The sequence below is a fragment of the Microcaecilia unicolor genome, chromosome 8 (assembly GCF_901765095.1).
Source record: "Microcaecilia unicolor chromosome 8, aMicUni1.1, whole genome shotgun sequence".
Taxonomy (NCBI): domain Eukaryota; kingdom Metazoa; phylum Chordata; class Amphibia; order Gymnophiona; family Siphonopidae; genus Microcaecilia; species Microcaecilia unicolor.
In genome coordinates this window covers 113248849-113320937 of record NC_044038.1, presented here as the reverse complement: position 1 = coordinate 113320937, position 72089 = coordinate 113248849, and positions in this window count along the sequence as shown.

Genomic DNA, 72089 nt, shown 5'->3' with positions numbered 1-72089 from the left:
TCCTCCCTCTGTCTCTCTCTCATTCACTCACTTTTATTATTCGTCTGTCTCGCTCTCTTTTCCTCCTTCCCCCTTCCTTCTGCATACAGGCAGGATTTTTTTTAAAATTTCTTTTCAGAAAGATCTCTATTTGGCGAATTCTTTCTTTCACCAAATCTTTTTTTCTGAAGAATTAACTTGGTCGCCCTCTGTTCTGGAAATCACTGATATCTTTGCTTCTTCACTGCTGTGCACAAAAACAGTGGTGTGCTGGTAAATGTTTAACAACAGGCTTTCTCCCCGGTCCACCTCTGCGCCCCCCCCCCCCCCCCCCCCCCCCCACAGATTGCAGAGGTGGCTATAGCCGGGGAGTGAGCCTGGGGGTGGGGGCAATGCATTATTCCAGGGGAAAAAAATTAAAATGAGCCCAGGTTCCAATCTAATTCATGTTTAAAGTGGGATAAAATGCCATAAGTAAATAAATATAAACTTTTAATGTTGAGCACCTGATACTCAAAGTGGACATATTCCAAACACTATAATGAAAACAAAATGATTTTTTCTACATTTGTTGTCTGGTGACTGTTTTTCTGATCATGCTGGCCCAGTATCCGATTCTGCTGCTATCTGTCCTCTTAATTCCGTTTCCAGGGCTTCCTTTCCGTTTATTTCTTTACTTTCCGCCTTTCTTCTTCATTTCTTGCCCTACATATGTAAGTAAAAGCTGGGTCCTCTGCAGACTTGACTGTCCAGTGGACCCAGCTTCTGCCTATTTTCTTCATCCATGTGCAGTTTTTCTCCTCTCTTCCTTTTCCCTCATCTCATCTCCTTCCTCACTCTTCCCTCTCCTCCACCCATGTCCAGCAACCCTCCTCTCCCCCCTCATCCACCCATGTCCAGCAACCTTCCTCTCCCCTCCATCCACCCGTCCAGCAACCCTCCTCTCCCCCTGCCCTCCCCTCGCCCATGTCCAGCAACTCTCCTCTCCCCTGCCCTCCCCTCCATCCACCCATGTCCAGCAACCCTCCTCTCCCCTGCCATCCCCTCCATCCACCCATATCCAGCAACCCTCCTTTCCCCCCTGCCATCCCCTCCATCCACCTATGTCCAGCAATCCTCATCTCCCCCTGCCCTCCCCTCCATCCACCCATGTCCAGCAACCCTCTTCTCCCGCTTGCCCTCCCCTCCATCCACCCATGTTAACCATCTCCTTCCAGCCTCCCCCCTAGCAACCCATGTCAACCATCTCCTTTCTAGCCCCTCCCCTACTCAACGCCAGACATTTCCTGCCTTCTTCCAGCCCCCCCCCCCCCCCCCGCCGATTCCCGCTCCCCAGGTTGTCCATCATCTCCTGTCTGCCCTCAGCTCCCCGATAGCCCTGGTTTCCTTCCTGCCACCACCCTGCCTTTAAAAATTGTATTCTTCCTCGAGTTGCAGCGCTGGCATTGAAAGCAGCAGGCTCGGCTCGGCTCCAGCCTTCCCTCGCATGGTTCCGCCCTCGCGGAAACAGGAAATACATCAGAAGAGGGTGGAACCATGTGAGGGAAGGCTGGAGCCGAGCCTGCTGCTTTCAATGCCGGTGCCGCGACGTCAAATGCAAAGTGCTGATAAGGAAGGCAAAGAGAGACTCTGAAAAGATTGCATTTGAGGCAAAAATGTATAGTAAAATCTTTTTTAGGTATATTAAAAGCAAGAAGCTGGCAAAAGAATTTGTTGGACCGCTAGATGACCGAGGGGTAAAAGGGGCTCTCAGGAAAGACAAAGGCCATAGCGGAGAGATTAAATGAATTCTTTGCTTCGGTCTTCACTGAGGAAGATATGAGAGAGATATCAGTGCCAGAAATGGTATTCAATGCTGACGAGTCAGAGAAACTGAATCAAATCTCTGTAAACCTGGAATAAGTAATGGGGCAATTTGACAAATTAAAAAGTAGCAAATCACCAGCACCGGATGGTATACATCCCAGAGTATTGATAGAATTGAAAAATTAACTTGCAGAACTATTGTTATTAATATAAGTACATAAGTACATAAGTAATGCCATACTGGGAAAAGACCAAGGGTCCATCGAGCCCAGCATCTTGTCCACGACAGCGGCCAATCCAGGCCAAGGGCACCTGGCAAGCTTCCCAAACGTACAAACATTCTATACATGTTATTCCTGGGATTTTGGATTTTTCCAAGTCCGTTTAGTAGCGGTTTATGGACTTGTCCTTTAGGAAACCGTCCAACCCCTTTTTAAACTCTGCTAAGCTAACCGCCTTCACCACATTTTCCGGCAATGAATTCCAGAGTTTAATTACACGTTGGGTGAAGAAAGATTTTCTCCGATTTGTTTTAAATTTACTACACTGTAGTTTAATCGCATGCCCCCTAGTCCTAGTATTTTTGGAAAGCGTGAACAGACGCTTCACATCCACCTGTTCCACTCCACTCATTATTTTATATACCTCTATCATGTCTCCCCTCACCCGTCTCTTCTCCAAGCTGAATAGCCCTAGCCTCCTTAGTCTTTCTTCATAGGGAAGTCGTCCTATCCCCGCTATCATTTTAGTCGCCCTTCGCTGCACCTTTTCCAATTCCACTATATCTTTCTTGAGATGCGGCGACCAGAATTGAACACAATACTCAAGGTGCGGTCGCACCATGGAGCGATACAACAGCATTATAACATCCTCACACCTGTTTTCCATACCTTTCCTAATAATACCCAACATTCTATTCGCTTTCCGAGCCGCAGCAGCACACTGAGCAGAAGGTTTCAGTGTGTTATCGACGACGACACCCAGATCCCTTTCTTGGTCCGTAACTCCTAACGTGGAACCTTGCATGACGTAGCTATAATTCGGGTTCTTTTTTCCCACATGCATCACCTTGCACTTGCTCACATTAAACGTCATCTGCCATTTAGCCGCCCAGTCTCCCAGTCTCGTAAGGTCCTCCTGCAATTTTTCACAATCCTGTCGCGAGTTAACGACTTTGAATAACTTTGTGTCATCAGCAAATTTAATTACCTCACTAGTTACTCCCATCTCTAAATCATTTATAAATATATTAAAAAGCAGCGGTCCTAGCACAGACCCCTGAGGAACCCCACTAACTACTCTTCTCCATTGTGAATACTGCCCATTTAACCCCACTCTCTGTTTCCTATCCTTCAACCAGTTTTTAATCCACAATAGGACATTTCCTCCTATCCCATGACCCTCCAATTTCCTCTGTAGCCTTTCATGAGGTACCTTGTCAAACGCCTTTTGAAAATCCAGATACACAATATCAACCGGCTCCCCTTTGTCCACATGTTTGTTTACTCCTTCAAAGAATTGAAGTAAATTGGTCAGGCAAGATTTCCCCACACAAAAGCCGTGCTGACTCGGTCTCAGTAATCCATGTCCTCGGATGTGCTCTGTAATTTTGTTTTTACTAATATCCTCTACCATTTTCCCCGGCACCGACGTCAGACTCACCCCGGTCTATAATTTCCCGGATCTCCCCTGGAGCCTTTTTAAAAAATGGGCGTTACATTGGCCACCCTCCAATCTTACGGTACCACGCTCGATTTTAAGGATAAGTTGCATATCACTAGCAGTAGCTCCGCAAGCTCATTTTTCAGTTCTATCAGTACTCTAGGATGAATACCATCCGGTCCAGGAGATTTGCTACTCTTCAGTTTGCTGAACTGCCCCATTACGTCCTCCAGGTTTACCGTGAAGTCAGCAAGTTTCTCCGACTCGTCCGCTTGAAATACCATTTCCGACACCGGTATCCCACCCAAATCTTCCTCGGTGAAGAATGAAACAAAGAATTCATTCAGTCTCTCCGCTACGTCTTTGTCTTCCTTGATCGCCCCTTTTACCCCTCGGTCATCCAGCGGCCCAACCGATTCTTTTGCCGGCTTCCTGCTTTTAATATACCGAAAAAAAATTTTATTATGTTTTTTTGCCTCTAATGCTATCTTTTTTTCGTAATCCCTCTTGGCCTTCTTTATCTGCGCCTTGCATTTGCTTTGACACTCCTTATGCTGCTTCTTGTTGTTTTCAGACGGTTCCTTCTTCCATTTTCTGAAGGCGTTTCTTTTAGCCCTAATAGCTTCCTTCACCTCACTTTTCAACCAGGCCGGCTGTCTTTTGGAGTTCCGTCTTTCTTTTCTAATTCGCGGAATATGTATGGCCTGGGCCTCCAGGATGGTTTTTTTTGAACAGCGTCCACGCCTGTTGTACAGTTTTTACTCTCTCAGTTGCCCCCCTAAGATTTTTTTTTTACCGTTCTTCTCATTTTATCATAGTCTCCTTTTTTAAAGTTAAATGCTAACGTATTTGACTTTCTGTGTACAGTTACTTCAAGGTCGATATCAAAACTGATCATATTATGGTCAATGTTATCAAGCGGCCCCAGTACCATAACGTCCCTCACCAGATCATGCGCTCCACTAAGGACCAAGTCTAGAATTCTTCCTTTTCTCGTCGGCTCCTGCACCAGTTGCTCCATAAAGCTGTCCTTGATTGCATCAAGGAATTGTATCTCGGTAGCGTGTCCCGATGTTACATTTACCCAGTCTATATTTGGATAATTGAAGTCACCCATTATTATCACATTGCCCATTTTGTTCGCGTCTCTGATTTCTTTTATCATTTCTGTGTCATTTCATCCTGGTGAGGCGGACGGTAGTACACTCCTATCACCGTTTTTTTCCCTTTTATACATGGAATTTCAACCCACAATGATTCAAAGGTGTGATTTGTGTCCTGCTGAATTTGTAATCTATCTGAGTCAACGCTCTTGTTAATATACAATGCTACCCCTCCACCAGTCCGGTCCACCCTATCACTACGATATACTTTGTACCCCGGTATGACAGTGTCCCACTGGTTATCCTCCTTCCACCAGGTCTCAGTAATGCCTATTATATCCAATTTTTCGTTTAGTGCAATATATTCCAACTCTCCCATCTTATTTTTTAGACTCCTAGCATTTGCATATAGACATTTCAGAGTATGTTTGTTGTTCTTATTTGCATGATGCTTAGTACCTGACACTATTGATTTGACATCTTTTGTCTGATCTTTAGTTGTATTTAAGGGCACCTGGTCTACCACGGTCTGTTGTGCAACCTCACTATCCAGAAACCCTATCTTCCCTGTTTGTGAGGTATCTTTGCAAGATACCTTTTCCCGAACCATGCGCTTTTGAGCGACTGTCGGCCTTCCCCCCGTTTCTAGTTTAAAAGCTGCTCTATCTCCTTTTTAAATGCCGATGCCAGCAGCCTGGTCCCACCCTGGTTAAGGTGGAGCCCATCCTTTCGGAATAGGCTCCCCCTTCCCCAGAATGTTGCCCAGTTCCTAACAAATCTAAAACCCTCCTCCCTGCACCATCGTCTCATCCACGCATTGAGACTCTGGAGCTCTGCCTGTCTCTTGGGCCCTGCACGTGGAACAGGTAGCATTTCAGAAAATGCTACCCTAGAGGATCTGGATTTGAGCTTTCTACCTAAGAGCCTAAATTTGGCTTCCAGAACCTGTCTCCCACATTTTCCTATGTCATTGGTACCCACATGTACCAAGACAGCGGACTCCTCCCCAGCACTATCTAAAATCCTATCTAGGTGCCGCGTGAGGTCCGCCACCTTCGCACCAGGCAGGCAAGTCACCAGGCGATCCTCACGTCCACCAGCCACCTATATGCCTAATGATCGAATCACCAACTACAACAGCTGTCCTAACCTTTCCCTCCCGGGCAGCACTTGGAGACATATCCTAGGTGCGAGAGGATAGTACATCCCCTGGTGGGCAGGTCCTGGCTACAGGAGTACTTCCTACTTCACCAGGGTGATGCTCTCCTTCTAGGAGACCTCCCTCCTCCAAGGTAGCACATATGTAATTTATCTTTAAAATCAAGTATGGTACCAGAAGATTGGAGGGTGGCCAATGTAATGCCAATTTTTAAAAAGGGCTCCAGAGGTGATCCGGGAAATTACAGACCAGTGAACCTGACGTCAGTGCCGGGCAAAATGGTAGAACAAAATTACAGAGCATATTCAAAAGCATGGATTAATGAGACAAAGCATGGATTTAGTGAAGGGAAATCTTGCCTCACCAATCTATTACATTTCTTTGAAAGGATGAACAAACGTGGATAAAGGTGATTAAAAACTGGTTAAAGGATAGAAAATAGAGAGCAGGGTTAAATGGTCAGCATTCTCAATGGAGAAGGGTAGTAAATGGGGTTCCCCAGGGGTCTGTGCTGGGACCGCTGCTTTTTAACATATTTATAAATGACTTAGAGATGGGAGAAACTAGTGAGGTAAATAAATTTGCTGACGACACAAAGTTATTCAAAATTGTTAAATCGCAAGAGGATTGTGGAAAATTACGACCTTACGAGACTGAGTGACTGGGCATCCAAATGGCAGATGATATTTAATGTGAGCAAGTGCAAAGTGATGCATTTGGGAAAGAGGAACCCGAACTATAGCTAAGTGATGCAAGGTTCCGCGTTAAGAGTCAGTGACCAGGAGAAGGATTTAGGAGTCACTGTTGCAGTACTTTTAAACCCTCTGCTCAGTGTGCTGCGACGGCAAAGAAAGCAAATAGAATGTTAGGTATTATTAGGAAAGGAATGGAAAATAAAAAACGAGAATGCATTGCTCCATGGTGCGACTGCACCTTGAATACTGTGTGCAATTCTTGACATCTCAAAAAAGATATAGTGGAATTAGAAAAGGTACAGAGAAGGGCAACAAAAATGATAAAGGGGATGGGATGACTTCCCTGAGGAAAGGCTGAAACGGCTAGGGCTCTTCAGCTTGGAGAAAAGATGGCTGAGGGGAGAGTATATAAAGTAATGAGTGGAGTAGAACAGGTAGATGCGAATCGCTTGTTTACACTTTCCAAAAATATAGGACTAGGGGGCACGCAATGACGTTACAACGTACTAAATTTAAAATGAATCAGAGAGGAGTCACGTGATGCTGTAGAGGGAGTGAGACGTGCTCTCAGGTTCTCTTAGGCCCCAACACCTCTTAACCTACCATCGAAACCTCAAACTGAATAAATACAGGACGGGAATCAAGAGAGCATTCAACGAAATAGCGCATAGCAGATGGACAAATTTGTAGAAACATCGGGGAAAGCAATGGCGAGCAGAGGGCAGAAAAAGGAGAAGGCCCGAGGCGCGGAAAGCGCGGCGGAATTAAAGCAAGCGCCGGAAACCCCTGTGCTCGCTGGAACAGCTATCACAACTCACCGCGGCGGTGGAGAAGGCAATGGAGCCGAGATGGGAGCGGCTGGAAGGGCGGCTAGCAAACATGGAAACCCTGCTGGGTGAAACAGTGCAAAGAGCAACGGAGCTGGAGCGAAGGGTCTCGGCACTGGAGGAAGCAGAGGCACCGGCAGCTCAGAAACTGGAGCGAGCGCTGGGGAAGATTGAAAACATGGCGTCGGCCTTAGATGACCTCGAGAATCGGTCACGGAGAGCAAACCTCCGGATCATCGGTGTCCCTGAATCAGTGGGGGATGGCGTATTGTGCACCAAAATAGAAAAATGGCTAAAAGAAGAGTTCGTGCTCTCGGACCACGCGGGACCGCTATGCCTAGAGCGGATCCACCGCGTGGGCAGAAAGCAAGAAGGGAGGCAGGCTCCGAGAGCAATTATCCTGAAAGTACATAATTATCTGCACAAAGTGGAAATCTTACAGGGATACCGGATGAAGAGGGATTCTACTCAATATGAAGGACACACAGTTAGAATATTTCAGGATTACTCGGCACAGCTGCAGGGAAAGAGGAGAAACTTTACCCCGCTGTGCAAAAGACTACATGAGGCCCAGATACAATTCATGCTGATTTACCCAGCCATCCTCAAGATTAAGCACGAGGGACGATGGAGGTCTTTCGAGGAAGTGGCAGGGGCCTCAGCGTTTATAAATGAGATAGCGAATAATATGAACAATGTCCATGCAAATAGCAACGATAAGTGAAGTTCCTGTGTATAGGTATGACAAAGAAACGGTGAAATTGTTATTTTTCAGTGTAATGATGGTTGGAAACACCCCATAATAGTAGGGGGTGGAAACCTGGGTACTTTGGAAAAGCTACAGAGGTGGGGGGGCTACTAGCATTGAAGTGACTCTAGGTCTGTAGGAATATGGACCCAGAACTACAGTTGCACGGGAGGGGGCAAGGAGGGAAGGGGGGAGGGGGGGCAGATGGGAGGGATTATGGGGCAGAATTTTGGAACTACGTGGCATATCACACGCAGTGAATTTGTGGCAGGATAGTCAGGGTCAGTACGCAGGAAGTAAGCTAAGGGAGTCTGATAGTTGGGAACAGCAAAGCTCTGGGGGGGAGGCTGGGCGCCCCTGGAGCAGCATAAGGAGAGAACTGACAGAGAACCAAAGTCTTGCTCCTGACTAAGAAGCAGGGAGGAGAGGTTAGGGTGGTCTCCTGGAATGTCTGCGGGGTCACGTCCCCAGTAAAGAGAACTAAGATCCTAGATGCTCTGAAACGTCATGGGGCCCAAATAGCTTGTATCCAGGAGACCAGACTCTCACAAGAGGAAAGTGAAAAGCTGAGAAGGCAATGGGTAGGAGAAGTGCACTGCTCCCCAGCAAATGGTAGAAAGGGAGGGGTGGCTATCTTAATTCACAAGGCCCTAGCTTGCCAAGTTACACCGTTATTTAAAGATACAGAAGGGAAATATGTGGGGGTCAAACTCAAACTACAAGGCAGGGATCGGCTCTTGATAGCAGTTTATGCACCTACAGGATCAAATAAGGCTTTTTACTCCCAGCTATTGGCTAAGTGCCAACAGTATCCAGAATTGCCCATAATAGTGGCAGGGGACATGAATCAGGTTTTTGACTGGGAAATGGATCGCTCTGGGCCTAAACATAAAGGGACCCCATCTGGTCCATCATTGCTGGAGTCCTTCTGCAGGTTAGCAGGGCTGGTAGATGCGTGGCGGCTGCTGAATCTGGAGGAGAAGGACTATACACACATCTCTAGGGCCCATAGGACCCACTCTAGATTAGACTATATCCTCCTCTCGCAGGAACTCTTTAGCCAAGTGCAGGGGGCAAAAATAGGGCCAGAGGGCCTCTCAGACCATGCAATGGTATGGGTGGATTTTGAAGCGCAGCCATACTATAGAGCACAGGGGAATTGGAGGTTCCCAGCTTACCTTTACCACTCGGCAGACTTTAAGAAGTACTTGCTTACAAAGTGGGAAGACTACTGCACTTTCAACGCTCAGCATGCAGATGACCCAGTGCTCTTCTGGGCAGCTGCAAAAGCAGTCTTGCGGGGGCACATAATTGCATATGTAAGTCAGCGCAACCGCCGCATTGCAAAAGGTATTATAGAGAGTACCAACTCAGAGAGGCAAAGCGGCGACATATAAAGTCACCTACTACAGGGAATTATGAAGCGCTGATGGTGGCACGAGTAGCGCTGAATGAGTTATTACATGAGCGAATGACCCGCTCGCTAATATATAGGAAATACAAGATGCACAAGTATGGAGATATAGTAGGGGGGCGCTTAGCGAGGATGGTGAAGGGAGCCCGTGGGTCTCACTTTATTGCAGCAATTAAAGACAGTGCGGGGCAGGTGAAGACAAGGGCAGAAGAAATAGCTGAGACACTCTGGAGTCATTTTGCAGCACTGTATCAAGGGGGGGAAGGGAACTTAGAGGCAATAAGAACCTATCTGAGAAACTCGGAGATGCCACAGATTACTGAGGAGGAGGCAGCAGGGTTAAACGAGCCGATAACTGCTAAGGAAATCCAGAAAGCTATTAAGGCATTAAAACTCTACTCGGCACCCGGACCTGATGGTTATTCGGGTGAATTTTACAAATTATTGGGGAACCAGCTTGCAGGGCCGCTGTGGGAATATTATATGGAGGTGATAGAACACGAGACTTTACCCCCACAGGCGAACACAGCATTAGTCAGCCTAATACCGAAGGGAGGGAGAGACCTGTTGAGTCCTGGATCGTATAGGCCGATATCACTGATTAATGTAGACCTAAAAATCTTGTCACGAATATTGGCAGATAGATTGGCTCCCCTGCTGCCCCGGCTTGTCAATGATAGCCAGGTGGGCTTTGTCAGAGGCCGACAGTCAGTGCTCAATGTACGCAAGCTGTTAGCGACTGTGATCCACGCAGCAGTGGAGGGAGAGTGTGGTCTTATAGTCAGTCTAGACGCAGAGCGTGCTTTTGACAGGGTGCTCTGGCCCTTCATGTTCGAAACTTTGCAGTGGATGGGGATAACGGGCTGGTTTCTGCAGGCCATACGAACGCTATATTCATCACCAAAGGCAATGCTTATAATTAATGGGGTCAGAACCCGGGAACTAGACATAGACTGTGGAACACGGCAGGGCTGCCCCCTGTCCCCTTTGCTATTTGTGCTCTCATTGGAACCGTTGTTGTGCAAGGTGCGGGCAGAGGAGAGGATACGGGGAATAAGAATCCAAGGGGTAGCAACAAAAATTCTTGCATACGCAGACGATCTATTATTGCTGCTGGAGGTGGGCCACTCATCCCTGTACTGTTTATTAGAGGTGCTGCAAAGATACGGGAACCTCTCAGGCTTTAAGCTTAACCTCACTAAATCGCAGGGGCTGCCATTGGGAGAGGGAATAAGGGATAGCTGGAACGGGGAATTCCCACTGGGGTGGGCAGAAGGTAATATTAAATACCTAGGAGTTCGGGTGTCAGGAGACCTGTCAACTTTGTACAAACTGAATGTATTTCCACTGATGATGGAGACTCGAAGGCTTCTGCAACTCTGGGGCGCCTACCCCATTTCGTTAATGGGCCGCATAGCGCTGTTTAATATGCTGATAGCGCCCAAGTGGCTTTATTTATTCCAAATGTTGCCACTATATTTGCGGAGGAGGGAGGAGCGGAGGCTGTCTCAACTGATTCAGGAATTCCTGTGGAGAGGCCGGCGCCCCAGACTGCCAATAACGGTATTGCAGAAGCCTAGGGCCCATGGGGGAATGGGGTTGCTGAATGTAAGGTATTTGGGGGTGTCCTGTATACTAAGGCACATTAGAGACTGGCTGGCTGGTACGCAGAACTTCACGCCAACTGCCATAGATACCTTGCTGTCTCCCAATGAGCACCTGGGATGGCTGTTACACACCACGAGGAGGAGGCCGCAAGCTGGAAATCAGGAAAAACCCATTTGTCAGCTCAGCAAGAGAAGCATGGAGGTGGCTATGCCGGCGGCACGGATTCTCTTCTGCAGCAACGCCCTTTCTGCCATTAAAACATAACCCGGACTTTCCAGTGGGGACCTCTTCCAGGACATTTGCTGAATGGCATTCGCGAGGGATTCAATATCTATATCAGATACTGGATGAGGAAGGACAACTTAAGAAATTGTCTGAGCTGCAGCGAGAGTTTGGGCTACAGAGGGCAGACCCCCTTGCATATCACCAAGTGAGACATTATGTATACTCATTGGGCTGGATGAACTTATGTGAAGATGTGCAGGAGATTATAAGTTCGGCGCTGACTTTGGGGGCCCAGAGTGTGGTGCCGCTGAGATTCTTTCACAGAAACCTCCTAGACTCGATGGAGGATATAGATTACAGAGGTTATGCACAAAAGTGGACGATAGACCTCAGAGAGGAAGTGATGGAGGCTCTGTTCACAGGGTTTCTGACCAGCACACGGAAAAGTGTCACGTTCCCTCGTGACTGGGAGCTGCAATACAAGTTTGCATTGAGACTCTATGTGGCGCCTAATCGAGCATATAAGGCAAAGTTTGGAGCCTCTGGGGCATGCTTGAAATGTGGTCAAGATCCAGCTACTCTGAGCCATATGTTTTGGTTATGCCCGCAGGTGCAAAGCTTCTGGAGAGTGGTGGTGGGAGCCATTGAGAAGTATTGGAACTGTACAGTGCCATTACAACCCCTGCTTTTATTTGAAGACTTTAAAAATGTAGGTCTCCGAGTGCCGGGCTTGAAGGGGTTTTTGCAACGAGCGATGCTGCAGGGGAAAAGAGTACTACTGACAAACTGGAGAGAGAGTGCTAGCCCAACTTTGGCCCAATGGAGGGTACAAATGATAGAGATGCTGAAATTAGAGAGACGTGGAGTACAAGACTTTGAAACAGAAGTGGGTAGACAACTGACAAGCACCTGGAGTAATTTTTGGGACACTCTTCAACCAGCAGCCAGGAGCAGACTACTTAATTGTTAAACATATGTGACACTGGAAAGGCCCTGCTATGTTTAGAAAGCCACTAAATCGAGGAGTAGAGGAGGGAGGGGGGAAGGGGGGGGGGGTAAAAGGGGAGGGGATGGGAAGGGGAAGGGAGGGGAGGGAGGAGGTAGTAAAGGTTGTTTAAAAAAAAATATACCCAGACATCAAGTTGAGAGTAATAGTTATCAGCAGTTAACATGTTGTATTACATTGTGATGTGCTATGGTTACAGTGCATGAATGTATCTTTTCTGAGAATACCAATTAATAAAAGATTTAAACATAAAATGAATCAGAGAAAATATTTCTTCACTCAAGGTGTAATTAAACTCTGGAATTCGTTGCCAGAGAATGTAGTAAAAGCAGTTAGCTTAGCAGAGTTTAAAAAGGTTTGGATAGCTTCCTAAAAGAAAAGTCCATAAGCCATTATTAAAATGGACTTGGAAAATCCACTGCTTATTTCTAGGATAAGCAGCATAAGATATATTGAACTTTCTCAGGATCTTGCCAGGTACTTGTGACCTGGATTGGCCACTGTTGGAAACAGGATACTGGGCTTGATGGACCCTCGGTCTGTCCCAGTATGGCAACACTTATGTACTTATGAGCTGCACATCTTTTCTCCTCTCCACTAAATCTGTTCTGTATGGTGGATAGGATACGACTCTGAGAACCATCTTTAAAGTTGCTTCTATGGTGTTTCATGCAGGGGCATAGCCAGACTTCGGCGGGAGGGGGGTCTAGAGCCTGAGGTGAGGGAGCACATTTGAGCCCCCCCCAGCGCGGCCACCCCCCCCACCCCCGCCATTGCTGACTTTGCACGCCCCCGCCGCCGACCCCCCCCCCCCCCGCCATTACCGACTTTGCCCCCACCGCCGCTGCCGACCCCCTACCATTGCCGACTTTGACCCCCCCCCCTGCACATGCAGGACGTCAGAAACAGAAGGCCCCATGTAGCTAAGCCAATGGTTTTATGGGGGCACTTTCTCCAAATTGGTTAGCATTGACCTTCATTCCTAAGCCATAGCATGTGGAGTATGGCCTAATCTCTCAAACTCACTACTAATGCTTTCACCATAAAACTTGCATTGTGCCAATGAGAGCTTCCCTCTGCAGTTCATAAAACATGTACAGGCAATTTATCCAGGTGTGTTTGGAAATTCTTTTTGATCAAGCCTGTGGCACTAAAACGATGGGAAATATTTCTGTATCTTTCTACCACATATTCTTTGTCTCGGACTGCATTTTTTGGCACTTGAGGATCTTCCCTCAGCATGATTCACAGAGTAATTACTTGGACTGACACCTCTATGATTAACGCTGTTTTGATGATTTTTTTCTCTTTTATATAATAAGATTTATTTATTATTTATTTTACCACTGTGCCTGCTTTTCTTTCTTTTAGGGGGTCCTTTTGCTAAGGTGCACTGAAAAATGGCCTGCGGTAGTGTAGGCACAGGTTTTGGGCATGCACAGATACATTTTTCAGCGCGTCTGTAAAAAACACCTTTTTAAAGTTTTTGCCAAAAATGGACGTGCAGCAAAATAAAAATTGGCGCGTGTCCACTTTGGGTCTGAGCCTTATCACCAGCCATTGACTTAGCGGTAAGTGCCTCAAAAGCCACTTGACATGCGTAGTAGACATGCGTCAGAAAATAAAAATTATGTTTCATATGCGCGTAGCGGACACGCACCAAAAAGCGAAGTTTCTTACCTGAAGCAGGTATTCTCCGAGGACAGCAGGCTGGATATTCTCACGTGTGGGTGATGTCACGTCGGCCCCCGGAGGATTTTCAGCAAAAAATCGCCAGAAGTCTCTTCTGGAGTGTTCCACCGTGTGTGGCGTTCGCACTGCGCATGCACGCACACAATTTCCCGCCCATCGCGCGGTCACGCTCCTCAGTTGAATGCAATAGTTAAACATAAAAAAAACAACTCCAAAGGGGAGGTGGGAGGGTTTGTGAGAATATCCATCCTGCTGTCCTCGGAGAATACCTGCTTCAGGTAAGAAACCGCTTTCTCCGAGGACAAGCAGGCTGATAGTCTCACATGTGGGGTATCCCTAGCCCCCAGGCTCACTCAAAACAATAACCATTGGTCAATTGGACCTCGCAACAGCAAGGATATAACAGAGATTGACCTGAAACAAGAAAACAGCTAACTGAGAGTGCAGCCTGGAACAGAATAAAAATGGGCCTAGTAGGGTTGGAGTTGGATTCTAAACCCCAAACAGATTCTGCAGCACAGACTGCCCAAACCGACTGTCGCGTCGACTGTCCTGCTGAAGGCAGTAGTGAGATGTGAATGTGTGGACTGATGACCACGTCGCAGCCTTGCAGATCTCTTCAATAGTGGCTGACCTCAGATAAGCCACTGACGCAGCCATGGCTCTAACATTATGAACCGTGACATGGCCCTCTAAAGTCAGCCCAGCTTGAGCATAAGTGAAGGAAATGCAATCTGCTAGCCAATTAGATATGGTGCGTTTCCCGACAGCAACTCCCCTCTTGTTGGGATTAAAAGAAATAAACAACTGGGCAGACTGTCTGTGGGGGCTTGTCCGCTCCACGTAAAAGGCCAATGCTCTTTTGCAGTCCAAAATGTGCAGCTTGCTTTCGCCAGGACGGGTATGAGGACGGGGAAAGGATGTTGGCAAGACAATCGACTGGTTCAGATGGAACTCCGACACCACCTTTGGCAGGAACTTAGGGTGCGTGCAGAGGACTACTCTGTTATGATGAAATTTAAGATAAGGAGCATGAACCACTAGAGCCTGAAGCTCACTGACCCTATGAGCTGAAGTAACAGCCACCAAGAAAATGACCTTCCAGGTCAAGTACTTCAGATGGCAGGAATTCAGTGGCTCAAAAGGGGGTTTCATCAGCTGGGTGAGAATGACACTGAGATCCCATGACAATGGAGGAGGCTTGACAGGGGGCTTTGACAAAAGCAAACCTCTCATGAAGCGAACAACTAAAGGCTGTCCAGAGATAGGCTGACCTTCTACACGTTGATGATAAGCACTAATCGCACTAAGGTGAACTCTTACTGAGTTGATCTTGAGACCAGACTCTGATAAGTGTAGAAGGTATTCAAGCAGGGTCTGTGTAGGACAAGAAAAGGGATCTAGGGCCCTGCTGTCACACCAGACGGCAAACCTCTTCCATTTAATGGAGTAACACCTTTTAGTGGAATCTTTCCTGGAAGCAAGCAAGACACGGGAGACACCCTCGGAAAGACCCAAGGAGGCGAATTCTAAGCTCTCAACATCCAGGCCATGAGAGCCAGAGACTGGAGGTTGGGATGTAGAAGCACCACCTCATTCTGAGTAATGAGGGTTGGAAAACACTCCAATCTCCACGGTTCTTCGGAAGATAACTCCAGAAGAAGAGGGAACCAGATCTGACGGGGCCAAAACGGAGCTATCAGAATAATGGTCCCTCGGTCTTGCTTGAGTTTCAGCAAAGTCTTCCCCACCAGAGGTATGGGAGGATATGTGTATAGAAGGCCTGTCCCCCAATGAAGGAGAAAGGCATCCGATGCTATCCTGCCGTGGGCCTGTAGTCTGGAACAGAACTGAGGGACCTTGTGATTGAGTTGAGTGGCAAAAAGATCCACCGATGGGGTGCCCCACTCTTGGAAAATCTTTCTGGCTACAGCCATGTTCAGCGACCACTCATGAGGTTGCATTATCCTGCTTAACCTGTTGGCCAGACTGTTGTTTATGCCGGCTAGATAAATGGCTTGGAGAAGCATGCCGTGTTGGCGAGCCCAAAGCCACATCTGCATGGCTTCCTGACACAGAGGGCAAGATCCGGTACCCCCTTGCTTGTTGAGGTAGTACATCGCAACCTGATTGTCTGTTTGAATTAGAATAATTTGGTTGGCTAGCCGATCTCTGAAAGCCTTTAGAGCGTTCCAGATCGCTCGCAACTCCAGGAGATTGATCTGAAGACGCTTTTCCTGAAGGGACCAAGCTCCTTGAGTATGAAGCCCATCTACATGCGCTCCCCACCCTAGGAGGGATGCATCCGTCGTCAGCACTTTTTGTGGCTGAGGAATTTGGAATGGGCGCCCCAAAACCAGATTGGATCGAATTGTCCACCACTGAAGGGAATTCCGAAAGTCTGTGGACAGCTGGATCACATCCTCTAGATCCCCTGTAGCTTGATACCACTGGGAAGCTAGGGTCCACTGAGCTGATCTCATGTGTAGACGTGCCATTGGAGTTACATGAACTGTGGGTGCCCCAGAAGTCTCACCATCTGCCGAGCTGTGATCTGCTGAGACGCTTGAACCCTGGAGACCAGAGACAGAAGGTTGTCTGCTCACAGCTGGGGAAGATAGGCACAAGCTGTCTTCATGCACAACAGAGCCTCTATGAATTCCAAACCCTAGTAGCTCCAGCACTTGAATAGTCATCCGCATGGACTGTAAAGCTCCTGCCTGGGAGGTGCTCTTCACCAGCCAATCGTCAAGATAAGGGAACACATGCACTCCCAGTCTGCGTAGAGATGCTGCAACGACTGCCAGGCACTTGGTAAATACCCTGTGCGCAGACGCCAAGCCAAAGGGCAGCACACAGTACTGAAAGTGCTGCGTTCCCAGCCGAAACTGCAGATACTTCCTGTGAGCTGGACGTATCGAAATGTGAGTGTAAGCATCCTTTAAGTCCAGAGAGCATAGCCAATCGTTTTCCTGAATCATGGGAAGAAGGGTGCCCAGGGAAAGCATCCTGAACTTTTCTCGAACCAGATATTTGTTCAGGCCCCTGAGGTCTAGGATGGGATGCATCTCCCCTGTTTTCTTTTCCACAAGGAAGTACCTGGAATAGAATCCCAGCCCTTCTTGCCCTGGTGGAACGGGCTCGACCGCATTGGTGCTGAGAAAGGCGGAGAGTTCCTCTGCAAGTACTTGCCTGTGCTGAGAACTGAAGAACTGAGCTCTCGGTGGACAATTTGGAGGTTTGGATTCCAGATTGACTACTACTACTACTACTATTTAGCATTTAGTAGTAGTAGTAGTCAATCTGGAGGGTGTATCCTAACCGGACTATTTGAAGAACCCACCTGTCGGAGGTTACAAGAGGCCACCTTTGGTGAAAAAATTTTAACCTCCCTCCGACAGGCAGATCGTCCGGTACGGACGTTTATGGTGGCTATGCTCAACTGGAGCCAGTCAAAAACCTGTCCCTGGTTTTTGCTGGGGAGCTGCAGGGGCCTGTTTCGGCACTCACTGTTGATGAGAACGAGTGTGCAGTGGCAGAGCCTGAACCGGCTGTCGAGAAGCAGGAGTGAACTTATGGCCTCTAGAGGCGTAGGGGGCACTTCTATTCCCTTTAAAAAACTTCCTAGATGAGGAAGTGGATGCAGAAGGCGCCCGGCGGGAGAGAGAGTCCATAGCGTTATCACGCTGATAGAGATGATCGATCAGCTCTTCGACCTTCTCACCAAAAAGATGATCCCCCTGGCAAAGGATATCCGCAACCTTCTGCTGAGTTCATTCCTCCAGGTTAGAGGCACGCAGCCATGAGTGTCTGTGCATCACTATACCCATAGCAGAAAATCTGGATGTCACATCGCAAATATCGTAAATGCCCCTGGACAGGAATTTGCGACACGCCGTCTGCTGCCTGACCACTTAGTGAAAAGGCTCGGCCTGCTCCGGTGGGAGTACGTCAACCAAGCTCTCAAGCTGCCTCACTGAGGTCCGCAAATGAATGCTCGTAAAGAACTGGTATGATTGAATTTTAGATGCGAGTATGCCAGCCTGATACGCCTTTCTCCCAAAAGAATCCAAGGTCCTATGTTCTCGCCCCGGGGGCGCCGAGGCAAAGTTCCTAGAACTCTTGGCTCTTCTGAGAGTGGAATCCACCACCGCAGAATCATGGGGCAAATGAGGCCGGACGAAACCGTGGATCAGATACTGGGACTCAGCCTTGTTGGGAATTGTTGGGCATGAAAGAGGCTTCTCCCAGTTCCTCATCAGCACTTCCATGAGTGTATCATGAAAAGGAACTGTGGTAGAAGACTTAGGTGGAGATGGATAGTCCAGGACCTCGAGCATCTTGGCCCTGGGCTCATCCACAGTCTCCACAGGGAAGGGAATGGCCTCAGACATTTCCCGCACAAAAGATGAAAAAGACAAGCTCTCCGGAGGGGAGAGCTGCCTCTGAGGTGAGGGAGTTGAATCAGATGGAAGACCTAGAGAATCCTCGGCAGAGAAAACTCCATGCCTGCCATCCTCATCAGATGAGCCATCATCGGATGGGGCCAACAGCTCAGAAAGAGCAGCCCAGATCCGAGCCCGTCTCGACATGGAGGTGCGGTGACCTCGATGACGGTGTCGAGAAGTCGACTCCCCAGGAGACTCCGGTGAAGCTTCCTCCACCGATGGCAATGGAGAATCGACCCGGGAGGCTGTCAACTCCGATACCGGAAGCGGTACCGGTGAAGGAGACCTCACCACCGGCAAAAGGCTAGATGCCGCAGGAGCCTCCGGCACCGTCGGTACCGGTACCTCCGGTGCCGGGCGCAAATGGTGCAGCACCGCTTCCATAAAACCAGGAAAAATAGCCTTGATGCGCTCATCTAGAAAAGATATCGAGGAAGGCTGCGGTGCCGGTGTGGGCTTCGGAGACAGAATCTGCAGAGGTTGGGGAGCCGGTACCGGGCTGTCAGACGACCGTTGCGTCGACACCTCCATCACAGAGGGAGAGTGATCCTCTCGGCGTCGACGCTTCTCGGGTGCCGAATGCTTCGACGACCCGGAGCTCATGGTATTGTGTCAAGAAGGAGAATGATGATGGTGCTTCTTGGCCTTCACCCGATGCCCATCATCGAGACTCCTCGGTACCGATGAGGAGGACATGGAATCCACACACCTCCTCGGGGCCGGGTCCGATACAGGTCGATCCCGGGGGGCTACAAAGCAGGAGGTGCCGAAGCAGGTGGAGACCCGCTCGATGCATCACTGCTCCCAGCATGCATTGGTCTTTTGGCAGCCTGTACCCGGTCTCCCGATGCCAACGCTGCCCTCGACGTCGACGGTACCGATGTCAACGCCACCGACGCCGAGGCACCGGACCCCAAAAGCTTCTCCCTCTGAGCCTCTCTAGAAAGCTGGGTGCGCTTTTTCATTTTTAAGCACAACTTACAGCTCTCCGGAAGATGGTCGGGCCCAAGGCACTGAAGGCACCAGGAGTGCGGATCAGTGCCAGAGATGGTCCGGTTGCAGCGGGCGCATGGCTTGAAGCTGCTGGGCGTCTTTGATGACATTGCAGGGAAAACAGCCTCCGTGAAATCAAAGGACGCGATTGTGTCAGAAAAATAGACAAAAAAAAAGGAAAAATCCCAATCAAGCGACCTAAGAGCGGTCGCAACGAAAAAATAAAGGAAACTTATAAAAACGAAAAAACTGAAAAATAAAGGAAAATTGTACTTTTTATTTTTTTTTAAACAAACCCTCGAAAAGGGGAAAAACAAACTTCTCGAAGAAGAGAAGAGAACTTCCACTCCGGAGGCCAGGAAACGCGAAGCGCTGAAACAGAAACTCCGTGTCTCCTCAGACGCGGAAAAGAAGAAACTGAGGAGCGTGACCATGCGATGGGCGGGAAATTGTGTGCGCGCATGTGAAGTGCGAACGTCACGTACAGTGGAACGCTCCAGAAGAGACTTCTGGCGATTTTTTGGTGAAAATCCTTTGGGGGGCGACGTGACGTCACCCACACATGAGAATATCAGCCTGCTTGTCCTCGGAGAAATGAAATTACTGCATGAGCCACATGGTAGCTGGGTGGTAACTCCAAATTGTCTTGTGTTGGGTAAGTGTAGGCGCCTACACAGCTTAGTAAAAGAGTGGAGGAGTAGCCTAGTGGTTAGTGCAGTGGACTTTGATCCTGGGGAACTGAGTTTGATTCCCACTGCAGCTCCTTGTGACTCTGGGCAAGTCACTTAACCCTCCATTGCTCCTGGTACAAAAAAAAGTAAACCACTTTGAATGTAGTTGCAAAAACCTCAGAATGGCGGTATATCAAGTCCCATTTCCCTTTTGTCTGTCGGGATGGGGATGTACCAAGTGAGCATAATCCCAATAACTAAATAAACCTCTTCATTTTCCACAGTCCTCTTAGGGTCATATTCCCAATGCTTTTCTGGTACTGTTTACACTTTTTCCAATGAATGTGATGTGCCACTTTGTTTTGTCTTTCTGTATACATTTTTTTAGCCATCAGCACTTCACAGCCAGTCACAAGATGAGTAACTGTTTCTACGCTTTCTTACAGAGGCCTAGCATTGTCATGTTGCAACAAATTTTTCTTCTTTTCCTTCTGAACTGTTCTCAATTGTTCTTTCAAAGTTTTTAGGATTGCAGTGTAATGCTTTGAATGATCCTCTGATTGCCTTTTATGAGTTCATCAACCTTTGCAGGCTCCGGTGTGAACAAATACAGGGTGATGTTGTGGTAGGTTTGGACAACTTCCTAAAGGAAAAGTCCATAGACCGTTATTAAATGGACTTGGGGAAAATCCACTATTTCTGGGATAAGCAGTGTAAAATGTTTTGTACTTTTTGGGATTTTGCCAGGTATTTGTGACCTGGATTAGCCACTGTTGGAAACAGGATGCTGGGCTTGATGGACCTTTGGTCTTTCCCAGTATGGCAATACTTATGTACTTATTTCTCATGTGAGACTCATCCATTGCTGTTATGAGCCATCCAATTCATTTTTGATCACACAAATCAACCCTTTCCAGTCCACAATCTTTACATTTTTGGGGCCAGCAATGGAAATTACTCATATCAATACAGCCATTAATATAAACAACCTGCATGTGGTGTGTATTTTAAATCACATTGATGAGTGCTCATTCCACAAGCAATAACAAAACAGTCTCTTCTTTCTGGTTTTGTAGACCCTTGACGCAGGCAATTGTTTTACTGAAACACGACCATGTCAGGTCCATAACTTGCTGGAATAGTTGAATTCATAAAGTGTTTCCATCTCCTCACTTGTTTGTCTGCTGTGTCCTCTTTGTGGAGATTGATCCTCCTCCTTTTTTGGCAAAATTGATGGACACCAGTCCTCCTTTTTTGGCAAAATTGATGGACACCAGTCAAAATTTAAGTCTGCAAAGCTTTCATCACATTCGATGGCAAACCTAAAAATAATTACAGTAATCTATCCTAGCTAAGACTAACACCTGGAGGATAGTCCTACAATTAACCAAATCAAGAATCATGCAGCATGCCTCCTGCCGCCAACACTGGGACTTCTGCATTACAGAAGCAGCGCAAGGAGGTGGGAAGCGGCTCAGGCACTGCATTTCTTTGACTGATGGGGCTTTGGCATCCCCTCCAGCAAAGGTATGTTTAGCATATGGAGGGGGGGGGGGGGGGGGGAGAGGAGGAATGCATTGCCCCCCTAGTCCACCCAGGACCCCCCAAATTGGAGGGCTGGCTATGCTCCTACTTCATAGGCAGTCTGCTACCCACAAAAATTTCTGTATTGGCCAAATTTATTGCTAAGTGATGCACCTAGTCCTGAATCCTCTTTTCATCTTTTCCTTTGTACTGTCTCTCAGTCTTCCTCCAAGAAAACTATAACTCTCTATGCAGTGGCATCCATATTTATGAAGATATGATGAGAGCTAGTTACTCTGTCCGGTATGGAAATACATGTAGCTCATACTTCAGGCTTTGGCAGCTGCTGGCTTGTTTCAATGTATAAAAAGTTCACACAAGCCCAAATGTTAAATCTGAAAATCTCACAAAAATTATTTCTATAATACATGTGCAGATACACTGAATGATGAGAACATCCAAGCCCTCAGAAAAAAGTGGAGAAAAAAGGGATCAGTAAAACCACCCAGCCAACCAGAGTTTTAAGGCTTCGGCACGGCTCACCATCATGGGTCTGAAAAACACTCCATTCTATCAGGGTGCAAAGAATAGCCTGTCAAAACTCAGACAGAGTAAGAAAACACATCCAACATCCACAGGATACTAAAATTATAGTTAGTGTTTTAACAAACTGGTAACGTATTTGTAATCCACTTATCTTGTGTTGTCGTCTTCTCGATTGTAGAGCTATACCAACAGAGCATATTCAAAAGCATGGATTAATGAGAGAAAGTCAACATGGATTTAGTGAAGGGAAATCTTGCCTCACCAATCTATTACATTTCTTTGAAGGGGTGAAAAACATGTGGATAAAGGTGAGCAGGTTGATATTGTGTATCTGGATTTTCAGAAGGCGTTTGACAAAGTACCTCATGAAAGACTCCAGAAGAAATTGGAGAGTCATGGGATAGGAGGTAGTGTCCTATTGTGGATCAGTGGCGTAGCCAGACAGCCAATTTTGGGTGGGCCTGAGCCCAAAGTGGGTGGGCACAAAATTTTCTCTCTGCCACGCCCCCTTCCTTCCCCTATTCTCCACATCTCAACTCAAAATAGAAACAGAAACACTTTAGCTCATGAGGATCCCCAAGCACTATCAGCTGAAGATTTCCTCTGAAGACGGCCAGAACTCCATTTTACTAAGCTTGGCAGGCAGCAGCAGCAACTCCTTGAGCTACTGATGCCGGCACCCCAGGCATGCTTAGTTATTGGTGACTTGAGGATGTTGCCGCCGTCTGCTAAGCTTAGTAGAAGGAAGTTTTGGCTGCCGTTAGAGGAGGTCCTCAGCTTATGGGGCTTAGGGATCCCCTCCAGCCATAGCAAAGGTCAGGACTGGTGTTGACATGCTAGGGCCCAGGGCAGAAAATAAAGAAGGTTCCCCCCCCCCCCAATTCCCTCTTCTCCCTTTCTCCCCTCCAATCTCCCCACCTGCCATTGCAATCACACCAACAGACCCTCACCAAATACAGAACAAGTGATCACAAATTAGAAATAAAAATATGTAGACAAAAAAATTGAACTGGAAACCTTGGCATATACTGCAGGTTCTAGGTCAGTTCGCACCTAGGACAATTACCACCTAACCAATTCCCACTGCTCCAGGGTGAACCAGTGGCGTAGCCAGACAGCCAATTTTGGATGGGCCTGAGCCCAAAGTGGGTGGGCACAATATTTTCTCTGCCCTGCCCTACCGCAAAATATAAATACATTAGCTAATAAGGTTCCTCAATCTCTGTCAGCTGAAGACTTTCTGTCAAGGTGGCCAGAACTCCCTTTGACCAAACTTGGCAGGCAGCAGCAACATCCATAAGCCACTGATGCAAGCACCCTATGCGTGCTTAGCTGTCGGTGACTCAAGCATGCTGTCACTGACTGCAGAGCTTGGTAGAAGGAAGTTCTGGCCGTCTTTGGAGGAAGTCCTCAGCTAGGGAGGCTTGGGATCCCTACCAGCTATATAGCAAGGGTCAGAACTGGTGTTAGACATGCTAGGGCCCCCTCCCTGATCCCCTCTCCTCACTGCCTTCCCTCCGATTTCCCAACCTGCCAGATGCAGGATCAGACCAGCCTGCTCCCTCCGCTGCCATTGAAATTAAAGTTCTCCACTGCTGGGTGGGCCTGAACCCAAACTGGGTGGGCCTAGGCCCAACCAGGCCCACCCGTGGCTACGCCCCTGGGGTGGACAATTCCCACCCTTAACAATCATGAAACATCACAGTCTTAAATTTATCTCCTTCCCTTTCCTCTTCCAGATAGTTATTTTTTTTTTGGGGGGGGGGGGGGAAATGCCCTCCCCCCCAAGCACACTCAAATAATTACCTTTAACACGCCACACCACACCAAAAAAATTTAAATAAGCCAAATTCCAAATTAATACAGAGCATAAAATATTATATTTAAAAACTTACACAAAATATTACTAGCACATCCATGACACGCAACGACACTCCTCATAAAAAAAATACGATGCATAAGAACCCCCCCCCCCCCCAGCAAAACATCAACACAAAACAAAACTACATGCCAATAAGAACTAGCCAGGGGGGAACAGACCTAGGAGGGAATTGTCCAGGCAGGAATTGGTGGGTGGCAACTAGCCAGATACCATACTGCAACAGTGGAGAAATAAAAATATATATCTTTTTCTACTGAACACAATAAAGTGACATCCACTATGCACATTTCTCAAGCTATCATATTTCAGTTAAGATTCAAAATAAAATGCCTTTTCTACCTTTGTTGTCTGGTCATTTTATTTTTCCATCATGTTGATCCAGTTTCTCTTTTGAACTTTCCTACCTTTCTGCTATTTCTCCTTCAAGCAGCTGCTGTCCATTTGTCCTCTCGTTCCATTCCCTCACTTCTCTTGCCTCTGACCTATTGACCTTTCCATTTTAGCTCTTTCCTCTCTTTTTTTTTCTTTTGTGCTCTCTGTCCACCCAAATTTTATCCTGTGTAACCCTTTTTCCTTTGTTTTACTTTTCAGATACCTGTCAGATTTCCATTTCCTTTTCACCCACTAGTTCTCCTATTCCCCAGCCATCCATTCCCTTCCATCTTCAATCTATTCCCCATTACCATATTTCTTTCCCTTGTAATCACCATCCTCCACGCATTCATTTCCTTGCCACCCCTTGGCCTCTCCCACATGGTTCCACCTTTCCTAGTGTCTCTCTCCCTCCACCCTTCTAGCCCAGCATCTGCTCCCTCTCTTCTCCCCACCCTTCACCCCCTCCCAGCATCTTCCTGTCACTTCTCTCTTTCGTCTTGCCCCCTCTCCCGTCATACAGTGTGGCCAGGATCTCCCCCCATTCCTTCCCTCATGCCCAGCACCCCCTGTCTGTGACCTGCCCCCTCCCCCCCCAGCATGCCCTCTCTCTGTCCAGTCTCTCCCTGTGTGTATTACAATCCTCTCTCATTCCTTTCTTCAAGTCATTCCTTCTCTATAAGCTTTTTCTCCCCCCCCCCCCCCCCCACCCAATCTAGCATCTCCTCTTTATTTCTCCACCCTCCGATGTCTTTATTCCCCAACTCTGGTGCCCTTACATGATGATCTAGATCATATTTTCTGCCTCAAAAGACATCCACCCCTCCCCCTCTCTCCCTTCAGCTCTCATATCTTCTTCCTGTTCACTCACTGCAGCAGCTCCTTTCCCCTGCAACCCTGCTGGAACCGACCTTCGTTCATTAGTGCTGCCTGCTTCACCCGAAGATCTGTGGGAAGATGTCATTCTTTCATTAGACTGCAGCGCGGGACCAGCCACATGCCCGCTAACAGCTTTGCAGCGTCCCGACTCCCGAGTCCCGCCCCTTAGGCTACAAACTTTCTGTGTCGGAACAGGAGTGGACGTTTGTGTCTTAAGGGGCGGGACTTGGAGTCGGAACGCTGCGCAGAGCTGTTAGCAGGCATGTGGCTGGTCCCGCGCGGCAGTCTAATGAAAGAATGACATCTCCCCAGTGGATCTTCGGATGCTGCAGATTCGTTGTCTGCTCTCTGCTGACATGTGCAGCTGGGACTTCGTTGAAGCTGCAACAACAACGGAGGAGGCTGGTTTTCTGCTGGGTGGGCCTGGGGTGAAAATGGGTGGGCCCAGGCCCACCCAGGCCCACCCGTGGCTACGCCCCTGTTGTGGATTAAAAACTGGTTAAAGGATAGAAAACAGAGAGTAGGGTTAAATGGTCAGTATTCTCAATGGGTCAGTATTCTCAATGGAGATAGGTAGATAGTGAGGTTCCCCAGGGGTCCGTGCTGGAACCGCTGCTTTTTAACATATCTAGAGATGAGAGTAAAATGATAGCGGGGATGGGACGACTTCCCTATGAAGAAAGACTAAGGAGGCTAGGGCTTTTCAGCTTGGAGAAGAGACGGCTGAGGGGAGACATGATAGAGGTATATAAAATAATGAGTGGAGTGGAACAGGTGGCATACGATGAAACTACAGTGTAGTAAATTTAAAACACATCGGAGAAAATTTTTCTTCACCCAACGCATAATTAAACTCTGGAATTCGTTGCCGGAGAACGTGGTGAAGGCGGTTAGCTTGGCAGAGTTTAAAAACGGGTTAGACGGTTTCCTAAAGGACAAGTCCATAAACCGCTACTAAATGGACTTGGGAACAATCCACAATTCCGGGAATAACATGTATAGAATGTTTGTACATTTGGGAACTTGCCAGGTGCCCTTGGCCTGGATTGGCCGCTGTCGTGGACAGGATGCTGGGCTTGATGGACACTTGGTCTTTTCCCAGTGTGGCATTACTTATGCACTTATGAGTAACTAGTGAGGTAATTAAATTTGCTGATGACACAAAGTTATTCAAAGTTGTTAAATTGCAGAAGGATTGTGAAAAATTACAAGAGAACCTTATGAGACTGTGAGACTGGGCATCTAAATGGCAGATGACGTTTAATGTGAACAAGAGCAAAGTGATGCATGTGGGAAAGAGGAACCCGAGCTATAGCTACTGTAAGGTCTCCACCACCGGGAGACTCTTGGAAAAGTCTCCTGCACCGGGAGACTCTTGAGTCCCTTGGCCCTTTAGCTGAGCTGTGTGCTGTAATCCACTGCTAAAGAGCACACGGCAATCCACAAGGTCAGATCATTATACTTTATTGTAATCCCTTTGTGTCAACTGCTCCTCCAAAGGTAGTTCCCACCACAGCATTTCTCAAAAAGCATAGCAGTTCAACAGCATAGTATTCAAAACAAAACAAAAAAACCAAAAGGTTCCAAAATCTTAGCAATTCATATAAAGCAGTTATGCAGAAAGAGGTCACGTGATGGGAGCAGTAGCCACGCTTTAGCACTGCTCCGGGGTCCCCGCTCGATCTGCACCCGCTTCCATCCTTAAACAGCCCGGAAACTGACTGACCTGATCGTCTTCAGCTGGATAGTGAGTATATGGACCAATATCTGGTGTACATGTCGCTGGAAACAGCTCAGAAAAGTGTGAAAACTGACAAAGAAAAATCAGCTGTGGCTGGCGGTGATTCCAAGATGGCGCCCAGCACGCTGAGAAGCGAAGCGGAGTTTTCGACCCGCCAGCTGACCCATCTGGTGGCAGCTGTGGGAACGGCACTTGAGCCCCGATTCACATCGCTGGACGGTCAACTCGGCAAGCTAGATGGGCTGATGGCAACTCTCGTGAGTCGCACCGCGGAGGTGGAAAAGAGGGTGTCAGCCTTGGAGGACTGCTGGCAGCACTGGGAACCGGAAATAGCCGGCCTAAAAGAAAAACTGAACCAACAAACTGAAAAGTTAGATGAGCTTGAAAACCGGGCTCGACGAAGTAACCTCAGGTTGATGGGGTTACCGGAAACTATCCCAGATAAAAACTTGAGCACAATCCTCGAGGAGTGGCTTGTAAAAGAATTTGCCTTATCAGATAGCCGGGGGCCGCTCTGCATAGAGAGAACGCACAGGATCGGGAGGCTACAGCAGAACAACCAGCACCCCAGGGTTGTCATTATTAAAGTGCTTAATTATCTGCACAAAGAAGAGATCCTCCGAGGCTACCGCCTGAAAAGGAAGTCGTTAACATACGCAGGAGCCCAGGTGCAAATTTTTCAAGATTATTCAGCCAGCTTGCAAGAACGGAGGCGGAAGTTCCATCTGGTCTGCACCTTGCTGGTGGAAAGAAACCTGCGCTTCATGTTGCTGTACCCGGCTACCTTGAAGATCCAGCATGAGAGGAAATGGGTCTCTTTTGTATCAGATCAAGCAGCTATGCCGTTTATAAACCGAGAACTAAAAGGAACTGAGAACCCTACCTGATGGAAGGACATTGGACTTTTGATCGGTCAGGCATGGAGGATCGCATAATGGCAGAAAGCAGGGGCTATTCTGCATTGGTTTGTATGTTGGAGTTATGAAAGTTTTGTATGGTTAAAAATGCGATGTTGTAAGAAGGGTGGGGGTTGGGCGGGGACCACAGCACGTTGTGACTCGGTTTACATGGGGGTAGTTCAGTTGCGGGTTAGCAGAGGGGGAGGGGGGCGGGATAAGGGTGGGAAGGTGGGGAAGGAGGGTACTGTTTGGGGAGTATGGGGGGGTGGGACTGCCACAGGGAAGTTTGTACTTGGAAGACGGGAAAGCTGTGCGTTGTGGTGAGTGGCGGAGAGAGGAGGGCCCCTGGGTGGAGGCTGGGCGCCCGGGGACCTCATGGACACTACAGAATCTGACAGGTGCTGAGATGGAGTCCTGGGATCCGGGTTAAATGCAATTACCTAGATTAATTTCTTGGAATGTGTCTGGAATTGGATCACCAATAAAAAGAGCAAAAATTCTAACAGCCTTGCAACGCCACAGGGCCTCAATTGCATGCCTACAAGAGACAAAATTGACCGAGGAAGAAAGCCAAAAGCTTAAGCAACGGTGGGTGGGGGAATGTTTCTTCTCGCCAGCGCTGGGGAGGAAAGAGGGAGTTGCAATACTTATCCATAAAACTTTACAATGCAAAACACGGGTAGTGATTCAAGACAAACAAGGGAGGTATATATTATTGCATTTGAATATAATGGGGCAGGAGATTTTTTTGCTTAATATTTATGGGCCGAATGTATATGACCATGCATTTTTCCAGCATATAGTGCGTCTGGGTCTCCAATACACAACCGCCCCTTGGCTCCTAATGGGAGACTTTAACCAGGTGATGGATGGGCAACAAGATCGGTCGGCCCCCTCGGCGTGGATGGCGATGGGCAGGGGCAAAGGCATTCAATACCTGTGCAAGGCGCTGAATTTAGTAGATCCCTGGCGCTTGGTTAATCCTAATGTGCGTGACTATACCCACCTCTCCCATGCTCATGGCACGTGGTCTAGGTTAGACTACATTTTAGCCGATGGTACCCTTTTCCCAGATAGTGAAAGCGGAGATAGGGCCGCTGGAGATCTCGGACCATTCTATGATATGGGTGGATATGGATCTGGGAGCGGCTCAGGGGGAACCGGTGGAAATTCCCATCACATCTGGTGGGAGACGCACACTTCCAGGAGTACCTTAGGCAGAAATGGCTACTGTTTGCGGAGGCAAACGCACGTCATGAGGAGGAAGCCCTTTTATATTGGGAAACTTCAAAAGCGGTCATGAGGAGGGAGGTAATCTCCAAGATGGAAACTGTACAAAGCAGATCGTAGATAAACCAAAAAATATATTTATTGATATAGTAAAAATCAAAATAAAATATGCATACAGTAGATAGCCCGACACAGGCAAACTCAGAGTTTAGAGACTGTTCATACGATTCTAGGTTTACAAATCCTTTGCTTTTATATCTCTGAATGAGCCGTTTTTTAAAGATTTTGTTCATACACTTGCTTTTTCCAAAGCATATCCCTTGCTTGGTAATGAGGAATCATTTTTTTAGCCCCTGAAGCAGCCCAGTCGGGCGAAACACGGCCTGTGTCGGGCTATCTACTGTATGCATATTTTATTTTGATTTTTACTATATCAATAAATATATTTTTTGGTTTATCTACGATCTGCTTTGTACAGTTTCCATCTTGGAGTTTGCAGATCGTCTGCCCCTTTGTTTTCTGGGAGGTAATCTCCTACATGTGTGCACGGGCAAAAAGGCTAGCACAGGGCATTCTGCAACTAGAACATAAATTTAAGGCAACAAAATGTAAATACCTGGCAACTCCCTCTCCAGCGAGTAGGGAGGAGATGGTGTCGACGCTTGTGGCGTTAAATTCTCTAATCCATGAACGAACCAAGAAGCAGTTCTTTCACCGTTCATTCACTTTCCATGGATTTGGTAATAAATCAGGGAAACTGTTGGCAAGAGTGGCAAAGAATTGGGGGGGGGGGGGGGGCAAACAGATTCACCTCCTCTTTGGTAAGGCCGGATGGTACGTGAGAGGTCCAGTTCGCGGGAATTGTTCAGATCTTACATGACTTGTACGCATCTCTTTATGATCGGCCAGACGCGCGGAGTGGGCCCTCCTTAGTAGATTACCTAGAAGACTCGGGCATTCCACGATTAACAGCAGAGGTGGTAGATCAGCTGAATTCCTCTTTGAGAGCCAAGGAAATTCAGAAGGTGGTTAAAGCGTTAAAAAGAGATACGGCCCCGGGCCCTGATGGGTACACAACAGAATACTATCAGAGTATGCTGCCACAGATCTGTGGCGCCCTGGTTTTCTTCTTTGATGCCTTAGTCTTGGAGGGCAGGTTTCCGCAGAGTCCTAACGAGGCGTGGATCACACTCATACCAAAGCCGGGCAAGAACCCGGAGCGTCCGGAGTCATATAGACCAATCTCTCTTATTAATGTAGATTTAAAGATCTTAGCTAGAGTTCTAGCAGAGAGGTTGAGTCCCCATATGACAGCTTTGATTGGGGAGGGACAGGTGGCAGGCATTCCTCCATTAACGTTCGTAAAGTCTGCATGGCTGTGGCACATAGTTGTTTGTTAGAGGAACCCCTGCTATTGGTGAGCCTGGATGCCGAAAAGGCATTCGATAGAGTGTGATGGGATTACTTGTTTGGGGTTCCAGACTATGTGGGCTTAAAGGGTTGGTTTGCACATGCGATTTCTGCCCTGTATTTTCAACCACGGGCCTCCCTATTAATAAACAGAATCTGCTCAACCCCATTTTCAATCGCTAGGGGGACGCGACAGGGGTGTCCACTTTCGCCGTTGTTGTTTCTTCTTTATTTGGAACCCTTGTTGTGCACTATTCAAAAAGACCCTGAAATTGCGGGGGTTAGGATGCCCTTGCTTTCGGTAAAGACCTTGGTATTTGCAGACGATATCTTATTGACCCTGACGAACCCTAAACAGTCGCTGTCCCACCTTGATACTGTAGGAGAATTCAGTTATTTCTCTGGTTTTTCCCTCAACTTGCAGAAGTTGGTGGAGTTTCCTGTTCAGAGCTCGATTGGGGAGACTTGGGAGGGAGAGTTTCCCTTTACGTGGTCCAAGGGCCCCTTAAAATACCTGGGGGTGCTGATCCCCTCCGACCTATCTAGTTTGTATGAAGTGAACATTGAACCGCTTCGAACATGCACGAGGCGCACCTTGCAGAGTTGGCACTCGTTTCCACTATCCCTCCTAGGTAGAATTGCCCTTTATAACATGATATTAGTGTCTAAGTGGACTTATGTTTTACAAATGGTACCCATGTGTCTGACACAAAAAGATGATAACTGGGTGACACGGTTAGTGATGCGTTTCCTATGGCAAAGTAAGAAACCTCAGTTGCGAGCATCCCAGCTCTTTTTACCGCGATCTGGGGGGGGGGGGGAATGGGACTGTTGAGTGTCCGGCTCCTTTCGATCATAAGTAACATGCGTCATCTCACGGATTGGTTCCGGGGATCATCCCACTTCTCATGCACCAGGGCACAGATGGGTTTGTTTGCTCCTTCCAATTTTAGTGCCTGGTTACGTGCGGCACCGGGGAAGCTGCGCATGCCTCGGGCTTATGCATCATTGCTTCTGCCTGTGAGGAAGGCATGGCGGTGGGTCTGTCGGTTTTATGGTCCATCAGCAGAATCCTCCCCGTTGTTGCCAATTCGGGGTAATAGAGACTTCCCTCCTGGCTCTACATCGGCGGATTTTGCCATTTGGGGGACGAAAAATCTACAGTATCTATACCAGCTATATAATGAGGATGGCACACTCAAATCTCAAGCGGACCTACGGATGGAATACGGGGTGGGGGGAGTACATTTTTTTCTCTATGTTTCAGTTAAGCCATTATTTAAGATCCTTACCCCCCCCCCCCCCACACACACACACACACACACCCTGGCACCACAGGTGTGGGAACAATTAATCACTATACTGGGGTTGGATGCACAACTAAGAGTCCCACTCAAATATTATCATGCTTCTTTACTGGAACAACTGGGAGAGGTGGATTATGATAAATTCACTACCAGCTGGAACAGAGAATTAGCGGTAGGTCTTCAGAGGGAAACATTGAAGGTTTGTCTCTTGGGCATCCAACGACAGGTGGAGAATGTGGCGTTGCAAGAAACACATTATAAATTCTTGATGAGGATGTACATTTCCCCTCACAGAGCTTATAGGGCATCCATGGGGATGGAAGGCAGGTGTGCGAAATGTGCCCAGTCCTCAGCTGATCTGGGACACATGTTCTGGATGTGCCCGCGGATCCTTGGCTTTTGGCGCCAGGTTTGCCAGCATGTGTCCAGGCTCTGGGGGTCGTCTGGAGGCCAACTCCATCTCAGTTATTTAAAGTGTTCAGGGTGTCCCCGTTTCTGCCCCGGGGCCTCAAATGTTTCTTAAAAAAAGCAGTCCTGGTAGGCAAGAAATCGATTCATGCGATACTCTATGTAATTATGTTATCTCTACGACACTTTGTTCCGTACTTTGTTCTATACTTTGTATCATCCATGCGATACTTTGTACCATACTTTGTAAGCCGCACTGAACCTACTTTATGTAATTATGTCATCTCATTGATACATTGTTCCCAAACCTGTATTACCTCCGTGATACATTGTATCACACTTTGTAAGCTGCACTGAATCTGCTATCGAGCGGGAAAGAGCAGGGTATAAATGCCACAAATAAATAAATAGATATAAATAAATAAATAAATAAATTCTCCAACAGTGGATATCCGTGGACCCACCTTCGCTACAACACTTGCAATCCAACATGATTCATCTCTGCGCGCTGGAGCGCAGGGGAGTAGACGACCTGTCTTCGCCATGGGGAGCCCGGCTTTGTCAAGTCTGGTCTCCCTTTTCGGACTCATTGACTGTAGTAGCGCGTAGCAGAATCCTAAATTCTTGAGTGTGTTAGGGTGGGGGGGTGGGAGGGGGGAAGGAGCATGCCATGCGCTCAGATTGTGTTTACCCAATGGATGTATTGCCTAAAGTAAAATTTTGTCCAGGCCATGGAGATGGGACCTATAACTGCTGTGGATAAATTGTGGAGCGGGGGGTGGTTATTAGACAAGAATTGATTAAAGGAGAGGCCTAGGTCTTACCAGATGGAGTTTGTTGAACATAACTATTCATTGCAATGTACAAGGGGTGGTGTGGGGGAGGAGGGCATGGAGAGGGTTGGGGGGAAGGTGTGTGTGTGTGTGTGTGTGGGGGGGGGGGGGGGTTAAAACAAAAATGCACTGTGGTGAACTGTATTACAGTAGTGTGATGTTACATAAGCGGTGTTTGGACTGTTAATATGGTGACGGTAATGTATACGTCTATTTTCTGCACCAATAAAACATTTAAAACATAAACAGTTATGCAAAGCAATTCTTCAAACAAAGTAGCTCCAGCAAAGGGTTCAAACCCTCCCCAGCAGTTCATGTCAGCAGTTAGGCAAAACATTTCCCCAAACACAGCAGTTCAGAAAGGGTTCAAACTCCCAGCAGTTCATGTATAGCAGTTATGCAAAGTAATTCTCCAAACACGGTAGATCAAAAAGGGTTCAAACTCCCCAGCAGTTCATGTAAGCAGTTATGCAAAGCAATTCCCCAAACACAGCAGTTCAGAAAGGGTTCAACTCCCAGCAGTTCATGTATAGCAGTTATGGCCAAAACCACCCCTCCTCCTCTCTCCCTTTCAAAAGAAATCAACCTAGGGAGAGTGGCAAGGGTCCCTCCCCAACCAGGCCAGCATTATACCCTGACCACCACCCGCATGGCCCTTCCGTGGTAAACCTGTTCTCTCAGCTCCCCTTGTGGGATAGCCACCTTTTCCCTTCTTCTATCAGGCTTTCCTCCCAAGCAGCCCTCTCCTGTTTCACCTCCTTTCCTTCCAGTTTAGTCAGAGCAGCCATCTCCATCGGCTCCTCTTGCTTTAGTTTCTCCCCCTTTTCTTCCCCTTGCCAGTCCATAGGTTCCTCCCCACACCCATTGCTCAGCTGCTCTCCATTTGCTTGATTGGGCAGGTTCAGAACTCCTTCCCTCATCCTGGCTCTCTGGGACAGGTTTTTCCATCTCCCTTCTCTTGCCCTTCTCCTGACCTCCTCTGGGGGCTGTTGGAGATTGAAGTCCCTGTTTCTACCATGGGACCTACTCAGTAGTCTTTTCCTTTTCTCCAATCCCCCAGGGGATTTTGCTTGGCCGCCGTATAGATGGCCGCATGAACCGTTGGCTCCAAAAGACCTCACTTAGCTTGACGGTGATTGGCAGTGGATTAGACCGCTTTAGCTGGACAGTGCAGTGGAAGGTGCCGCGGAACTTAGACTGGCTCTTGATCACTCGGCTCGGTCCGAGTTACCACGGGGAACCTGTTGGGCTGCTGACCGGCCTCGAACTCGGCGGCCTCAACCCTGACAGCCGCCTGACTCAGCCACCTCCGGCATTGCGGGCCGCGAATGCCGCCTGACTTAATCATCTTCAGCGTTTCCGCCGGGCCGTAATTGCCACCTGCAGTGTCTGCCACGAGGTCATACCAAGTAATATCTAACGCGATTACATCAGCCCCATGGATACCTGAATGTGGAGTCCCTCAAGGATCTCCCCACTCGCCGACCCTCTTCAACCTAATGATGACACCCTTGGCCAAGTTACTATCCAATCAGAACCTCAATCCATACATATACGCAGATGACATCACTATCTACATCCCATTCAAACATGATCTAAAGGAAATCACCAATGACATCAACAATAGCTTCCAAATCATGCATTCATGAGCGGATGCATTCCAATTGAAACTTAATGCAGAAAAATCACAATGTCTCATACTTACTTCACAACATAACACAAGTAAATTCACCACTACAACCACACCAAACTTTTCCCTCCCCATGTCAGACACCCTGAAAATTCTCGGAGTTATCATTGATCGAAATCTTACACTTGAAATTCACGTAAAGACTACAACTAAGAAGATGTTCCACTCAATGTGGAAACTTAAAAGAGTAAAACTTTCTTCCCGAGGGTCATCTTTCGCAACCTGGTACAATTAATGGTGCTAAGTCACCTTGACTACTGCAACGCACTCTATGCTGGCTGGAAAGAACAAATCATCAAAAAACTTCAAACAGCCCAGAACACTGCAGCCAGACTCATATTTGGAAAAACAAAATACGAAAGTCCAAAACCCCTAAGAGAAAAGCTACACTGGTTGCTACTTAAGGAATGTATCACGTTCAAGATCTGCACATTAGTTCATAAAATCATTCACGGAGATGCCCCGGCCTACATGCTAGACCTTGTCGACTTACCACCCAGGAATGCTAAACAGTCAGCTCGCACATTCCTTAATCTACACTTCCCAAGCTGTAAAAAACTGAAATACAGGCTAACACACGCGTCTAGCTTTTCATACACGAGCACACAGATGTGGAATGCACTACCACGTAATTTAAAAACAATCTATGAACTAACTAACTTTCGTAAATCTCTGAAGACATATCTCTTCAACAAGGCATACCATAATGTTCAATAATTGTGACTGCAACACATCACCACTCTACCTTTATTTTGACTGGTTCCTTCTATGCCTGTCTGCTTATTTTTATCATGTCAACCTATTCTCTATGTAACACCAACTGTAACTTCGACTCTGAAATGGCGAATGCCATAACGGAACATTGAGCCTGCAAATAGATGGGAAAATGTGGGATACAAATGCAACAAATAAATAAATAAATTCAGCTTTGCCATCAGTCAGTGATCCTTTCCTGCACCACCAACCACCTGGCGTTGGGTGTTGCTTGTACCGGCTGCCATCCATCGTTGCTGCCTGGGCCACGATCTCCTCCTTACCACCGAACACCAACCAACATACACAGACTGCGCTAATCGCCGTCCGCTCGCCGGCACTACCGCAGAACCTGACTACCCACCTAGATCGGGACGGACCGGGATGCCAATTGAAAGCATTCCCGCGCAACCAACCAGAGTCGCGTGAAGCCCAAACCAAGCCCGGCTTCAACTACTGCCTAACAGTATACACCTCCAACATCACCGGGGAACCGTTCACCCCCCAAACACCTACTGAATTGTCGTCCATTGATCTCCAGAGGACTCAACCTGTGTGGACATCCAACTGCCCACGAGACCATCTTCAAGAGGCTACTCTGCCCCTGCCTACATCATCTGCCCCAGCCTGCATCCAACCTTAATCATCAGCTCCAACCTCTGCTATTCTGCCCCAGCCTGCATCCAACCTTAATCATCAGCTCCAACCTCTGCTCTTCTGCTCCAACCTCTACTCTTCCGTCCCTGGCCTGCGTCCTCTGCTCCAACCTCTGCTCTTCTGTTCCTGCCTGCGTCCTCTGCTCCAGCCAGCATCACCTGCTTCAGCTTGCATCGTCCGCATCACCTGCTCCAACCTCTGCTCTTCTGTTCCTGCCTGCGTCCTCTGCTCCAGGCTGCATCACCTACTCCAGCCTGCATCATCTGTTCCTGCCTGCATCGTCTGCTCCAGCTTGCACCCTCTGCCACAGCCTGCATCGTCTGCCACCTCTACTCCTCTATTCCTGCCTGCACCCTTTGCCCCAGCTTGCATCGTCTGTTCCAGCCTGCATCATCTGTTCCTGCCTGCATCGTCTGCTCCAGCCTGCATCCTCTGCCACAGCCTGCATCGTCTGCCACCTCTACTCCTCTATTCCTGACTGCATCCTTTGCCCCAGCCTACATCATCTGTTCCTGCCTGCATCCTTTGCCCCAGCCTGCATCATCCATTCCTGCCTGCATTCTCTGTCCCAGCCTGCTCCAGCCTAAACTCCAGTCCTGCAACCTCTACTCCTGCCTACATCATCTGCTCCAGCCTGCAGTTTAGACTCCAGTCCTGCAACCTCGACTCCTTTGCTCCAGCCTGCAGTTTAACTCCAGTCCTGCAACCTCGACTCCTTTGCTCCAGCCTGCAGTTTAACTCCAGTCCTGCAACCTCGACTCCTTTGTTCCAGCCTTTAGCCTCAGCTCCATCTGCCTCACCTTTGTTTGTGACTATTAGCTAACGTCTAGGACTGCCTGAATCTATACATATGGCTCCATTTCACATTCTCCTCCTAGTACTGTCCCTTCCCAATCTACTCCTCCACCCGAAACCACTATGCACTACAGTTATACATTGCCCTGTTGTTCATTATATTACCTCACCATCTCTCTTGTCCTCTTCCTCCCTCCTTGCTTTCTGCCTTCAACACTTCATCCCTTCCATCTTACCTTCCCCATTCTATCTGAACTCATCTCGCCTTCGTTGCCTTCATCGTCACTCTTCTCCTACTCTCCTCCTTACTCTCTTACTTCTCTCTGCTGGAGACATCAATCCCAATCCTGGTCCCCCCACCAACCCTCATCCTATTTGTGCAGGTCGCACCGTGACCTCTCCAATCTCATCTCTATTCCTCTCCTCCCCCCCTCTTCTCTGCCCTTCTCATGCGCCCTATGGAATGCCCGCTCCATCTGCAACAAACTTTCCTATATCCATGAACTTTTTATCACTCATATCCTCCATCTGCTCGCGATAACTGAAACTTGGCTCTGCCCTGATGACTCTGCTTCAGTTGCAGCCCTCTACCATGGTGGTTATCTCTTCTCCCATACTCCTCACCCTGTTGGCTGCGGTGGTGGTGTTGGTCTATTACTCTCACCCTCTTCCAAATTTCAATCTCTTCTGCTACCTCAGTCTCCCTGTTTTTCTTCCTTTGAAGTCCACTCTGTCTGCCTATTTACTCATTTGCCTCTTCGAATAGCAGTTATTTTTCGTCCCCCTGATTAATCTCTTTTATCCTATCTCAGTGACTCTGACGCGTGGCTTTCCTTCTTTCATGATCCTTCCTCCCCCTCTCTCATCTTACTAGATGTAGCGCTATAGAAATGGAATAACTCATTGACAGAAGAATAATTGCAGAGATAGTGAAGCGAGGGCAGGTGGGAGAGAAAGGACGGGCTGAACGTTAAGCAATGAAGACTAAAAGGTGATCCAGGACATTGACTTCAGTACCAGATAAAATGGTTGAAACAATTATAAAGAGCTAAATTTCTGAATATATAGATAGACATGGTTTAATGGGAGAAAGTCAACATGGAGCTAGCTAAGGGAACATTTGCCTCACTAATCTGCTAAATGTTTTAAAGGTGTGACTAAACAACAACATAGTGGATGATAAGAGGTAAAGATCGGTATGGCCCATCCAGTCTGACCAGTAGAGTTGCCAGAGGAGTGCCTGCTGTTGTGATGGGCCCCTTGGGCCAATGGCCCGTTCCACCTAATCTCACCGGCACAAATAACTTGTCTCAGTGCTCAGCATAGGCATTACAGATCATAGAGGAGAAAGCTGCAGACTAACTTTTACAGACCCAGTGGGAAGAGAAGGGGGGGCAACTAGCCCAGCATGAACACAGAACAAGGCAAGTCAATAAAAAGAGTCCCCATAAGACACAGGGAACTGGGACGTGTGTTCTGGAAGAGCCTATTACAGAAGACTACAGGATTACAGGGATTTGTAGTTGAAGGCCACAACCTTCTTAAAGGTACAGACAATGTAATCTGTTACATATATACATAAACAACAGCCTGCCTTCATGCGAATGACAGCAGAATATAGGGTCCTGAAGTCTGATGGTCCTGCTCATTTTGTGTTATTAAAACTTCAGATCAAAGTTGGCAGATGATCAGAAAGCTGCAGGTAAAATCAAAGCAAAGTGGGCCTCAAAGACCAGGCCTGGAGCAATCACCCTGATTTCCATTTCCCCTCTAGAAATAATTCTGCTGTACTCTGCACATGAATATCATTGTGGAAGTGAGGAGAGGAGCTGAAGATACATCTGTCCTTTCTTACAAAGTTTCATAATTGACAAATGTTTCTTTTTGGGAAGACTATGGTTCTCTGTCCTATTTCATTCCAAGAAAACTAGCAAGACGATCACCTTCATCTTCAGAAGGCTACCGGCTTATTAAATTTGTGAAGGACATGTATGAATGTGTAACTGAGAAGTGTGGTTTCTCAGTTCATATTCTCCCGAGAACAAAACAAACCAGATAGATGTCAACCCCATTCGCAGGCTTGTAGCTTTTGTAAAATGTTTTCAGGGATAAAACTCAGAGAATACTTTTGTGAGAAATGGAACAAGTGAAAACTTTAAGTAGGTGTACTGAAGAAATTATTGTAATCTTTATGAACATAGCAAAACAGTGGGGAAAGCAAATGGAATTCTTCCCAACCCCTCTGTGTGTAGGTATCTATGTTAGGGTCAATATTTAAAGAGATTTAACCAGGCAGGAGAGGCTCCTGGACGGTGCCACTGAATACCAGCACTATGGTCAGGGGCTGAGCTGATACTCATGCAGTTAAGTGCAATGTTATGTGGTTAGGATGAAAACAGGAAGGAACCTCTACATCAGGTAATAGCAGCAAACAAGAGTAGAGGCTGACCAAATGATGAATACAACACTGGAAATAGTGTGCAGTAATACTTTTATTGTAGCTGATACAAAAGGACCCGACACGGTCCGTGTTTCGGCGCAGGGAAGCGCCTACATCAGGGGTCAGGTAGTAATTCCTTAGCGTGCACTATGTACTTTAAAACTGAACGAAATCACAGCTCAGAGGAATGCAGTACAGCAAATGCAGCCATGAGGCATGCGCGCCAAAAAAGTAGAAACGATGCTATCCCTAGTAGGTCTGCTCATTAGGTTATGCGGTTAACCAGACAAATAGGACTGTATAAAAAAGCTGTTCTATCTTTGGTTTAACATGTGGTTATTTGTTGAATATTGCACTTCACTGGATAAATGCCAGCCAGCCACACATATCCGGATATTGAATGCTGCTTCCCGACATGGCCTGGCATTGAATATCCATTCAAAAAGTGATGGCTGAAAATTACCGTTGTTTTTATGAGTATCTTACCTGAGGAAAAGAAGAGAGGGGTTGTTTGAGTAGCGTGGGTTCCAAACAATCTGTTGGTTTTGAAAGCATGATGATATTTCAAATCAATAAACATAACTGTCAAGAGATTTACACTTGGATTTTACAGTTTAACTATAGGGTGCCACTGTCCCTTACACAAGAGCTCTAAACTGGCAGTAAACAAAACAACCATTAAAAAGATGTACAGTTCAGTTACAAGGGCTCAGAGTAGAATTTACAAAACAGAAAATTACAGCCCATGATGGGGGAGTGGCAGCAATGGGGGTGGGTGTATGATAGGGAAAGCATATGCAACATCCTCATGGAATGATTTCCAGTGTGTGTGTGTGTGTGTGTCCATCTATCTGTCTGTAAGGCTGGTACAAACATATTTGGTGTTCTAGGCAAATCTTTAATCTTGGTCACCCCACCACCTGCCTCCACACCTCCAGCTCTTGCAATCTACAGACTCAGCCTGGCTTCCCCAGAGGCCCTAACTCACACTTCCCCCAGTGGCTGGCAGGAGGAAAGGCATTTCTGGCTTCCTCTGTCCCACAGGGTCAGTCTCATAGCATGAATTATGAGTTTATAGGATCTCGTAGCTCATACAATGACTGACTTATGCAGCGCTATTACGTGTTCTTTTTTTTGGGAGGAATGGGGGCCCAGCCGCTGGGATAGGTCCTCCAGGAAAGCAGTAACCAGGAGGCAGGAGATTTAAATTACCTGCCCCATTGACTCTGCTACCCCTGGCATCTTGTATCTCTAAGAGACTGCCTAGTTCACCTAAGCACCAGCCATGTGTGTGTGTTTTGTGTCTCTGTACATGTGTTTTGTGTCTGTGCTGTGTATACTTATCTGTTGTGTCTGCCAGGGCAATATTCAGCTTGTACCAGGAAGTGCTTTTTAAAATGCTGGCCAACACAGGCTATTCAGTGCCGGCCCATATCCAGGTACTGGCAATGAATAGCTGATTCTTTGGTAGCTCCCAGAAGTTATCCAGTTACTGTTGATATTTAGCGCCGGTATGAGGAGAGCTATCCAGGCAAGTTAACAACCTTTTATACAATCCTATCTGAATAACCCCAGCGCCCAGATAACTTCCAGCTCCGTCCCCCAAACCACCCCAGCACTGACAAGAGAGCGGTCCAGCGGTCTGTGCCGATATTCAATGGCACTTTCTGGTTAAATAATCAGTGCCAAACTGGTATTTTGTATTTGTGTTTCTGTGTTGTGTGTCTGTGTTTTGTGTAAGTATTAAATCAGTGTGTTTTGCTCTGTGTACACCTGTGTTGTGTGTTTGTGTGTGTGTCTGTGCACATGTGTGTGGGAGTCAGCTTCTGTGTACTCTCAGTTTTGGATGAGTGTATGTGTGTTGTGTGTGTGCATGTCTATTTTATTTTGTATGTGTATGTTTCTATGTATGTGTATTATGAGTGTGTAAGTGTCTGTGTTTTATTTGTATGTGTATATTTGTGTTTGTCTGTGACCGAAAGAATAGAGGAGATGGGAGAGGCAGTTTGAAAGGAGCAAAGGGGGCAGGGGTGTAGCTACTCAGTAGTGAGCTTGACAGAGAGCCGCCCACTGGTAGGGTCACCTGCTGTTGCAACTCCTCTTCACATTGGTTCTTGACTACCTGCTTTCTGCTCCCACATTCAGCATATCTCCTCCCTGCCTTCTTCTGGCCCCTCCAGGTCTGCAATCTCTCCATCTAACTCTCTCCCCCAAGTCCTCCAAACTTGCGGTGGGTCACCGATACTGCTTCTAGCTGGCCCCAGGGCCTTCCCTCTGCCATGTCCTACCTCCTCTGATACAACTTCCTGAGACTAAGGTCAGGGCCGGTCTTAGCAAGTGCGGGGCCCTGTGCAGACCAATTTGGTGGGGCCCCATCCTAGCCCTGCCCCTGCCCTAGCCCCGCCCCCCACCCCACCCCAGCTCCACCCCATTGATAAGATTATTCAATTTTTAGAAAATTTTTTATTTATGAAATTTCAAATAAAGACAAATGAAGCTAAACTTGTACACAAAAATTGATTGAAACAATAAGCACAATGCTATCATGAACCACCCCCCCCCCCCCCCCGAAATTATTCAGTTCAAGTCCACTACAATTAGTAGTTCCAATTCTCATAACCCCGGGGGGTCAGAGGTGCGGACACACAATCTTTCCACTGCAAAACACTATACACAAACTTGTGCAAAACACACTCATAACCTTACCAAACCATAACAGCACTAATTCCAAGGACAGGACGAGCTACAACCTTATGCGTGGAAAGGCAGAGCTGTAATTACACCAGGCTCTAAAACACCAATACACTACCTTGTGAAAAAAAAAAAAAAGGGCTGCAAATACTACACGCTAGCAGGATACTGCACCTTGATCACACATGAAAAACACATGACACAACAGATATGAAGGCAAAATACTGAACTGGAAAGTTACCTCAAGAAGTCAGACTCAGCATGCAGCAATACTAGAAAAATTGAAACTTAATTGCAAAATATCACAGATGCACATTTCCAAAAGCTGACATATTCCAATTAATAAATTCTGAATAAAATAGTTTTTTCTACCTTTGTTGTCTGAGCATTTAGTTTTTCTATTCACTTTGGAGGCAGGATGAGTGAGAGCGGAAGGATGAATGAAGTTAAGGGAGCACTGCAGCAAGGTTGACTAAGGCTATAATACAGGCTACTGGGGAGATGAGAGGCTTGGACATAAATATTGGGAAAGGATAACAGGATCTGGAGTGGGAGAGCACTAAGGGAGGGAGATGGATGGGGATGTGTGGCAGCATAGTGAGAGAATGAATGATACTGGGAGGGTGGAGGGTGACTGAGGTGTAGTGTGGAGTACAGGTGAGACTTGGGGTGAACCCTGGGGAAGGATGAGGCATATGGGACCACTTACGGGAGGATGAGTAAGGCTCAGAAGGAAGAATTAATAAAATTAAGGTGCACTGAAGAAGGGAGGTAAAAGATGATTAAAAGGATATCTATGGGTAAAGGTGGGCAGGGACTGAAAGGGGAGGAAGGGGACTACTGTGGCTCACTGGAAGCAAGGGTGGGTCCCACAGGCAAAAAAAACCTTTGACAAAATGGTGGACATACAGGCAGCTGAAACATTTCTCAAACCACCACAGACAGAGACAGACAGTACTTTAATTTAAAAAGGTTCTTCCTAGAAAAAAAAAAAAGCTATCAATCATACCTGGCTTGCTGCCTGCCTGCCTTAATGGAATCCGATTGATTTTGTTGTAGGCGTCAGCAGTGACGATGGCTCACCTCACCACCTCGGACCAGGCTCCAGCTTTTCCCGCTCAGTGACTCCCACCCTCGCGGTCCGGAAACAAGAAATACATCAGAAGGCGGGACATTGAGCAGGAAGCTGGAGCCTGGAGGTGAGCCGTTGCGCTACAACTGTTTGTCGTCGCTGTCGGAGGCGGGGCCGTCGCTGCCTGGGCTGGCTCGCTGGCATCACTGCAAAGTTAGTCACTGGGGTCCGGGGTCTCAGGAGCTGACGGCGGGCTCAGCGAGCCCAAGCCGGGGATGGGCGGCGTGCTGGTGGTGGCGGGAGTGGAGCAGGAGTGGGATGATGATTATGCGGACGGTTGTCCGAGGCGAGCAGCTGTGGAGGTCGGAGCGGAGGCACGAGCGAGGCAGAGTTGAGGCGCGCCGCGCGGGGCCCCCTTAGGCGCGGGGCCCTATGCGGCCGCCTCGGTCGCCTCTGCCTAAGACCGGCCCTGACTAAGGTGAAGCAGAGGGAAGACCCTGGCTGAAAGCAGTCTTCATCTTTGCCATTGTCAGTGATCCATTGCAAGTTTGGAGGAGTCCAGCAGGAGGGGGAGAGGGAAAGATACCATACCTGTAGTTGAGGGGTGGGGGAGGGAGGAGAGAAGCAGGACACGAGGGGGAAGGCAGAAGAGGGAGACATACCAGACCTGTGGGATGGGGGGGGGGGGGGAGGGAGAGGGAGAGATCCAGGCCCATCGGGGGAGGAGATGGCAGACACATGAAGAAGGGGCAGGATTGTAAAATTGAGATTTGGACGCGTATGCAACATGGATGTCTAAAGTTCAGTTTTCAGACATGGAACAGCTAGTTCAGGAGCCGACAAGAGAAGGAAAAATACTAGACTTAGTCCTTAGTGGTGCTCATGATCTAGAGCAGGGGGTAACGATACGAGGGCCGCTTGATAACAGTGATCATAATATGATCGGTTTTGATATTGGCATTGAAGGAAGTGAAACTAGGAAATCAAGTACGCTAGCGTTTAACTATAGAAAAGGTGATTACGACAAAATGAGAAAAATGGTGAAAAAAAGACTGAAAGGAGCAGCTCGCAGAGTAAAAAACTTGCATCAGGCGTGGATGCTGTTTAAAAACACCATCCTGGAGGTTCAGGACAAATATATTCCACGTATTAGAAAAAAGGGAAAAAAGACTAAACGTCAGCCGGCGTGGCTAAACAGTAAGATAAAGGAAATCATTAGAGCCAAAAAACAATCCTTCAGAAAGTGGAGAAGAGAACCAACTGAAAGTAACAGGATAGATCATAAGGAATGCCAAGCCAAATGCAAAGCGGAGATAAGGAGGGCAAAAAAGGACTTTGAGAAGAAATTAGCGTTGGAAGCAAAAATACATAGTAAAAATTTTTTTAGATACATTAAAAGCAGGAAACTGGCCAAAGAGTCGGTTGGGCCGCTGGACGAAAATGGTGTTAAAGGGGCGATCAAGGAGGACAAAGCCGTAGCGGAGAAATTAAATGAATTCTTTGCTCCGGTCTTCACCGAGGAGGATTTGGGGGGGACACCGGTGCCGGAAAGAATATTTGAAGCGGGGGAGTCGGAGAAACTAAACAAATTCTCTGTAACCTTGGAGGATGTAATGGGTCAGTTCAGCAAGCTGAAGAGTAGTAAATCACCGGGACCTGATGGTATTCATCCCAGAGTATTAATAGAACTAAAAAATGAACTTGCGGAGCTACTGTTAGAAATATGCAATCTGTCCCTAAATCGAGTGTAGTACCGGAAGACTGGAGGGTAGCCAATGTTACTCCGATTTTTAAGAAGGGTTCCAGAGGAGATCCGGGAAATTATAGACCGGTGAGTCTGACGTCGGTGCCGGGCAAGATGGTGGAGGCTATTATTAAGAATAAAATTGCAGAGCATATACAAAAACATGGACTGATGAGACAAAGTCAGCACGGATTTAGTGAAGGGAAGTCTTGCCTCACCAATCTAATGCATTTTTTTGAGGGGGTAAGCAAACATGTGGACAATGGGGAGCCGGTTGATATTGTATATCTGGATTTTCAGAAGGCGTTTGACAAAGTGCCGCACGAAAGACTCCTGAAGAAATTGCAGAGTCATGGAATCGGAGGTAGGGTATTATTATGGATTAAGAACTGGTTGAAAGATAGGAAGCAGAGAGTAGGATTGCTTGGCCAGTATTCTCAGTGGAGGAGGGTAGTTAGTGGGGTCCCGCAGGGGTCTGTGCTGGGTCCGTTGCTTTTTAATGTATTTATAAATGACCTAGAGATGGGAATAACTAGTGAGGTAATTAAATTCGCCGATGACACAAAATTATTCAGGGTCGTCAAGTCGCAGGAGGAATGTGAACGATTACAGGAGGACCTTGCGAGACTGGGAGAATGGGCGTGCAAGTGGCAGATGAAGTTCAATGTTGACAAGTGCAAAGTGATGCATGTGGGTAAGAGGAACCCGAATTATAGCTACGTCTTGCAAGGTTCCGCGTTAGGAGTTACGGATCAAGAAAGGGATCTGGGTGTCGTCGTCGATGATACGCTGAACCTTCTGCTCAGTGTGCTGCTGCGGCTAGGAAAGCGAATAGAATGTTGGGTGTTATTAGGAAGGGTATGGAGTCCAGGTGTGCGGATGTTATAATGCCGTTGTATCGCTCCATGGTGCGACCGCACCTGGAGTATTGTGTTCAGTACTGGTCTCCGTATCTCAAAAAAGATATAGTAGAATTGGAAAAGGTACAGCGAAGGGCGACGAAAATGATAGTGGGGATGGGACGACTTTCCTACGAAGAGAGGCTGAGAAGGCTAGGGCTTTTCAGCTTGGAGAAGAGACGGCTGAGGGGAGATATGATAGAAGTGTATAAAATAATGAGTGGAATGGATCGGGTGGATGTGAAGCGACTGTTCACGCTATCCAAAAATACTAGGACTAGAGGGCATGAGTTGAAGCTACAGTGTGGTAAATTTAAAACGAATCGGAGAAAATTTTTCTTCACCCAACGTGTAATTAGACTCTGGAATTCGTGCGGAGAACGTGGTACGGGCGGTTAGCTTGACGGAGTTTAAAAAGGGGTTAGATAGATTCCTAAAGGACAAGTCCATAGACCGCTATTAAATGGACTTGGAAAAATTCCGCATTTTTAGGTATAACTTGTCTGGAATGTTTTTACGTTTGGGGAGCGTGCCAGGTGCCCTTGACCTGGATTGGCCACTGTCGGTGACAGGATGCTGGGCTAGATGGACCTTTGGTCTTTCCCAGTATGGCACTACTTATGTACTTATGACATCCAAAACAAGAATAGAGCTTCTAAAATAACCACCATGTTATCCCAAATGGACAGACAGACATCCTTGAACCTTATGTACAATATCTCTCCAACATCCATTGGATTGGAAAGAATAAAAGAATGAATACTAAATGTAGATTTTTCACCCAGAAAAAAGGAGGAAGTAATTTATTGTAGATGGATAGTGAACAAGAGTAAAGAAAGAACCTACAAATCTTTTAAATTTGTTATTTTACAGCGTCTCAAGTTCATCTATAAAAGCGACCAATGCATTAACCGTGAGAATCCCACCAACAGGCTAATGTAACAAATCTGTGGTAAAAATCTGCTTTAAAAAATTAACTTGGACATTTTAATGCTGGTGCCAGGCCATTAGATTACTGGAGAATATAGTAAGCTAATCACCATGTTAAAAATCCACAGAGCTGATTCGTAAGACAATTCTTGCTAGATCAGCCCCACGTGTCTCCTTCTGTAAACTTTCAGAAAGAAGCTGAGAGGAATATAGGAAAAAAAAAACCCTGCTGTTGCCCCTTAAGGCCCAATATTTAAAAAAAAAAAAAACGGAGTTCCCACATTTATGCTCCTAAATTAGGCTTTTATATCTGTGCCTTATTTTCAGCTGAAAATTGATCAGTATTCAAAAGTGTTTAACTGGGCAGGAGAGGCGCCTGGTCACTTAAATCCTACTGAGAAAGCCAGTCTACTACTACTACTTAACATTTCTAAAGCGCTACTAGGGTTACGCAGCGCTGTACAATTTAACATAGAAGGACAATCCCTGCTCAAAGAGCTTACAAACTAAAGGACACGTGAACAGTCAGACCAATAGGGGCAGACAAATTGGGGCAGTCTGGAATTCCTGAAAGGTAAGAGGTAGGTGCCAAACGCAGCATTGAAGAGGTGGGCTTTAAGCAAAGACTTGAAGATGGGCAGGGAGGGGGCTTGGCGTAAGGACTCGGGAAGGTTGTTCCAAGCATAGGGTGAGGCGAGGCAGAATGAGCGGAGCCTGGAGTTGGCGGTGGTGGAGAAGGGTAATGAGAGGAGGGATTTGTCCTGTGAACGGAGGTTTCAGGCGGGAACATAAGGTGAGATCAGGGTAGAGAGGTAGTGAGGGGCAGCAGACTGAGTGCATTTGTAGGTAAGAAGGAGAAGCTTGAACTGAATGCGGTATCTAATTGGAAGCCAGTGAAGTGACCTGAGGAGAGAGGTGAAATGAGTATATCGGTTCTGGCGGAATATAAGACGTGCAGCAGAGTTCTGAACTGATTGAAGAGGGGATAGGTGGCTAAGTGGGAGGCCGGTGAAGAGTAAGTTGCAGTAGTCAAGGCGAGAGGTAATGAGAGCGTGGACGAGCGTTCGGGTGGTGTGTTCAGAGAGGAAAGGGCGAATTTTGCTGATGTTAAAGAGGAAGAAGCGACAGGTCTTGGCTATCTGCTGGATATGCGCAGAGAAGGAGAGGGAGGAGTCAAAGATGACTCCGAGGTTGCGGGCAGATGAGACGGGGAGGATGAGGGTGTTATCAACTGAAATAGAAAGTGGAGGAAGAGGAGAAATGGGTTTTGGTGGGAAGACGATGAGCTCAGTCTTGGACATGTTCAGTTTCAGGTGGCGGTTGGACATCCAGGCAGCAATGTCGGATAAGCAGGCTGATATCTTTGCCTGGGTCTCCGCGGTAATGTCTGGTATGGAGAGATACAGCTGGGTGTCATCAGCATAGAGATAATACTGGAAACCATGAGATGAGATCAGGGAGCCCAGGGAAGAGACTGGGAGAATGGGCGTGCAAGTGGCAGATGAAGTTCAATGTTGACAAGTGCAAAGTGATGCATGTGGGTAAGAGGAACCCGAATTATAGCTACGTCTTGCAAGGTTCCGCGTTAGGAGTTACGGATCAAGAAAGGGATCTGGGTGTCGTCGTCGATGATACGCTGAAACCTTCTGCTCAGTGTGCTGCTGCGGCTAGGAAAGCGAATAGAATGTTGGGTGTTATTAAGAAGGGTATGGAGTCCAGGTGTGCGGATGTTATAATGCCGTTGTATCGCTCCATGGTGCGACCGCACCTGGAGTATTGTGTTCAGTACTGGTCTCCGTATCTCAAAAAAGATATAGTAGAATTGGAAAAGGTACAGCGAAGGGCGACGAAAATGATAGTGGGGATGGGACGACTTTCCTATGAAGAGAGGCTGAGAAGGCTAGGGCTTTTCAGCTTGGAGAAGAGACGGCTGAGGGGAGATATGATAGAAGTGTATAAAATAATGAGTGGAATGGATCGGGTGGATGTGAAGCGACTGTTCACGCTATCCAAAAATAACTAGGACTAGAGGGCATGAGTTGAAGCTACAGTGTGGTAAATTTAAAACGAATCGGAGAAAATTTTTCTTCACCCAACGTGTAATTAGACTCTGGAATTCATTGCCGGAGAACGTGGTACGGGCGGTTAGCTTGACGGAGTTTAAAAAGGGGTTAGATAGATTCCTAAAGGACAAGTCCATAGACCGCTATTAAATGGACTGGAAAAATTCCTCATTTTTAGGTATAACTTGTCTGGAATGTTTTTACGTTTGGGGAGCGTGCCAGGTGCCCTTGACCTGGATTGGCCACTGTCGGTGACAGGATGCTGGGGCTAGATGGACCTTTGGTCTTTCCCAGTAAGGCACTACTTATGTACTTATGTACTTATGAAGAGGTGTAGATTCAGAAGAGAAGGGGTCCAAGGACAGATCCCTGGGGAACACCAACAGATAGCGGGATGGGGGTGGAGGAGGATCCATGAGAGTGAACTGTGGTGCGGTGGGAGAGATAGGAGGAGAACCAGGAGAGGACAGAGCCCTGGAACCCAAATGAGGACAGTGTGGCAAGAAGTAAATCATGATTGACAGTGTCAAAAGCGGCGGATAGATCGAGGAGGATGAGGATGGAGTAGTGGCCTCTGGATTTGGCAAGGAACAGGTCATTACAAACTTTAGAGCGTGCTGTTTCTGTCGAGTGTAGAGGGCGAAAACCGGATTGAAGTGGATCGAGGATGGCATGAGAGGAGAGAAAATCAAGGCAGTGGCTGTGAACAGCGCGCTCAAGTATTTTGGAGAGGGAGGGTAGGAGGGAGGTGGGGCGGTAGTTGGAGGGACAGGTAGGGTCAAGTGATGGTTTTTTGAGGAGAGCTGTGACTACGGCATGCCTGAAGGTGTCAGGGACAGTTGCAGTGGAGAGAGAGAGGTTGAGGATATGATAGATGGAGGGGGTGACAGTATGAGAGATGATGTTAAGTAAGTTGGTGGGGATGGGATCAGAAGAGCAGGTGGTGCATTTCGAGGAGGAAAGAAGGTGAGCAGTTTCCTCCTCGGTGATGTCAGGAAAGGAGGAGAAGGAGGCCTGGGTTGATTGGTTGAGGGAGAGGGTTGAAAGGTGAAGAGGAGGAGATGGCTTGGTAGTGAACTCAAGGTTGATCTTTTGCACCTTGTCGCGGAAGTCCCAGGTCTTCAGTGGCCTTTAACCAGTTAGTGTTGCTGAATATCCCCGCTGGGTTAGGAGCAGGCCAGGGGCAAAGCATCAACTTAGCTGGTGAGCAGCAATATTCAATCCACTAACCGGTTAAGTAAGAGCACAAAGTTAGGACAGTGAAACTCTTTTCCTAACTTTAAGCGGCAAGTTAACTTCCACGGCAGTGGATATACCACATCCATATGGATTTCATGTTTTTTTTCCAAAGCCTGGATTCTTCTATAGAGACTATAAGCGCAGAGTAGACTTTCTGTCCAAACAGATTATCAATAAAAATCAAACAAAATAAAACATGGAAAGAAAATAAGATGATACCTTTTTATTGGACATAACTTAATACATTTCTTGATTAGCTTTCGAAGGTTGCCCTTCTTCGTCAGATCGGAAATAAGCAATGTGCTAGCTGACAGTGTATATAAGTGAAAACATTCAAGCATTACTATGACAGTCTGACAGGGTGGGAGGATGAGGGTGGGGTAGGAGGTATGCATGGGGACATCAAAGCATATCATTGATATTCTAACAGGATGGGTGTGGATAGGTGAGGGGTGGGGTGATCAACAGAGACATACAGCTTATGGTTTATAATGGGCTAGGAACCCCAGATCCTTGTTAAGTCCTTTCTGTTGGGTGTTAAGATATTCAATCATTCTGACTTCAAAGGTCTTACGTTCTTGTATGGTTTTAAAGTTACCTTTCAGGATTCTCACTGTGAAGTCACTGGTACAGTGTCCTGGTCCTGTAAAATGTTGACCAACAGGTGTGGGAACCCTACTGGCACCAGCATTGTTCATGTGATGTCTATGTAAATTGAATCTTGTCTTAAGCATCTGGCCTGTTTCTCCAATATAGCATCCTTCGTTACATTTTTTACACTGAATGATATATACCACATTGGAAGATGAGCAAGTGAAAGATCCCTTTATGTTGAATATCTTTCCTTTGTGGATGACTTTGGGGTCCTGTGAAATATTTTGGCATAGTTGCAACTGGATAAATTAACAGGGAAGTGTGCCCTTCTGTTCCTTTTCAGTCTGTGATGGAAGTTTACTTCTGATTAGCTTGTATTTTAATTGGGTGGCTGTTGGAAGGCCAGTACTGGTGGAGATGGGAATATCTCTTTCAGTAATTCATCCTCCTGGAGTATAGGTTGTAGATCTCTTATGATTTTCCTCAGTTTTCCAGCTCTGGATTGTATGTCACTACAATGGGGATTCTGTCTGTAGATTTTTTCTTCTTGTACTGTTGCAGATTCTCCCTGGGTGTTTTGAGGGAGGAGGCAATATTCTTGGAGATTATTTTTGGGTTGTAGCCTTTCTGTTTGAAGGATGCAGTCAGGCTTTTAAGGTGTCTGTCTCTGTTCCCTGGGTCAGAGCAGATACAGTGGTATCTTGTGGCTTGGCTGTAAATGATGGATATTTTTGTATGTGAAGGATGGAAGCTGGAGTTGTGGAGGTAGCTGCATCTGTCTGTGGGTTTCTTGTGTATAGATGTTTGTATACAGCCATCACTGATTGAGACCGTGGTGTCCAAAAAATTGACTTTTTCTGGGGAGTAGTCAATTTTGAATCTGATTGTAGGATGGTATGTATTGAAGGCAGAATAAAATTGTTCAGAGTTTCTTCACCCTCCGTCCAAATCATAAAAATGTCATCGATGTACCGGTAGTATTTTAGAGGTTTGGTCTGGTGTGTATTCAGAAATGTCTCTTCCAGCTCAGCCATAAAAAGGTTGGCATATTGGGATGCTGTCCTGGTGCCCATCGCAGTGCCCATTATTTGTAGATAGATATCATTGTTAAAGCAGAAGTAGTTGTGAGTTAAAATGAATTTGATTAATTTAGTAATAGTTTCTGGTGAGTATTGATAGTCCAGTGTGGATTTTGTTAGGAGTCTTCCACATGCAGCTATGCCATCCGCATGTGGAATGTTGCTGTATAGTGATTCTACATCCATCGTGACCAGAAGGGTGTTAGGTGGTAGTTGCTTGATATTTTTCAATTTATTCAGAAAGTCTGTGGTGTCTTGTATGAAGCTGTTAGTTTTGTATACGAGAGGTTTCAGAATTCCCTCTATGAATCCAGATATTTCTTCTGTGAGTGTGCCAACACCTGATATGATTGGTCTGCCAGGGTTTCCCGGTTTGTGGATCTTGGGTAGCATGTAGAATGTGCCCACCGCAGGCTGGTTTGGTATGAGTTTCTTCAGGTGAGGTTGCGCTTGTGTAGGAAATGTTTTGATAAGGTCTTTCAGCTGTTTTGTGTAATCCTGTGTGGGGTCCTCAGTTAGTTTCCTGTAGTATTTATTGTCTGAGAGCTGTCTGTGCCCCTCTTCAATGTATTTTTGTATGTCCATAATTACCACTGCCCACCCCCATCCTCCCACCCTGTCAGACTGTCATAGTAATGCTTGAATGTTTTCACTTATATACACTGTCAGCTAGCACATTTGCTTATTTCCGATCTTACGAAGAAGGGCAACCTTCGAAAGCTAATCAAGAAATGTATTAAGTTATGTCCAATAAAAAAGGTATCATCTTATTTTCTTTTCCATGTTTTATTTTGTTTGATTTCTATTGATAACCTTAAGAGCGGACTAACACGGCTACCACACTCCTCTGTCCAAAAAGATAAACAGTAGTGGCAGCAGCAAGAGCTTCAAGGAGGAACCATAAAGGAGAATTCTCTTTGGACAGAAAGTCTACTCTAGGCTCATAGTCTCTATAGAAGAATCCAGGCTTTGGAAAAGACATGAAATCTGTATGGGTGTGGTATATCCACTGTAATGTAACAATTATGGCACTAAGGGAGTAATTTTGTGCCGATTATACAAGTATTGCCCTAGGTACAAAAAACTTAGATTGTGAGCCAACTAGGGACAGAAAAATAAACCTGCAAATAACATATGTAAACTTCTTTGATTGTAGCCACAGAAAGGTGGTATATCAAATCCATGACCCTTTACCCTCTTTACATGTGTAAAATACTGGCATTTACTGGAGTATGAGTACATACACTTAACTTACACGTGTACATGTGGAAATCAGATTTATGCAGATAATGTATAGAATACTGTAACTCATGTGCATATCTGCAGTATTTCAGTGCTAACACACCAGTTAGCCTGTATAGCTGGTGTCTGGGTTTGTGCCTAACTTTTAAGCATCGAAAAGACACGCCAGATTTGTTATATAGAATACACTCCTACCGGACATCCTGTTGAAGAAATTGCCCTCCACATCCATACATAAAATAGACAGTCCCTGCTCCATGGAGCTTAGAGTCTCCTCTCAGCACTACACAGGAACATGGTACCTTCTCCCTGTTGCAGCATCGATTTCCACATCTTTCTCCTCCCAGCACCTCACAGGACTGTGGCACCTCCTCTCTCTTGCAGCACTGACTTTCCCTTCTCTTTCCTCTCATCACTGCACAGGATAACGCAACCTACTCTCAGATACAGCAACAACTTCCACACAATCTACACAATGGTGGCACTTCCTCTCCTTGCAGCATGCCACAGGATCCTGTCACCTCCTATCTGCTGCAACACCTACTTCCACTTTAATCTCTTCCCAATGGAAAAACAGCATTGCAGTCTCTTTCCTCCTCTATCAGCCTTCTTCTGGCAATTTGGTGCATATTTGGGGCCACTCCAGCTAAAAGAGAAGAGCCACTGATTTTATTTTCTTCTGCTGCAAAGTCCTGCCTCTTCCTCAAAGTATTCGAGGAGATGTCTGCACATATTTGGATCCTCTTACTCTTCCAGTGAACCTTCTCCAGGATTCAGGCTGCCCCCTGGTGCACCTGTGGCCTCACCAGAAAGTCCATAAAGCATGCCATCACATCTTTCTTTTGAGTTGGCCTGAATATCCCCGAATGGCCTTGCATAAACCTTTAATAGCCAGGAATCTCTCTTTGATTGTTGACCCTTTATGGTTTATAATGTGATAGGAAATCCAAATCTCTGTTAAAACCACTTTTGCTGATGTCAAAATATTGCATCATCTTAACTTGAAAAATCTTACATTCCTGAATTGTTTTCAACTTCCTCTTAGTATTCTGATCATAAAGTCCTTGATGCAGTGCTCTGGTCTTGCACAGTACTCTCCTCCCACAGATGTGTCATCCTGATTAGCTGTGTGATGTTTAATGTGCTGCCTGTGAATTGGGACCACATCCATCTCTCTCCAGTCCTCTGGGGTGACTCCCGACTCTAAAAAAGAACAGTGGACCCCCCAAGTGCCTTCTATACCCTTGCCTGGCTCCATCACTTTATCTGCAGTTTATCTAGCTCCTCACGAACACAGTCTTCTGAAAATTGTTTGTGGTCTGCCTCACTTCCATTCTTCTGCATAGAAGTTTCGATACTTGGGCTGTAAATATATTACATGTTCATCTTTGTAACCTGCTTTGAGATTTTGTATGCTCAGTGATATATCAAGTACATTGACTAACTACCTCACTAATCAACCAGCAGCAGAGACAGCAGCACCCCACAACACCAATGGGGTAACTCTCAAAAGGTCACTGAAATTTAGGTACCAGGATGATATGCGCCAAGTGTGAATTCTAGAACGGCAGTTGTGCATGCACTAGCATTAGAGAATACTAGTGTGAGTCTGCATTTAGGTGTGTGCACATACCCCAGCTCAATGGCTGCTGCTAACTACATGGCCCATATTCACATCTCTCTTCATGTGCACAACTGATAGTGACTAATGGCGGTTACATATGCAGCTGCTACATGGTGCCTATTAAGGATGATTATTGCTTGTTATCACCATTTATCAGCACATTGCTACTGCCCTTCCTATATAATAATTCTCACCTCCAACGTTCTATGGGTCTTGCTGCCTATATCCGTGAGTTCTTCAGAGTTGATCTGCTAGGCTCCGTAGCACAGGCTGACGTCACTGTACCCATTATGACGTCCACATCAGAACCCGCGAAAAAAAGGTGCCCATTGGTCATGGTGACTATGGCCGAGCAGGGGAAGAAGATGAGCGCCGTCAGCAGCAGCGAGTAGGGCACGTTGCTGGCATAGTCCGGGTTACAGAGCAGCAAGGCCCCCAAGAAGTAGACGTGGATCACGGCGCCACCGGGGATGGCAATGGGAAAGAGCAGGGCGGGCGGCAGCAGCCAGGCCGCAGCGATCAGGAGCCACACCTGCCGCCGGCTCATCAGGCGCCCGTAGCGCAGTGGCAAGAACACTCGGAGGGAGGGAGGGACCCTGAAACTCAGAGGGAGGGAGGGGATGACCCTGAACTCGGAGGCAAGGAGGGAGGGAGGTGATGACCCTGAAACTCGGAGGGAGGGGATGACCCTGGAACTTGGAGGGAGGGAGAAGGGGCGACCCTGGAACTGGGAGGGAGAGAGGGAGGAGGGGATGACCCTGGAACTGGGAGGGAGGGGGCCCCTGGTACACACTCTCATTCTCACACACACACTCTCTCTCTCTCACAGACACACTCGCACCCAGTCTCACTCTCTCTCTGTCACACACACACACTCGCACATTCACTCTCTCTCTCTCTCCCTCTCACACAGAGTCACTCTCACACACACTCTCTCAAACATACACACTCCGAGGAAAAGCTTGCTAGCGCCCATTTCATTTGTGTCAGAAATGGGCCTTTTTTTACTAGTATTCCATAACTTCCATGTGCCATATGTTCCTCTCCCTTTTGTGAGGTAACTTTATAAACTAGTTTTGCATCTACAATAGTTTTATGTATACGAAAGAGCTTTTAGAAAATTAACACAAACATCAGGCGCAGACTTGTAAGTGATTTAAAATAGACATAATCAGGGGAGGAGACTGTGCTCAGCGTGGGGAAAGTTGTAATTTACCCACACATTTTATACCAAGTGGACGTAATATCTGAGGTTTCAATGTAGCTGTGATTTCTGCAGGATTTGCTCTAGTATTTCTATATGTCTTACAAAATAAGCTATAAATAGGTTTCTCGTCCTTCACACTTTGGCACCTTGTATTTAATAAAAACATTATCCTGGGGGGAGGGCAATTCTATAAGTGGACACCTCTTTTATGTACCCTGATGCCACACAGTGAGAGCCAGTTCCATAATTTATTTATTTTATTTAAATTTTGCTCACACCTTTTTCAATAGTAGCTCAAGGTGAGTTACATTCAGATACTCTGGATATTTCTCTGTCCCAGGAGGGCTCACAATCTAAGTTTGTACCTGAGGCAATGGAGGGCTAAGTGACTTGCACAAGATCACAAGAAGCAGCAGTGGGATTTGAACCGGCCACCTGTGGATTGCAGGACTAGTGCTCTAACCACTAGGCCACTCCACTGGTGCCCAGATTCTGTTACAGAGTTTTAGCTTAATGCAGTATCCGCATTATATTTAGATACCACAGCTCTGGTGTAATTGTGGACATCCAAAATGCCACAAGGGGGCTCTGTGACTTACTTCTGTAAGTGGAAGCCCTCCCATGCACCTCCCAAGCTCTGCCCATCTGAACGCATTTATGCACTATGCCAGTTGCCTTCACCCTTACAGAGTAGCGCTTAATTTTTTGGCTGCCACATATGCATGTAACGTACACTTATGTGAGAAAGACACGATACTCTGTACACTGACGCGCTCAAGTTTGCAACCTGTTGGCGTCTCGGGGTCCTGACACTTCTGCATCTGATGACTGCCAGTAAGTTTAAACAGGTTACTGTTCTGGCCTCTTGTGGATTGTTACCGACTTAGAACTGCAGTTGTGAGGTTAATGTTAATTGGATGGAAACCCCCAATGTTAGGAGGCAAGAACTGCTTCCACCGTCAACTTTAATGGAACCAACTGAAATGAAATACTTTCCAGAAATTTGAAAATGAATGCACTGAGTGAAATGAAAACTTATCCACAAAGAAATAGAATATTTTTTATGCCTGTCCCTATTAAACATTGGTTTTACCCATAGGAGGATGGGACACAAGCAAAATTAGGTTAGATTGTAAGCTCTTTGAACAGGGACTGTCTTTTTAGTGTATGGTGTAAAGCGCTGTGTATGCCTTGTAGCGCTATAGAAATGATAAATAGTAGTAGTAGTAGATTAGAAGTCTTTCAGTAAAAGAGAAGTACACAGGAGCCTGATGGTTATAGCAGCAGGCTGAGAATTAGGGAACCTGGTTCAAATCCCACTCTAACTCTTTGTGGTCTTGAGAAGTCACTTAATCCTCCATTGCTTCAGGTACAAACTAAGGCGCACTAGTGTTTTTAGCGCACGCTAACGCTAGAGACACCCATATATTCCTATGGGTGTCTCTAGCATTGTAGAATTATGAGCACAGCCATGCACTAAGGAATGGGTCAAAAGGCCAGAGATTGATGAGTCTGTGTGACTCTGGAATCTATCAGAGATTGACGAGCCTGCAGGACTCTGGAATTTATGATCTCTGGAATTTATGGTCTACTAGTAAAGAAGGCCCGTTTCTGAGACCAATGAAACGGGCGCTAGCAAGGGTTTGATCGTAGTGTGTATGTTTGAGAGAGTGTGTGTGAGAGTGACTGTGTGAGAGAGATAGACAGAGTGAATGTGCGTGTGTGTGTGACATAGAGAGGCATATTTTCAAAGCACTTAGCCTTCCAAAGTTCCATAGGTTTCTATGGAACTTTGGAAGGCTAAGTGCTTTGAAAATATGCCTCAGAGTGAGGCTGTGTGTGTGGGAGTGTGCGGCAGGGGCCCCCTCCGTCTCCCGGCCTCCTTCCACCTCCCCCCGTCTTCCCTCCCCCGTTCCTTCCCGTCCCCCTCTCCTTTTTCTTCCCTCCCCCCTCTCCCAGGTTCAGGGTCGTGGGCCCCCCTCCCTCAGCCGTTCAGGGTCGTGGCCTGCCCTGCTTTCTTATTTTGTCACGTTCAAGGTGGCTCCCTCCCTCCCCCCTCCCTCTGCCACGTTCAAGCTGGCTCCCTGCCTCCCCCTGCCACGTTGAAGCTAGTATAAAAGGGCCATTTCGGTAGGCAATGAAACGGGCGCTAGCAAGGTAATCCCCCTCTCCCTCCCTCCCTGTCTCCCTCCAGACCCCCCTCCCTCCCTTCCTTCCTTTCAAGTTCCATACCCCCCTCCCTCCCTCCCGAGTTCCAGACTCCCCCTTCCCCCTTCCCGAGTTCCAGCCCCCCCTTCCTTGCTTTCCCTCCTTCTGAGTTCTAGACCCCCTCCCTCTTTCCCTTCCTCCCTTCCTTCTGAGTTCCAGACCTCCCTCCCTCCCTCCCTTCCTTCTGAGTTGCCCCCCCTCCCACCCAGCCAGCCAGCCAGTTCAAGGCCCCCTCACTCCCAGCCGATTACTGATTGTTTTGGCTGTGCTGTTGCATGTACTCCATCTTCTCTCTCACTCCTTCTCCGTGTAGTCCCACCTTTAATACGTGCCCTTGGTTCGTCTCGCTATTTTTTCTGTCACGCTTTTCCTTTAATTTTCGCTAGTGCCACACAGCTGTTCAGCAGCCATGCCCCGCCCACTCTGCGTGCCTGTGCACCAAGCCACCAACCTCTGACGGAGCAGTAGAGAGGGGAGGGGAATGGAGGAGACGCCATCATGTGCTCTGTCTCGGCTTCCCTCAGCCTGTCAGAAGGGAGCTGAGTGGAAGCGGGTGGCGGCGGGGGCTTGCTGTGCACAGCCGGGCATCAGACGAAGAGGGGAGGGGAATTGAGGAGCCACCATCTTGTTCTCCATCTTGGCTTCCCTCTTGCTGGTGCTTTGCGTTCGCGTCATGTTTGACATCACGTATTGGTTGGCGATGCGATTTACCCATGAGTGTTTGCTCTGCCCTCGACGTCATCACGTTTCACGCGAGCGCGGAGCAAACAGTCATGGGCAAATTTTGGGTTACACCACCATGCATTTAGAACGTTTGGACTTGAGGCTTCATTAGAACGTTGGAGGTGCGTTTTATATAGAGAGATTATGATACCCTTACGGGCAAGCAGGCTTAGGAAAGAAACTAGTGTAAACAAAAAGGGAGAATGTGATTTAAACAGGTTTAGGAAAGCAGACTGTGAGAACCAGATAATAATCTATAAGAAGAATGATTTGCAGAAAAAGCCATGTAAATCATTGTCTGAAACAAATGATATAAGCTGCTAAATCAGAATAGTATTTCAGAGATGCAGGCAGTGAACATCTTTTCATGTAACTGTATTGATCTCTCATGAGAAACTATAACTGTATCTGTTCTTGGTAAGTGAATAAAACTGACTTTCTCATATGCATGTAGCTTTGGTTTCTTTTACCCCTCCCAGTTGAGAATGGCTGGTTCATGCTAATTTGGGAAGGGATACAAGCAGCCTAAAAACAGCATTAGTGCATGCTAAAAATGATAGTGCACCTACAGCGGGGCTTAGTAAACAGGGCCCTTAGATTGTGAAAAATACCTATTGTACTGTCACGATTGTGGCCCTGACCCCTCTTTTGACTCACCTTTTCTGCCGGTCAGCTCATGAACTGGCTTCTTTTCTGCATGGTTGTGTTTGTCCTGTGTGTTCCTAGCCTCACTTTGGTGTTGAGTGTAGGGTTTCTACTTCCTGTGTTCTCACTTCAGTGTTCAGTGTGTATTTCCTGTCTCTGTCCTGTAGGGTTTCCACTTCCTCTGTGTTTCAAGCCTCACTTTGGGTTCTGTATATTTCCTGTCTCTGTCCTGTTATAAGGAAGTGGTGCACTTTCATTCGGGGCCTTTGCAATGCCAAAGGTCCCCAGGTTAGTCTGTGTGCTTGTAAGCACTTCTGTCTAGATCCTTGTTGCCTTGTTCTAGTCTGTGTGTCTTTGGACACTTCTGTGTCTTGTCTTCTTAATTGTGGTGCCTGTGTGCACTTCTGCCTTTAGCCTTAGTTCTGTTGTTTGTTTGTTTGTTTGTTTGTCTGTTTGTTTTCTTTGTGTCCGGCCTAGTCTGCCTTGCTTGTTCTAGTCCCGTCTTCCTTAGCTTCAGCCTTAGTTCTGTCTGTGTGGGTCAGCTTTGTATCCTGCTTGCCTCTGCCTTGCAAGCCTTCAGCTTTGGTTTTGTCCCTGCTTGTCTGTCTTTACCCTGGTAGTGTTTAGCTCCAGTCCCTTTCCTGCTTCCCTCTGCCTTGCATGCCTTCAGCTTTGGTTCTGTCCCTGCTTGTCTGTCTTTACCCTGGTAGTCTTTAGCTCCAGTTCCCTTCCTGCTTGTGTCTGTCTTGCCTGAATATCCTGAATCCTGTTCTAGTCTAGCCAAGCTTGTTCCTGAATCTAGTTCAAATCCAGTCTAGCCAAGCTTGTTCCTGAATCCAGTTCCAGTCCAGTCCAACCAAGCTTGTTCCATTATCTGGTTCCAGTGCAGCCAAGCCAAGTCCATTCCAACATTATCAGACTCTCGAGGAAAATCCGGACTCGTAAGCCTTTGGGCCACTGCCAAGGAGCGGCAGCGGCATGAGAACCACCCAAACAAGAGACAAGGCAGGGAGGAAGTGACGTCATCGTCGAAGATGGACGCCTGAACCTAGAGCTCCGTCAGGGCGGTGATAAAAATTTGCGATCTTCACGGTACTCCCTACTTCGTGTGCAGTACAATCGTAGCCAGAGAAAGGATATTAGATGGCGACATGGAAGAGGCTTGAGAAGTTTAAATATGCGGCGGAACAGAGAGAGGAAGCGGCGAGTTTGGGTCGCACTCCACACCGGGTGTGTGCCAAAATGGCCACCGCAGACTCGGAATCGGAGATGGAGGGACCATCGGAGCAGCAAGAAAGTGACACGGAGCTAACTAAACAGGAGGTACAAAATGGTTCAAAGCTGTGAAGGCTGAAATGTCTGCAGTCAGGAAAACAATAAAGGAGGCTGATACTGACATTCAGAAAGAGATGAGAGAGATTGGTAACAGAGTCGAGCAGGCAGAGGAAACGCTGGGACACGAGGAGGGAGAAGTCCAGGAGTTCAGATCGGAACTTAAAGCCATGAGAACAGAGAAAGCTAAAATGCAGCTGGACTTAGAGGACCTAGAGAATTGCTCTAGAAGAAGCAATCTGAGATTTAAGGGAGTCCCTGAAAGGGAACAAAATATGGACTGTGCTAAGATTATCAGGGAAATCTGTGCTCGAATTGTGGATTCAGGAGGAGAGGGGCAGACAGGCGGCAGTGATTCAGAGTTAAAGTTTGATAGAGTGCACAGACGTTTGGGCCCCAGAAGGGATTTGCAACCCAGAGGTATTGTGGTTTGCTTCAAAAACTATACAGTCAAGGACCTGATATGGAGAAAAGCAAGATGAATGGGAGAGGTCCTATGGGAGAACCAAAAAATTCTGGTGTTTCAAGATCTGGCGACCAGAACGCTTCAACGGAGAAGAGAATTTAGACTTTACCAAGTACCTTTAGCACTCCACTTATCGCTACCGCTGGGTTTACCCGTTCGGACTCCAGTTCACAGCGGATGGCCATTCTCGCCATGTGGTCACGCTTGGAGAGGCATGGAAAGCTCTGAAAGAGCTGGGCTACAAAAACTTGCCCTTGGAGCAATCTGGGGGCGCCCCTAACAAAACAGTAACGGCTGAGAAGGGGCCATCCTGGCAAAAAGTGAGATCCAGAAAAGAGGCTTCTCCTCAGACATCAGCAGAGGATAGAGTGACTTGATGGGAAGTATGAGAGACTTATGATATGAAGGTTTATGTGCTGCCTAAAAGCTAAGGTGGTAAACTGTTTGGCTACGAATTAATGGGGAGGGGGGAAAAAGGATGGTGGTTTCAATGTTTAACGTGCTGTTGGATGGTTATTGACTAAGGGGGTAATGCTTTATGGGTAGGGGAGGGATGAGTCTGGGAAATATAGAGAATGTGGGCAAATAGGGGGCCTGCTCTGATGAGGAGTTACTTCCTCAGAGACAGCAGCTGGCGGATAGTGGATCTGCTCAGCAAAGGGGGAGGGGGGGTTGGGGGGATGGGAGATAAGGGTCTAAACTTGGGGTCCTGGAACGTTAATTACTACTACTACTACTACTACTATTTAGCATTTCTATAGCGCTACAAGGCATACACAGCGCTGCACAAACATAGAAGAAAGACAGTCCCTGCTCAAAGAGCTTACAATCTAATAGACAAAAAATAAAGTAAGCAAATCAAATCAATTATTGTGTACAGGAAGGAGGAGGGTAGGTGGAGGCAGGTGGTTACAAGTCAAAAGCAATGTTAAAGAGGTGGGCTTTCAGTCTAGATTTAAAGGTGGCCAAGGAAGGGGCAAGACGTAGGGGTTCAGGAAGTTTATTCCAGGCATAGGGTGCAGCGAGACAGAAGGCGCAAAGTCTGGAGTTGGCAGTAGTGGAGAAGGGAACAGATAAGAAGGATTTATCCATGGAGCGGAGTGCACGGGAAGGGGTGTAGGGAAGGACGAGTGTGGAGAGATACTGGGGAGCAGCAGAGTGAGTACATTTATAGGTTAGTAGAAGAAGTTTGAACAGGATGCGAAAACGGATAATGGGTTGAATTCACAGATAAAACGCAGTTTGGTACATCATGAACTGCAGAAAAGCCATTGGGATATTATACTGTTGCAAGAGACTCATATCAGAAAGAAGGATGCTCATTTACTTAAACATAGGGCATATAGTGAGTGCATTGCGCACTTTGATAAATGAGGGGGTAAGGTGGGAGGTTTAGTAATTTACATTCGCAGAGGGATACCATTTGTTATAGAGGATGTTTATAGGGATGAGTTGGGAAGATGTCTGGCTGTTAGGGGACTTTTACATGGGAAAACAGTGACTATTGTTAATTTATATGCGCCCAACTCGGGGCAGGGAGAGTTTTTTGCTCAAATTATAGAAGAGCTCCTCCAGTTCCAGAAAGGGGGGATGATATTGGGTGGAGATTTTAACATGTGTATGACATCTATGGGCCACTCGAAGGGGGCGGGGAGTGTGCATATAACCAATTGCAAGCAATTAAAGTCCCTCACTTCCAAATTAGACTTAGTGGAGGCTTGGCGGCTTAAGCATCCCGGTCAAAGGTCCTATACATTCTATTCACACTTACAGAATACCTATACTAGAATAGACATGGTCTGGTGCAGTCGTCAATTATGGGAACATGCAGTTGATGCAGACATCGGCCCCATTTCCATATCAGATCATGCTCCATAGGACATTGGATTGAAAGGGTTGGAAGAGGAGAGACGCCAACTTTTTTGGAGGCTAAATGAGTTAGTCTTGGGGGACAAAAAGGTGTGTGATGACATACATATGGTAATTCAGAGCTATTGTATAATCAATGATACAGGAGAGATTACAGAGGGAAACTGTGGGATGCGCCGAAGGCGGTGGTGAGGGGACATCTTATTAAGTGGGGAGCAAGAAGAAAGCACAAAAGGGAAGCTAGGGAATTGGGGTTAAGATCGCGATTAGTTGGATCTGGAACACCGGCACCAAGAGGGAGGGCTAGATGTGGTCCTACAAGAAGTGAGACAATGCCATATAGAACTTGATAAGCTACAGCTCGAGAGGGTGGAATTTATGAGGAAGATTCTTCAGCAAAAATTTCTTTGAATTTGGCAATAAATCGGGCAAGATGTTTAGCTAACTTTCTGAGACATCGGCAGAGGGCCACAACTATTACAAAAATTAAAGGGATGGGAGACCAGATGTACTATCGAGATAAAGAAATTAGAGACCAGTTTGCTAAATTTTATCAAGCTCTATATAGCAGTGAGACCGGAGTAGAGACGGCCTGAAGCCCGCAAATACTTGAGTGGGTTATGGTTGCAAAGGTTATCTAGTGAGGAGCGGAAGCAGCGGAAGCCCCGTTTCATGTTGATGAAATTAAGCAGATTAACTGAGTTTAAGGGAGGGAAGGGCTGCCTGGCCTTGACGGTTACTCAGCTAAGTTCTATATAATATTTTTGGGGGAGGTGGGGCCTCTGCTGACAAGGGTAGGGAATGCTTGCATGGGGGGGGCCAACCACTCCCAGATAGTATGCATGAGGCGGGGATTTCATTAATACTGAAGCCGGGGAGGGACCCTGCTGTATGTGGCTCTTTACCGGCCGATTTCACTGTTAAACTTGGATATAAAAATTCTATCTAAGGTGCTTGCGGTCAGGTTAGGTAAGATAATGCCAAAGCTGATTTACTCTGATCAATCTGGATTTCTAACAGGAAGGCAGGTGGCTGATAATATCCGCCGCACATTGCATGTCATATGGGAGGCGCAACAGAGGTTAATCCCGGTAGCTTTATTGAGTATAGATGTGGAAAAAGCTTTCGATAGGGTGGAGTGGCCCTATTTATGGGAGGTATTGGACTCTATGGGGTTTGGAGCCGGACTAATAGGGTGGTTAAAGAGGTTATATGAAAGACAGATATCGAGGCTTAAAGTTAATGGGGTGGGAAATCGGGTAGCGGAGAGGTGGGCCAGAGAGGGGGATTGTTAGTTTTAGGGATTTGATGGAGGAAGGAAAAAAAACGTTTGAAGAGCTAAAGAACAGGGGCGAGGTAATAGATGCAGAAGGATTCTTCTATCTCCAGGTTAAACCATTATATGTACAACAAGGGTGGTTGAGGGAGGACCCTGTGGAACATGAGGAGTTGGAGAATATGTGGGGATCAATCGGGAAGATGAAGGGAACTATCTCTATTCTGTATAAATTTATAAGAGGTAGGACTTTGAGAAATGTCTTTATATGTCTTCAGTGGGAACAGGATCTGCAGAAGGAGTTTTACAACAAAAGAATGGATGGCGATTATATTGGAAGTTAAAAAAGCTTCGAACTGTGTGTTGTTTAAAAGAGAATGCTTACAAGGTTCTCTCAAGATGGTACTATACCCCACAACGATGCATGCGATGTTCCCAGAGGCTTCAAAGATGTGTTGGTGATGCGGAGCAGAGGAGGGTACTTTTCTTCACATTTGGAGTCTGGTAGAGGTTTGCAATCGTTTTGGGGAAATATCACAGCTAAGATTGCAGTGCACACAGGCAAAACGTTCCATATGAACCACAATGGTGCCTGCTCGGTTTGGGCAATCGGCGAAGAGTAAAGTGGCAGAGACGCTTAACGAGAAGTGGTTTAGCAGCGGCTAAGAGTGTTATTGCAGCACATTGGAAGAAGATGGAGGCAGCATCTGAGAAAGTATTGGATTTTGAAATTATCCCTTATTGGGGAAATGGAGAAAACTCCCGGACAAGAGAGTGGGTAGATACTGTACAACATCTGAGCTATGGACAAAGCTTAGTGAATTGGCCCAAATGACTTAGTAATAAGTGGGGGGAGGGGGAGGGAGGAGGGATGTGAGGGGGGATTTCTAGGGGGGGGGGAAAGGAGGGGTGTAAAAGATTTTGTAAAGGTATATCTGTTGTATAACTTTGAGTTTGTCAATAAAAATTTAAAGTAAAAAAAAAAGAGACAAATCAGAACTCAGACGGACTGGTAGAAATAGGACTGGAACCGCCGGACTGGAGCTGCAGCTGAGGCAAAGCTGGCTGGAACAGGCAGGGCAGGAACAGCTAGACTTCACCTGCGCTTGACCACCGTTCTCCAGGGGTTGAGCCCTTGGGTGCGGGCGGCTGGCAGGACCACGGGACAGAAGGGAAAACCAGAACTGCAGGGTCCAGCAGGAGGCCAGCAAACATTCAAATAACCCAGGAAACAAGCAGGAAACAAAGGCAGGCAGTAACAGTAGAATACTCCAGGAACCAGGCAAGGTCAAAGGCAGGCAGCAATAGTAGAAAACTCCAGGAACCAGGCAGGGTCAACGGCAGGCAGCAACAGTAGAATACTCCAGGAACCAGGCAAGGTCAAAGGCAGGCAGCAACAGTAGAATACTCCAGGAACCAGTCAGGGTCAAAGGCAGGCAGCAACAGTAGAATACTCCAGGAACCAGGCAAGGTCAAAGGCAGGCAGCAACAGTAGAATACTCCAGGAACCAGGCAGGGTCAAAGGCAGGCAGCAACAGTAGAATACTCCAGAAAACAAGCAGGGTCAAGACAGGATAAGAAGTAACAGGGTAGCACTGCAACAACACTCACCGACGAGAAGCTCATCAGACGACCTCTGTTGCAAAGGCAAACAGAAAGGTCCCAGGTGCTTGATAAGGCAGTCCCAGCTGAGGTCACGAATAAGGCGTGAGGCTTGATTGCAGGAACAGCAAAGCACGGCTTGGCAAGAACAGGATCCAGGAACGGATTTGGCTTGACTGGAATGGGATTCAGGATTTTCACCCAGGCTTCAGGATTTTCAAGCAGGCTTGGCTTGGCTGGAGGAACCCCAAAGCAAGTCCAGCATGGAATATAGTCACAATCGTGACAGTACCTCCCCCTTAAGGCTCCCCCGGTCTCCCCGGGAGGTCTGGGCTTCCACGTATATCTTTGATGAAACCTACCAGTGAGTCTAGGCGTATGATTAGAAACCATATTACTGGACGTTGTTAGCAAGTCTATCGGTTGAGGCCGAGGTGTGCTGGATAGCACAAACGGCGCTGGAGTAGTGCTATAAGCCAAGGATTGCCGTGAGTTATTCCCAAGGTTTTTAGTTTTTAGGACGGTCCTGATCCTTGCGACCCGAGTCCTGTTTTCCCGGTGTGGTGCAAGATAACAAGTCTTGAGGAGTCTTCATAGAGCACTCTTTGGAGAGAATCTTAGTCTTAGACGTGGTGCAGGTTTCAACCTGGAACTGACTGATCTGGGGTCATACACAAGCGGTGGCCACAACAACTGCAGAGGCATCAGAGTCCAGGGACTCTGAGTCACTAATATACGTCCAAGCATCAGGATCTTGGTACTGCTGTTCGCCATCAGTACTACCTGCATCAGGGGTAAGGCAAAGTTTTCTGCAAGACTTACCCCAGTCCAAGATCTCAGCCTTTCCCCAGTCTAGGATCGGATTGTGTCTCTGTAGCCAGGGTAGACCCAGTGGCGTTCCTAGGATGGCAGACACCTGGGGTGGATCGCCGATGCGCCCCCCCCCCCCCCCCCCCCGCCGAAACGACACCTTCCCCCCCTGGTGAAATGACATCCCCCCCCCCCGGGTGCATTTTTACCTGCTGGGGGGTGCTGCGCGCCTGTTGGCTTCGCTCGTTCCATGCTCCCTCTGCACCGGAACAGGAAGTAACCTGTTCTGGGGTAGAGGGAGCACTGAACGAGCGGCGCGTGGCACCCCCCAGCGGCATGCACCCGAGGCAGACCGCACCCCCCCCTAGGAACGCCACTGGGTAGACCCAATAAGATGGGTTGCACTACTGACTGGAGGACATATAGGGAGATGTCTTCCCTATGATCGCCAATACACAAGCTCACTGGACCAGTTTGGGTGCTTACATATCCTTGAATGCACCCATAAACTGAAAAGCGTGGAATGGTCTTAGGTAATTCTTGTATAGGAATGTTAAATTGATGGACTATGGACTCAGCTATAAAGTTCCCACCAGCCCCGGAGTCCAGAAAAACTGCTGGCACTAGGAATTGGGTACGCAGAATGTCAGAGGATAGGCTTACTATAGTGCCTGCAGTCAGACCCTGATCCATGGACCCAGGTTTAAGTGGACACTTGGCTGCGTAGTGTCCAGTATCACCACAATACAGGCAAAAGTTGAGGGTCCGACGCCTCTGTCTCTCTTGCATTGTGAGTGGAGTATGGCCTAGTTTCATGGGTTCTACGGGTGGTAGGGGAGAGACCTCCTGATGATTAGGAGTCTGTGGCACATACCGATGGCTAGGTGTCTTAATACCTATCTTTTCTGAGGAGTGCCGTTCTCGGCTACGCTCCTGAAATCGAATATTAATCATATTACAGAGTCCAATCAGGTTGTCTAACCTGGTTGGAAGTTCACATCCGGCCAACTCATCCTTAATCTGGGGCGCCAACCCCTGCCAGAAGGTCCTGACCAGACTCTCGTTATTCCAGGCCAATTCAGAAGCCAGAGTGTGGAACCTAATAGCATAGTCACCCAGGGTCTGTGTTCCCTGCTTCAGTCTCAGGAGTGCAGAAGTTGCAGAAGTAACTTTCCCGGGCTCTTCAAAAACTCGTTTAAACTGCTCCAGGAAACTATGGAGATCATGAAGCACCGGATCATTCTTTTCCCAGAGAGGGGATGCCCAGGCTAATGCTCGACCGGACAGTAGTGACTTCGTACCATACTCTGTGTACCTTGTATCTTACTTTGTGTTATCTCTATGATACTCCGTACCATATCCTGTAAGCCGCACTGAGCCTGCTACCGAGTGGGGTATAAATGCCATAAATAAATAAATAAATAAATGATATAAGCTATCCGGGTTCTATCAGTTGGAAAATCTTGGGACTGAAGCTCAAAAATTATTTCACACTGGTTGAGAAAACCTCTACAGTCTTTGGAATTACCATCATATCTCGGTGGTGACTTAAGACGGATACCAGACGTGACAGGAGCTTTTGCCGGTGTGGGGTCTGAACTCGAAGCTTGAGGAGCCGCTGCTCTCAGGGACGCTGCCATAAGGTTCTGCAGCTGGTCTATGCGTGCCTGCAGGCCATGGAGGATGTTGTTTATATGTGAAAGCTGCAGAGAGTGCTCCTGAAGCACTTGCAAGGCGGATGATCCCTCCGAGTTCATGGCCTTTGCAAACTGTCAGACTCTCAAGGAAAATCCGGACTCGTGAGCCCTTGGGCCACTGCCAAGGAGCGGCAGTGGCAGGAGAACCAACCAAACAAGAGACAAGGCAGAAATCAGACGGACTGGTAGAAATAAGACTGGAACCGCCGGACTGGAGCTGCAGCCGAGGCAAAGCTGGCTGGAACAGCAGGGCAGGGAACAGCTAGACTTCACCTGCGCTTGACCACCGTTCTCCAGGGGTTGAGCCCCTGGGTGTGGGCGGGCGGCCGGCAGGACTACGGGACAGAAGGGAAAATCAGAAATGCAGGGTTCAGCAGGAGGCCAGCAAACAGTCAAATGGCCCAGGAAACAAGCAGGAACAAAGGCAGGCAGTAACAGTAGAATACTCCAGGAACCAGGCAGGGTCAAAGGCAGGCAGCAACAGTAGAATACTCCAGAAAACAAGCAGGGTCAAAGACAGGATAAGAAGTAACAGGGTAGCACTGCAACAACACTCACCGACGAGAAGCTCATCAGACGACCCTCTGTGCAAAGGCAAACCAGAAAGTTCCAGGTGCTTGATAAAGGCAGTCCCAGCTGAGGTCACGAATAAGGGTGAGGCTTGATTGCAGGAACAGCAGAGCACGGCTTGGCAAGAACAGGATCCAGGAACAGATTTGGCTTGACTGGAATGGGATTCAGGATTTTCACCCAGGCTTCAGGATTTTCAAGCAGGCTTGGCTTGGCTGGAGGAACTCCAAAGCAAGTCCGGCATGGAATATAGTCACAATCGTGACAAGCATTTGGTTCCAGTCCAGTCAAGCCAAGCTTGTTCCAGTATCCAGTTCTAGTCCAGCAAAGCCAAGTCCATTACAGCATTTGGTTGCAGCCCAGTCAAGCCAAGCTTGTTCCAGTATCTGACTCTAGCCAAGCCAAGTGCATCCTGAATCCTGCCCAGTCTTGCTTGGAGGGTTTTGCCTCCTGCTGCTGCTCGATGACAGTAGGCCAAGGGCTCACGTTGTTCCAGAGTTCACGCCTGGTTGTTCAAAGCCTGGGAATGTGACATGTACTTGAAAGTACACCACTATGATATCTAATGTCTACAAGTAGGAAAGCTATCAAAATAAACAAATAGCAATGATGGCAAACTGCTGTATATTTATAACATCAGCTTTTCTGTGGAACAATCTTGCTCTTACTTTACAGTCTGAACTGTCCACTCAGAATTTTAAGAAAGTGCTCAAAATCCATCTCTTTCAACTAGCCCCAGGCTGTGCATCACAGTTTCAAGCTAGCTTTCATCTACAGCTCTACTCTTCTTTCTCCTCTTTTGCTCCTCTTTTTTTGTATAAATTATTTCTTTCCTATCACAATTTTGTACTTCCTTTCTTTTTTTTTTAATGATTTTATTTTGTAAACCATGTTGGTCTGTGTGCCAGCTAAGGCAGTATATTAAATACACAATAAATCAAACTTTTCAACAGTTTCCCTCCAAAGCTGTATTCTGTTAGGGCTGCGAAACTGACACCAAGATACAGCTGCAACAATTAAAGCTTTAGTTTAGAAATACACTGCACTGTGATTTGCCTGTGCTTTCCTTTCATTACAGGTTCAGCACTATGCCTTCTTATCACTTGGACCAAGATATAAAGGTGCTACTGGCACACTCGGCCCTGGATTCTCTAAAGGTTGCCCAAAACTGGGTGTGTTCACGAGTTGTGTGAGCAATTAAGTCAAAAATTGAATGCTAACACTTATTGACATTAAGATTTGTCTACACAACTCGCTGTGCAAATCTCACAGTGTGGAACCCAAAAGGGAGTGGGGGGGTGTAGAAGGGGCAGGGGCATTTCAAAAACTTGTGCACTGTGTTATATAATTCGGTGGAAGTGCACCCAACTTACACCAGCCGAAATCCTCATAACCAAAGTTGGGTAGGGAACTGGCATTCTGCATAATGCTATCAAGAGTGCTCATCTTGCAGTTCCCTTTATAGAGTAGCACTGAGCGCTGTTTTTTCCTTGCATTTAATTCTTGTCACAATTTACTAAATCCAGCTGTCTCTACTCAAGCCTCCTAGGCCCAGATGCACTAAACTTTAACGACCCTTTAACGAAGAATTTTTGAACCGTGGCATGCATTAAAGGCCATTTTCCGACGACGCTAGCAGAAAACGAAAACGGAATGCAGATGAGCAAATTGTGTAGAAACCCTATTGAAACGAGATGCACTAAAGTTTCCGCCCTGCCCTAACGCTGGAAAACTGCCGGAAAGCTAACGACAAGTCTGTGCCTGTCGTTTAGGGCTGTCCGACTAAATCTTCTATGTAAAAACCACCCAAAAAAAAGCGAGGGGGGCGACAACGGGCATCTGGGGGTCCTTTATTGACGCCTGAGGTCGCTGCTTCTCCCTGCTCCCCCTGCATCAATCTAAAAGTGAAAAAAAAGGATTGGGAGGGGGCAAAGGCGCTCATCAGGAGCGTCCTGTATGGACGTCCTTGCCCTCCCCCCACCCAAGGTCGCCGCCGCTCCCCGCTTCTCCCTGAATGAAAAGAAAACTCAAAATAAAAATCAAACCTTTTGCAGCGCCGGGCCCCCCTCCCTTCCTGTCTCTCTCTCTTCTCCTTCTCCCACCACTGCTCCGCCTCCCGCCATCCTCCGCCCCCATGCCCCGCCCCCCTGAGGTCGTCGCCACCGCTCCCCCCTCCTCCTTACCGGCCCATGCAGCGCCTCTCACCTCTGTGTGAAGGAGCTGCACGGGCAGAAAGAACAGCTGATGCCTCCAGTCTTCACGTCTCTGCTTTCCTCCTGGGCCCACCCCCGTCTGGGCCGGTAAGGAGGAGGAGGGACCGGTGGAGGGGGGAGCGGCGGTGACGACCTCAGGGGGGCGGAGCACGGGGCACGGGGGCGGAGGATGGCGGGAGGCGGAGCAGTGGTGGGAGAAGGAGAAGAGAGAGACAGGAAGGGAGGGGGCCCGGCGCAGCAAAAGGTTTGATTTTTATTTTGAGTTTTCTTTTCATACAGGCAACCTCGGGCGGGGGGGGGGGGGGCAAGTCCGTCTATACAGGACGCTCCTGATGAGCACCTTTGCCCCCTCCCGATCCTTTTTTGATGTTTGTTAAGATTTTATATTGTATGCAGGGGGAAAGCGGGGTAGCCACGTGTTTGTGTTGTTATTTATTTATTTATTTTGGTTTTGACGTTTGTGGCAAGCGCAGAACAGCCAGCATAACGCTTGGCTGCTCTGCGCATGCTTTAGGGGTCAATTACCGACAGGGATTACACCAATTTAACGTATCTTTCATGCATTGTACTTTACAATACCGTACCAAACATTAAAGACTTGTTTTTTTGGTGCATTCTTCGTTTTTAAAAATTTGTTAGGACTTTTACGATTTACATTTTTTTACGAAAGGTTGATGCATCTGGGCCCTAGTCCCAAGCTCTGAATCTGGCAAGGGCTGTGGTGAAAAGATGAAAACACAAAATTATTACTTCATCTTTTCACAATGAAGCTTCATTAGCTTTCTGGAACTCAGCTTTGGGTCCTGTCCCACTGCCTCCTTCATCTCCTTTCCCTGAAACAGATCCTTGCTATAGATGTGGGGGGAGGGGTCAATAATTAAAATGAACTTGT